The sequence below is a fragment of the Haliaeetus leucocephalus genome, unplaced genomic scaffold (genome assembly GCF_000737465.1).
Source record: "Haliaeetus leucocephalus isolate CR32 unplaced genomic scaffold, Haliaeetus_leucocephalus-4.0 Scaffold373, whole genome shotgun sequence".
In the NCBI taxonomy this organism is placed as follows: Eukaryota; Metazoa; Chordata; class Aves; order Accipitriformes; family Accipitridae; genus Haliaeetus; species Haliaeetus leucocephalus.
In genome coordinates, this window is record NW_010972809.1 from 1331215 (window position 1) to 1403303 (window position 72089).

Here is a 72089-nt window from a genome sequence, read left to right on the forward strand (position 1 = left end):
TCAGTGTATCAGCTTTGCCATCACCAGACTTGGACCACATGGATCCGGTGATTGCTGCGTGAGAACCACACCATCACCATTGCCTTGCCCAGGCCGATGCTGGTAAATCTTGCAAGGTCTTGGAATGAGTTTGTTCGGCAGGTGGAGGTGCAAACGATGGCTACCTCCATTGTAGGGCTCCTTCTGTACTCTCAGATGCTGGCTTCTCCTTTCCCTCCGACTTATCTTACACCATGCCATGGAGGTGCTGCAGCAATTTCTCGATCTTTAAAACCCTGCAGCACAGATGGCTTCACGTTGGGAGCTCCCTGAACCTGCAAACGCTTGAAACGCCTCCCTCTCTTTCCAGTGTGTGTTGGGAAGATAGTTTTACTGCCACAGCCAGGGACAGCAGTAAGCACTGCAGCTCAAGAATTACATTGCATTTCAGTTTTGCTGTCTGTTAGAAAAAGGTGGCGATGGCTTCATCTTATTTTTAGGAGCAGAAGAGACGCGGTTTCTGTAGCTAGCTGTAGGATCCTCTACCCTGTCATGTGCCTGGGCATAAGAAGGAGCTGTGGTACAATATAGTTTGTACATACATTTATTATGATTAAAACTGCATTAAATAAAGAGAGATGAAGTCCATCGCTTTTAAAGAAGTGGCACACAGAACTACACTCAACAAGGCTTTACCAGTCATTCAGACCCTCAGAACAGCAATAACGTGTTGTGATGGAAAGGTGTGACTTTCTAGATGCATCTGATTTCCATTATATTGAAAAGCTCCATTTTGACACTTTAAAATCATTAAGTCTTCCTGGTTGAGACATGGAATGTGTCTATATTACCCCTGCAAATCTCTCTCACCCAAAGTCTCGATGTGACCCGGTCGATTCCCAAGGACTGTGCCACCACCCCGAGGGACGAATGCCCTGCAGAAAGGGGGCTTTGAGAAGGACCAGCCTCGCACAAAATGTATTCAGCAACTCCAGTTTGTCATTTTGCCCTTCTTTTGCAGGGAAAAAATACCCACCACCAACAAAAAAAACCCACGCTAGTGATTTCTTTTGACTTAAACTGGGCATTCAAAAAGCTGTTTTTATTAATGAATCATATTAAGCCATCAGTGAAAGGCTCCCTGACTCTGTTTAAATAACAGGCTATGATTCCTCCCTCCCGCACCCCCCTTCCCTTTGGCTCCACTGCTATTAATTGAGGAGTTTCTTTGTTTCTTTTCTAATGAAGCTAACAGAACACATCTGTCAGGTGCTTGTATTCTTCACCCGTCTATAGTATGTAATAGCCCAGCTGGAGGCTATAATGCTACACAATACCCCTGGCCGTTACAGCAACTATTTATTCCTGGGCTTTTCCTCAGATAGGGATTTGAAAAAAGTCTGAAATTTGGGCCTAATTGCTATTTACACAGCGATAGACACCTGTTCTAGCTGAGACACTGGCTCATGAATCCCACACCTGAGACCTTAGGGAAAGCGAAGGGGAAAATTTCAAGCAGCTGCCAGTCCAGTTCAGAAACAGAGAGCTTTTCTATGCGATATGTACGTACAGTACATAAATTCATGCCTGCGTATTGCCATAGCTACTGTTTCATGGCCAAATGTTCATTTAAAGGCTTAACATATGCTGGTTGTGTGGACACACGTACACAACTGGGAGGAGAGAGTTTTTTGCCCTCACTTCTACATTTTTATTGGACTCTCCCAAATTCGTTGTGCCAGGATTTCTTTCTCCAAAGATCGGTGGCCATGGGTTGCTGCCAGCCACCGAACTTCCACTCTCGCCTCACGTTGTGCAGCACAATTGCTCCATTTTTCCCCTTGTTTATGCAAAGGATCCTGCTCTTCCTCTTTGTTTTTGTTCAGGGGAGTTTTTCTCGCCCGCGCGCTCCTCAGGAGCAATAGTCCATGGTGACAGTGGCAGCGAAGGCTTTGTTATCGTAAAGCTGTTAACGGTGGGGACGCAGTGTAAAACCATACATGAATCTAATATAAGTTAGCAGCCTCTCCAATGCAGTTAAGAGCTCAAATTGATTAAAATGCAATTAGCTCATAAAACTCCCTGTTTATTACCTCAGATGTTTGTCAAAGACACAGAGCTGAAGAAAAGATTTCTTTCCTTTTCTCTCTTCTCTCGGTCATCGTCATTCTTCCCTCCCTATTTGTTTCTGTTCAGCGCCAAACAGCCCCATTAGTTAGGTGCGGGACAGAAATAAAACGTTATTGCCCTGCCGCCTTATCAGATGACAACGTCCTCTGCCGCTGCCAGGGGAGGGATCTGGGGTGTCTGCTTTTTACAAAACTTTTCCCTGCGGTTAGGGGGGGGCGTCTGAGCTTTTTGGTCTAGACCTCTCTTTTGTGGGAAGACCTTTAATTCAGTCTGTTTCTTTAATCCGGTGATGCTCTGTCATCCTGAGCCCACCTTTATAACACTCTTGTTCGGGGGGAGGGGAGAGGCAGGAGAAGAGGTTGAATAATTAACTGGAAAAATTGGTTCTTATGTCATGCAAAAGACATCTGAGAGCTGCTGAACATCAAATGCAAGAAGGGAAGGTTAATAGATGGATTTTAAAAAAAAAGGTGAGAAAAGCTCACACAAGGGATGAAACAAGACTACCAAGCCAAGCCGAATATTCTAGAGGCTTTTAAAAACATATATCGGAAACAGAAAGATGAGTCAAGGAGCCAGCAGAGCTTTTAAGACAGGGTGGGGCACCCAGATTGGTGAGAGACGAAGGGGATACTGCTAATATTAATTATTTGCCGCAGGGCTCACAAAAGCATTTCAGTAGCTGAGGACAGGAACAGAAATTCATTTCCCAGAGGGGGAAGAAAGAAGTAGTGAGTGATCTCAGGGTCACTCCAGGACAGGTGATAATGAAATTAGAGTTAATGAAGATTAGGAAGACACCAGGCCCAGATGAGCCTCCATCCCAAGATTATGAAGATGATGCTGGTAATAAATGCTCCTTGCACATGAAGAGGAACCTTAAAGGTAGAGGGAAACCATGGCTGCATCTGATTTAACAGGATCTCTGCAATAATAATAGACCTTACCCTTTTTCTTCTAAAGACTGAAGTTTTAATAGCTGCTGAGTACCCAGGATCACAGACTTACCCTGGTAATGCTGGTAATTCACCTTCTCCATCTCTGGAAAAGCCTCCAGATTAAGGAAAACAGGTAATACAGGATGGGTTAGATCTAATTTCCTTGCTATTTGGCCCTGTATGGCACTGGGACAACTTTCTTTCTGGCGAAACCAAATCCTCCATCTCTAATAAAGTCACGAGGTGACAGCTCTGACCCACTGCTGGCGCATTCCGGAGTGATTTAGGAGGACACTGCTTCCAGCCGTAGCCTAGCCAGGGCATAGGGACCCAACGACCGAGTCTCCACTGTAGTGGCACTGATTTTGATCGCCTGATATAATTTCATATTCCACAAGGGTGCTGCCTGGGGCAGCTTTGGGGATGAGCTGCCTGTTCTGCCACCTGTGTAGTCCCCTGGGGACGAGTGTCTGGTTACTTAATGTCCACGAAGAGGAGACTTCGGGTCTGTGATCCTTGCCGAACAAAACTGCTGATTCGCATCCTGTGCCTAGCAGAATACACAGTTTTTCATTGTTTTTAAGTGCCACGACAGGATGTTAGTGCCCTGCCTGCCTCACCTGTGTTTCACCAGCATGATGCTTTTACAGGTCTGTTCTGGACTCATGGTTTTGTCCTCAGTATCGGACTCATCCACTGCTCCTCTCTATTAATGCCTATATATTCCTTATTTGACCTGTTTTCTTATATGAACTGTTTCTTAAATTTTGGTTCTTAACACCCCTTGCATGTGTTGCAGATCCTATCACCTTCCTTCCCATTTCTGTTATCACAGATGTCTTCACCTGAGCTACAATAAGCTGGTCCTCCGGGCAATCCCTTGAAATGCCTTTCTACTGTGAAAGTTTTGCAGGAGAGGGCCTTGATTTTTTTTTTTTTTTTTTTGTAATCAAGTAAATTACTTCCCAATTGAGAATGAAAACATTATGCTTTTGAGTAAATTGTAGTAATCCTCTCATATAAATCAGCTTTTTGTATAATGCTGCCTCAAAAGCTTTCTTGTTGTCTAGATAAATAATGCTCAGTTTCCTTCCATTGATTCTGGGTGTTACTTCTGTGATGATTTCTCTCAGCTTTGTTGGCCGTAATGTTTCTTAATAAAGATATGCCTATACCTTTGATTGGACTAAGCCCCACTGAATATTTCCTGTTATTGAAATCAAATTTACATCTGTGAAAGGTTTTTTTTAATCATTAGTTCTGCATCCGAGTTTAGCAGTTTCTGATGTTCAACTTGCTTTCCTTTGTTACCTCTCTAACCAAAATGACTATATCAGGAAAACATAGTTGTCAGGATGTCATTCCCGGCTCTGTTTTCTTTGTCATACGTTAAGCCTTTCTGTGTTACATATGCAAAGTTCAGGGTGAGTAGCACTGGCCTCAGCAAAAGTAAAGAATATTTTAGCCAAGCAATGCAAGTTTAGGGTGACCAGACAGTCTATGTGATAGCATCATTATTTTGGTTTGACTCGTTATTAGCGGATGAAGTTCTAGATATAAGGGAAAGAAGCAGTTAATAGATTTTAAAAGTTAGCTTCATATGAAGGCTCCTAGTTTCTCTTTGTTGGCAGTCAGAATAATCGGCAACAGTGGTTTATTTCCAGCTCTGTCTGGTTCTCAGGTTTCTGTCTAAACTGGGTTAAATCTGAATCACAGGTTACTTACAACCTTTCCACAATATTCTTTTTAATGAAAAGTGTAAAAAAAGTCATTTGGTCATTCAGAAGTTTTTAAGTTAAGTGAAATGGTTTGCAAGGCTTAATCGTGGTTTAAAACCAGCCAGTTTTGATCATTATTGCAGTATTATCTTGATACCTTTGTTCATGTTGACAAACACTTAGCCTTTGAGAAGTCCTGCTTACTTTCAGCAGCCCTACACCCAAGATAAAGCACAGTTACTTTTGGAGAGAGAGAATTTAATACTGTATGCTCTGATCTTCCTCTGGGAAATATTCTCTAGTCCAACTTATTTATGCCTGTGTATAATCTGAAATACAGAATATACATACATACCCAAACGTATGTATATGTGTGCCTAAAAAAAAGCATATAAATCTGTAAAATAGGTCTCCTGAAATCAATGAGACTGTTCATGGATGAAGATGTTGCACAACGTATGCAAAGGTACGAGATTTCAGAACTTTTAAACCTGGCTCTAGAAGTCAAATGAATGAGTTAAAAATAGATGAAAAGAGGGCAATGAGGGCTTCTTGGGCTGTGAACTCTTTGGAGCCCAGGCCTCACAACACTGTGTATTTGTACAGTGCCGCACAACAGGGATTCCTTTTTCTGGCTGACTTTTAGGCACAGTGGTAGTGAAAATGATTAACAGTGACAACACGTTTTAGTGAGACTCGTGGGGTCGGTCCTTCCCATGTGCAAACGTCTGGCCGCACAGACCATCTCCTTCTTACCAGGAACTGCAAAACATCCTTGTGGCCAAGACAGTAATTGCTTACAGAGGAAATTAATGCTGGGAGCATATTTAATGTATTTTAAGCTGCCTTTTAATGCTATTTAGCAGGTGGAAACAAGGCAGAGATTTAGCAGCATGTGAACAGCCAGTTCTCAGTAGACCACCAAAAGGCTGGAGCAGCTGAGTTGGGCTATCAGAGACACTTCCAGATGTTGTCCAACAGCATCCATTTGACTGATTATGAGGAATAATAGTGGAGTCCAGATGTGATAGAGCTAAATCTGAGTTCTCAGGAAAAGAAACACGCCTATACATGATATAGATATTATACGGTTTCTTGGCATAGTCCAGGAGTTTATTGTACATCCAGCGTTTAACCTCTTTTCCCCCCAAGGTACAAATGTCAATATTGGATTTTCTCTGGTTGAATGAATGTGTTACAGCGCAGATTAACCACTGGCAGTGATAAAGGACTTTCACTTGCCAAACTAAATTTCTCACAAATGGATCAAAACAGTCTGAGGTACAGAAAAGAAGCAAGATGGGAAATCTTGCCAAATTTAGTCATGATGGTTCATTAAACTGATCTTAAGACCTTGGCGTATGTACTTTACCTGGGAGCTCCTGATTTCAGCTGGCGGGAAGTATAGGCTTGTGTGTGCTGGCAGGTCTGTGTGTGCAAGTGCGGGTACACTTGGGGACGAGGTGGCAGGGCAATAGCTAACGAGACAGATGAAGCTGACGCTTATCGCAGCGGAGTTCCTCAAAAGCCCACTACTCTCCGGTTATTCCCATTTTCACAGTGTAGGCTGAATTTCCCCTCTCGCTCTCGGGGTAATATTGCTCTTCCACCATTTATTGTTGCGCTTCGTTAACCGCAGAGCGGTGTGTGAGGCACGTGGGCTGCGGGAGGTCCTGGGAGCCCTGGCTGCCCCATCGCACTGGGTGCAGCTGGCCATGCTCCTGGATGTCTGAGTGCCTTAAAAAATACAGCTCTTTCCCCCATCCCATAAACCTGAACGACATCTGTTATTCCTGTGTAAGGAATCTCTCCCTTCGTTTACATCGTAACATAGGTTGTTTAAGTTAGCTCAGCTCACCTCTCTTGTCGGAAAACTGACCTGCCCTAGTTATTTATTTTTCTTTCAATTTTTGTGCTCTCTGCAAAGCTCAATAGCAATAACTTTATATGTTCTTCTGGTTCACTGATTCTTTTTTTTTTTTCCTTGATATCATTTCAGAAGCCTTTATCAGTTTTCCACTTCTGTGATTTTTAAGTTTTACGTGTTTATTGCCTTGTTAATTATCATGAAAAGGGGAGGGGAGGAGAGAAAGGGAATGAAAAATAGGATATACATGCATCTGTTATTAATATATAATGGATACGGTAATGTTGTCCCAATTGTTCACCACCAAATGTTAGCATGCACAACAGTGACTTGCAAGGCAACGTGTTATTGAAGTGTGGTGAGTGCAAGATTCAAAGCACAGATCTGTTTCCTTTGACTTTACATGACTCTGTTCGCTGGAAGATAATTGCAAACACAGGCATCTAGTAGGCAATGGAAAAGGATATACCAAAGAGCAGTGGGTCTGATTTTTCTGGGCTCCTGGAGTACACATGTAAGGTCAGAAGTGGTGTTGCTGGATGATAAAAAGCATCAAAAATGATTAACTATTTTAAAAATTAGCAGTTCTATATAACTTGAAGAGCTTTTAAAGGGTTGGCTGAGCTGTTCTTGTCTTTGAAAAGCGGAGAAGCTCCAGTAAAGTGGGAGAAGGTCGGCATTAAAGGAGACTCCTCATTCAATCCAGGTGATTGAAATTACCTTTAGCTTGAAGAAGACTCTGGGCCAATAACCTCAGGGTTGTTACTGGCGTCATTACATGGTAAAAAGACTATCAGTGAAAACTCTGTAATGGCTGATTTTTTAATTTTTTTTTTTTTAAACAAACTTGATACCTTCTGGTGTTAAAATTTTGAGTGTGATGGCTAAAAGTACCTGTAGTTTCATGGTAGGCATCTATAAAGTGCTTGACTTAATGCTGATCCATTTTGATCGGCTCAGAGGACTGCCATGCCACAGAGGCCCGTCGCAGTCCAGCTGGACGGGCAGTGGAGCAGGAGCTGTGGAAGTTGCACCAATTCTTGTTTCAACTAGAGCATGTGTTGGATTAAATTTTCCTGTCTTAACTGAAAAACATGCACTGATCTAAAATCAGTATGGCACAAGATGGATTAAATTATTCTATTTTAAATAACCTAAAAGCAACTGTATTATTACTCTAAGTTAGGTAGTGGTTAGTATGAATTATTGGTATACATAATAGATGGTAATGATGCTTTTATTACAGTAATAGTAACGGAATGGAGTCAAACAGCCTGACAGATCCAAAAATTTCATGGGGAATCAGTAACTAGTTGATCCTAAATGGATCTAGTGAGGACATCCCTGCCACTGAAGGGACAGAAGGTAATTAACAGCGGCAGTTTCTGATCCTGGTGGTCTGGAGCTGGGTCAAAAGCTGCAAGCAGCCCAGTGCCCTTCCTCTGGGTACCGGGGAGCACAGGGGGAAATGTTGGAGCAATGCCCTTTCCATTTAGGTTGTTTTTTTTCTAATGTGTTTACATATTACTTCCCCTCTCTACATCAGGCTGACAGCAAGCAGACAACTGTGGTATTAACAGATTGTTTGGGTAGTATCTGTTCCTCAGGAGCGGTGATTTACAAAGTTTTACCAAAGTCCTGAAAATAGCATAAGCAGGACATACCACCCTGAAAAGTAGAGACAGTGTATTTATTAGGGAATGCAAATGAAAACGTAAATATAAAGGAGAGGGGGAGATGGCCAATAATTAGGAGCTGCTCCAGGAGAGAGGGTGGGTGAGGACAGGGCAGCCATCTCATGCACGGTGAGAGGAAACTTAAAGCAAGAAACTCCGGCATAAACCAAGAAGCCCGGCCCTGGAAGAGCAACCAAGCTGACCACCTCTGTCAGACATGCCTAGTCCGAATGGCTGGTGCACGCTGCAGGATTTGGCAGGTCCAAGGTCCCCACGCCTTGTGCGAGGACTTGTGCTGCAGCCCTGTGCAGACCCATGCAGCTGGATTCCTCCTCACAGGGGTGCAGATGGTGTTGGGGAGAGGATTGGTCCCGGGGAGGTCTTGCTCCAGCGTGAGAGGATATCCAGCTCTCTCTGATGTTGCCTGAATTAGCTGAAGTTTGATCTTGAAACGGTATTATGACATTTTGTTCTTGTGTTGCTGCTTGCAGGTTTGCAATTGAATGTTTGACCCTGACTGAACAGTACATGAGGGAGCTTTTCTCCCTCCAGCTTTTATTCATCACGTTGCTTTGCAATAAACGTGTCTGGTGTGGTCTATTGCTGAAAACTGAGGTATCCTTTGAGGGGAGGAATTGGTATGAAAGGCAGCTGTAGTGCCTATCGCCCTGCACAAGCTGTACAGGTCTCGAAAGCAAGGATGTGCTCTCTGCCAGCCTGCCCACCTTGCCAAGATAGCTCGTTGCAGACGTGAGGTAACGCCTCTTCTGCAACGCCTTGGGTTTAGGGTTGGATTATGTCTTTGAGAATACCTTGGGCTTGTTGGCTCAGGCCAGGCTTACGGGAGCAGCAGGGAGGGTTTGGCAACGGCTACCGCCGAGGCAGGTGGGGTGGTCGGAAAGCAACAGGGAAAGAAGTTTTGGTCCGGCCATGCGGTGAATGATCCCATGCTCTGCATGAGCACGGGGAAGCCATCACCTCTCCTGGTGGCACCCACAGACCCCGCCTGGGAGCACGTCCCTCTGCCGAACGGGTGGCTCTGAGAGCACCAGGCAGGTTTCCCTCAGGAGCAGCTCACCGCGCTGCCGTAACCGCGGGCAATCCATCGAGTGGCGTCTCACCAGGCCACCTCTCCTTGCAGGGAGTGCTGGGGCCCGGCGTTTTTGCTCAGAATGTCCCCGAGGTGGGCGGTGCAGGTGTCCCCCCCGAGGGGCGGTGAAGCACAGACAGTGCGTGACTTTGGAGGTGGGTCACAAGCCGAACGTGGAGTCTTTCCCCTCTCATTTCCACAGGCCTGTCTGCCTCTTGCGAGTCATATCTGACATCCTGCACGGCTCCACAACGCGTGTGCAAAGGGTTTGGTCCAGGTCCTGCAAGCCCTGAGCGCTGTTGCGGTCTGAAAGCATGGGGAGGTTTGCTGAGTGTGGTCTGCAAGGAGACCCCTTCCCTCTCCTGGTGCCATCAGCTCTGCTTTTCCATCGCACTCAACTTGCATGCAAAAATTTTATATTGATAACTTAAAAAGGCAACATCAACGATTGGAGTCAGAGCAATAAAAGTGAAGTGCATGGCTGCTGCCAGGCTTCTTTCTCGCTCCTTGGTGTTCTGGCTCCAGCATTCAAGCAATAGATTTAAATATAAAACAGATCATTAACGGCTGGCTCAACATCTGCTAATATTATTTTCCTTGCATTGTCTGTGCGTCTTTGTTTATCTCAGTGTGCTACTTTGTTTTTCCCCTTTTATAATAAGGATCATTCCTTTATTTTAAAGCGCTGCATCAATTTTCAATTGCTTGGGCTCTTGGAGCCTCCCACGCTTTGCCCACATGCTTGCACCGCACGAAGAGGTGGAGAAACAAAGAGAATGCGAAGCGTGGGATGATTGTTGCTTCAAAAAACAGTAATTAAGAATCTGTTAGAAAAATAACAACTGAGTTTAATAAGAGCTTAACTTAGCTGCGTGAGCTGGACAGAGAGAGACTCCTGGGCTGTTTCATAGAAATCAAGCAGCTCGACTCTTCAGGAGTCTTTCAAGTGACATTGAAGTGGATTCATGAAACTCCAGTAAGAGGCATTGTTCTTGTTTCTATTGAAGAGATGGCTTGCTTTTTTCTTTAAAAAGAAATTATAATAACCAGCATTGTAATGAAAATTCAAATATGAAAAGTGAAAACTTTGGTATAAAATCTACCCTTATACTAAGATAGCTGATTTACATCAACAAAATCCTGGGCAATTCTCAGTTAAGCCCCAAAGCCTGTTGTTATTATACATATCCCTCTACCTCCATACCACGGTGCAGACGATACAATATGCAAAATCACCAGCTGTTCAGATATTCATAGAGTACTTAAGCTAAGTGATTTGAGGATGGAGTGTACTTTTTTACCTTGAAATTAGTCTATATTTCTTTTGTCCCCACTCTCCCAACTTCATACCTCTTAAAGTTCATCCCATTTATCCTGATGAAAAAGAACTAAAGAGAGAAATTAGATCTGTAAATACCTACTGAACATAACTTTCTGTGAAGCAGATGGACTTATAATATGGTATCGTATGACTAGAGCTGTCTTCTGCTTAGAGCTGTTCAAGAGGATCTCACTCCTTACTTGCCAGAGAAAAGTAAAGAATGACTTTCAAGTAGTCATTCCTTTTCTCACAAGCAGAAGAAAAAAAGCCCCTTTTCTTTTCCTAGACTTCAGGAGGTATTCCATTACCTCAAGAGGTCTTGCACTGCATGAGAGGGTTTCTGGTTCTCCAGAGGAGTCCTCATCCCTGAAAGAACAGGGATTCTCCACCACTTTTAAGACACTTTTAGTTCAGGAGCTCCAGGTTCAGTAGTTTATTGGTGGTCCTGGGCCGTCTTGAGGTGCTAGCATGCTTGGTGCCCCTATCTTGGAGACAAATGCCAGAAGATGACTGTAAAGCACAGCCAAATTCTCTTGCTCTACCCTCTGTTTCTTCAAAGGTCTCCCTTGTCTGTTTTCATCGTTGGTGCCTGCTGTGATTTTGCTGGGGCTCATAGCAATTACTGCACATCTGCCCTAGAAGAAGCCTCCCACCAGTGTAATACAGGCATGGACTGTTTAGTGTCACCCAGCTCTGAACAGTCCTCCTCTATGGTAACGTGTTGCTAGTTGCCATTGTTTTTTGGGGGCCTTAAATTTGCAATATAGGTGAGAGGCAAGAGTAGTACATTAATGGTGACTCCATAAGCAAAAAATGAAACTCTCTGCCTCAGCATGACTCTTTCCTTTCTGCTACCTCTGTCGTGCTGAGGTTTTACTTGGGAATGTCACATTTCCAAAAGTTTTGATCAATAAAATGTTGCCCCAAGTTTTATGACAGCTGGTAGCCAGTTTATGCCAGAGAGAAGTGCAAGTTATATTATCCAGTGTCTCAGGATGGTTGGGCTGGAGAAGTGGACCACTTGCAAAATCCATCCCTGGAGTGACAAAATTTGGAACCGTCTCTGGTGCTTACTCACCCTTTGGCTTAAGGAGGTATTGCAAGACCCTCCTTGGTGGTAACTGAAATGTTACCTCATTACAGTGAAATGTTAAGACAGATAGTAGTTGCAGTAGCTCAGCAATGATAACTCAGTAGTCTGAAAATTTCCTTTCGGTATCTCACATGAAACTCTTCAAAAGCTGAGGCACGTCATTCTCAGTATGAAGCAATAATTTGAAATACTGCAGATCCAGATGCTGACTTCCCACTGAATTAATTGTAAATCACATGCATTTGTACTGTCTAAGTCCGGGCAAACAGCTCTCACCCGAGGAAACGAGTTATGCTCAAGTCTGCATAAACAAACCCACACACCAAGCTTAGTTCACCAGACAAAAGTCCACTTCTAAACACAGGTGGGGAGATCAGACTTTCGACTTCCCTACAGAGACCAGAAAAGGCTACGTTTCATTGCTGTGGAAAGCCAGGATATCTTCACTACAGTCCTTCAACCGTCACTCATCTGTTTGGAGTTTCATGGTTTGCATTCACACAGAAAGTGGGTTTGGGTCAGGGTCACTGTTTTTCCGCAAGCAACTTACAAAGCACCTGGCATGCATTTGGACAACACATGGAGGTGGAGGAAAAGGTTCATCCCTCCGCGAAGGGAGTGTTGGAGAAGGATCATCAGAGATCAGGTGGATCTCGAGCTGTTGGAGACCATCACCAGCATGAGCAGACTCTATGAAATACCATCAGAAGCTGCGGTTTTCCATCTGCTCCAGGGCTGGCAGCTGCTTCAATGCATGACAAAACCGAGGACGTGACACCATTTTGCTTCTGTGCTTCTTCAGTGCTTCTCTCATGTTTTAAATAAACTTTTGAATTCTGTCCGAATGCAGTTAACTGGGAGGAAAAGGAAAACTCGAACTACTTTGCAAACACGTGGAAATAGGTGATAAATGCAGTCTGCCTGATGTTACATGGTAACTGAGCTAGTATAAATCATAACTTTTCAATCTTTTATTAAACTAATGGGACTGAGCTTTGGAATACACTTCTTTTTTTAAAGAAGGCTAGTAGTAATTTAACTATGATGAAGATCAGATCATCCACAGCAAATTTGTTCTGGGTCATCACACTCCAACTTCTCATGTGTCAGCTGTTGATAATTTTTCAGCAACCAACCTGGACTACTACCTGAAATTCTGAAAAAATAATTGGCTTCCAAAACATGTGAACGGCTTCAGCATGCAAATAATTGAGAGCTCCTGGACGAAGAGTTTCAAAGGCCCTAATTCTTTCCACTGCTTGGAACCGAGGTTTTATGTCCCAGACTCCTATGATCTGTGGGTCTTCCTCAGTGAGCTCTCCTGAAGCAGGTGCCTGTCTGTCAAGCTCTCCTGGTTTTTCATGAAAGCATCTTTTGTCATTATAGCAAAGGATTTTAGAGAAAATTATTGATGTATGAAAAGAAACCTCATGACTTTTGCTACCAGCCAGGTAGATGGAGAAGGCTGAGTCTAAAACCCCATGGAGGTTCCCTGAAAATTTGAGCCTGGTATATCTACAGCCATTTTTACAGGGAGGCAGACACTTGCTCTGAGCTCTGACTGTTCTCATACACACTTTTTCTCATCTGGGCAGATTCTCTGGGGTTTGGCACCCCACTTGTGTGGCCACATGTTTCCTGACTGGCTTGGAGTGCGGTCAGATCAAGCTTGAGTCTGCCTGCAAAATGCTGGGTAGACATAGCCTTTGATGTGTTCCTGAGCCAGATGTAGCACTTTCCAGCATAAGGAACGCGGAATAACAAGTTTTATGACATCTGGCGGTACAAATGTTACCCCAGATTGAACATTGGTTCCTATCCAAAATGATAATCTCTCTTTGTGGGCTGCACTTATTTAGGGTCTGTATCTCCAATGCTCAAGTGTTTTCCTCACAGCTTACATTTGCCTGTGCGAAATAGATGGTGCCTTGCATGTATATGCATGCAAACAGTTGATTTGCAGGTGGAAATGAACTGCTCCTAATAGCAGGAAATAATGAGAAAAATGAAGAATCACAGAGAAGCTGATATTCTTGTGTTAAAGGTCTTGTAAATAAAACAGAGGAAAGAAGTGGCAGCATATGTAATAGGGCTGTTTATTGTCCCCAAGTTAAGGAATGTTTTCTCGACTGAGCAGTGTCTCTGCCAAATGACTCATGAAGAGCTTTGTTGTGGCATAAGTTGAAGTCAAGGAAAATCGGTATTGTTATAGGCATTTTGATCTGTCATGGACTGTTTCTGCAGAGTGACTGGACTTTGTGCTCTACCCTGAAGTACATATGTCAACGCCTGCAAGTTAATGCAGGCTAGGGAAGAAGGAAGATAATAACAAAGCTGTGAAAACTTTTGGGAAAGAAGCTGAGCAGGGAGGATCTGTACGTGATGTCTATGGGACTTGTGGGCGCTCAGCTGCTCCAAAAAACCAGACCACTGATGGTGGTGCTTAACACATTGACTTAGCTGCTGAGCTGCAGGCACAAAAACATAGAAGTTTTGGGGGGATCTGGCAGTCTGTGCTTGTTTGTCCTCCTTGAATGTGTGGCAGGAGACATCTTAGCACATGTTCATCATGCTGTAAGACTGCTTGGAGGGAGAAGCTGAAGCATACAAAGGTGGCTAATACCTCCAATGTAACTTTTCTGTTCTCAGACAATTGTGCATCAGCTCGTTTACTTTCAGCAGGATGTGGTGTAGGGCAGCATGGAGCTGACATGAAAAACACATGAAGCCAGCCAGGAATAGTCTTGCCATCTTGGATATTCCTGGGAAGCCGTGATCATCCCGATACAGAAATGTCACTGCAGACACTCTTGGCATAGGTACGCAGGAAAATCCTGGAAATAGTTTAGATATAGTATCTTGTCCTAAAAGTGCTGTGTCATGTGAGCGCCAGTACCTCTCATCTTGCTGATTAAGTGTGCAAGCACAAAGGGTACCCCACTGCCCCTCCCAAACTCAACAGCTGCTACTTGGAAGAGGCTTTTTTTCCCCCATAATTGGTATTAGATGATGATGATGCCACAGGCTTTGAAATAGTGGAAGCCAGCACTGATCACGCTTACAGATAGCTGAACAATGCAGTGCAATGTAAACTAGGCAAACAAACCCATCTGGGTTGCCAGAGAAGGCAGAGAAAAGCTCTAATCTTCTAGAAGCAGCTGTTGGCCAAGCTGACATTGAAAGGCATTATTTTTAAAATGAAAGCTTCTGTGCGGGATGAAAGCTGCTGGATTTCTTGCTTTGGACTGGAAGCACTTGTCAGTAGCCCAGACAGAGATCAAAATCATTGAACGCTGCAGAGCAAGAGTGGTAAGCAGGACCCTCTTCAGTGGGTAACGGATTCCTGTCCACGCTGGAACACGGTTGGTTTTGCCAGGAATAGCTTCTTACTGGGGCAGGGTGGGAGCAGCGCTAAGCCAGGACAGGGCACTCGAGCCGGCTGAGAGCTGGGCTGTGGTATGCACCCTGCCTCAGGTCCTCACCAAACTGCATAAGGCAAGAGGCAGGTATCCCGATCCGATTCCTCCTGGAGAAGTCCCAAAGCATGGGGAAGCCTATAGCCAGACATTAGCCCATGCCAAGTCCTAGGGTGGACCTTGTCAGGATGGTTAGGTGAGCAAAACCTTCTTCAAGTAGCCACAGCCTGTGGCAGCGAATATCAGGAGTCTGGATGTGCTGCTCATGTAAACCAAGCTACATCAGTCAAAGCAGCTTTATTCCAGGACAAGTGAGTAAAACCTAGGGCTTTTGCCAATATAATATGATAAAGTTAGAGGAAAAGGCCCCCAAACCCTAAAATTACACAGTCATACTGGCAAGTGTCTTTAGAGGCCTAATCTTAGTGGTGAAAAGTTCAGTTTAAAAACAAAAAAAAAAAGAGAGAGAATAATTTCATTTATGAGGATAGCATTGTTAGCATTGATAAGCGTGTGGGTTTTCATCCAGGGAGAGATGATACAGTACAAATGTGGCAGAGCAAAGGAGAAGAGATCTCCCGTGTGTACGGTGCTCTCAGGACCTTGGTGGTAGGTTACCAATGGCAGTAGCAGCAGGTAAAATAGTAATTTGTATTGGTTTTAACAGTCTGTGATGCCTGAGGGATGCTACAAAGATCTGTATTTTTCTTTTGTGCACTGTGACTGCCAGAAAAATAAAAGCCACCCCTACCGGGATAAATAGCATTATTATCCATGCTGCAGACAGGGACACTGGACCGCAGAGGTGTTTGCTCAGAGCTGTGGAGTCCGGACAGGGCTGTCAGACGGTACCAGAGGCAGGGCCAGGACCCACGCCTCCTCCGCAGAGAAGAGACGTGGTGCTGGAGGATGCTGCGTCGGGTCTGTTGTGAGCACTTAGCAGTTCCTCTGGTATGTGGCAACCGATGGAGTGGTAAACTTGACTTAAGGCTTCCAGGCTTGGAGGCTGGAAGGAGAATAATAATATCCAGGGTTAGTGCTAAGGCCCCTCTCTGAAAGCAAGTTTTCCTTCGGGCATTGGTGCTGGTGGTTTGCCTGGCAGAGCAAACACCGGAGCGGAGGAGCAAGCAAAACGTTTCTTTATCCTCATTGCCAGAGAGTTGAAAGAATCTGACAGGGAGACTTGTTTAGCTGCAAAGCCATATAGACCATATTGTCTAAATACATTTTGTTTTCCTGTTAAACTCCATTTATAAGAGTGACAAGAAAACTAATAAAATCTACTAAGAACAAGGATGGTAATTTAGCACTCGGAGAGTGAGGGAGAGGAGCTGTATCTGAGGATTGCCTACGCTGCTCTAACGTCTTCAAGCCGTGCCTGAAGTACAGGTATTTCTTCTGATGAGCTATGAGCCTGAACAGGAGGGGTTTTTTCTATCACTTTTTTCTTCTGGACAGCATCTACTGCCTGTCTTCTGAGGCTTTTCATGCAAAGTTGTTGCCAGCCAGCTTTACAGAGAGAAGTTAAGAGCCTCAGTACATAACGCAATGTTCTGTGAGATGAAAAACCAACCACCCCAGACTCAGTCATAAGTTACTTTATGTAAGAGGCCTCTCCTCAATTTGCCCTGGTTTGTGGTGACTTCCATCACAACCTTGTCAATCAAATATGAGATGTCATGTTTTTCAAACTGCGTCCATCAACAGACACGCGTGGGTCTAATGTGTCAATCATCTGCTTGACAATGGCCAGTCAATGCACTGCACTTTCAGATGCACCTAAACATAGTGTCAAAGCTTTAACGCAACAAAACTTTCAAAAGCTTTGTTCCTTCCTATTTGCTTTGGCCTCTTAATTTTTCCACACAGTTTTTGAAAAAGAGAAATGGTACATTCTTAATGAACAGTTAAAAAACTAATTCAATATTCTTATTTAAACATGTCAATGTAAATGATGAGAAACGGTGGAAATACACCAAAGAAATGAAAACCAAACACCAAAATATAGTTTTGTGGAATGACTCTGTGTCCAGACTTGAGATTTATATAGTTATATTTTGGTGTCCTGAATTTTCTTTGTGATCAGCCTTTATCTTAATAGTTCCTGCCCAGTGCTGCTATGAGGTCAGGTTGTATGTGGTTAAACAGCTGCTGTACTCCAACCAGCGGTGGAAGCATTTCCATGATGGTCTGAAAAGAACTAGTGTACGGCATTTGTACAGCTCTTTGGGGATCTTCCTGGATGAAAGGCACTATTATACGGGTAAGATCATTATCATTATCATGAAAAACCTTCTCAAGGAAGCAATTCCACCTTCTGCTTCTGACACCTCATTTCTCTGTTGTCTCAGGAGCCTCTTTTGTATCTCCTAGGAGTGTCAGTTCACATCTTAATCTCTTTGTATGTAATCTCATTACAGATAATCCCATTTGCTGGAGATGTCAGTACTTCTCCACCATGTGAGGAAGGATTTCCACTCGGCTCATTTTGTAACCGATTCCAGCTACATTCACTGTACAAAACAGACTGGCTGTAGCTGGAATCTCCCTCAAGTTAGGTTTGCTGTGGGCAGGGAAATTCAAGGGAGAGAGAAAGGAAGAAAGGAAGGAAGAAAGGAAGGAAGGAAGAAAAGAAGGAAGGAGGGAAGGAAGGAAGGGACTCTTTCTGCTAATAATACCTAAAGATTTTTTTTCTCCATCTCATTGTTCACGAGAGGCATTTTCCCATAAAAAAATCAAGGTTTATAAGAAGATAATAATAAAAGAAGTTTTGAAATTACTTTCACAGCCATCCATCTTCAGTCGGATCTGCATGGTAGAGGCAGATGCGCTGTGAGCTTTCCTAGCTTTGATTTCTTGCCTTTTAGTAACTCTTGTCAATTAGGAAGGATATAGTCTACTCTCAATTCATTAAGTGCGCCACAATTGTCAGTTCGTGACAGGCTCAGGGGAGGCCAGGACTAAGTAAACATGGAGGATGAATTATACAAGAGGAGCACAGTTTGGAGGAAAATGGGGCCCTCTTTATATAACACGCTTATCCTTAAAATCTTGAGTAAGCTCCTATCATTGATAAAAGTCCAAAACCTCATATTCTTAAAGGGAAGAGTGGGGGAAAAAAGCAGTCACTCTCCTTTGACGGTTTGAAAAAAGAAAAGATGTTTGTACCACTCACTGACTGGCTAATGAATAATCAGATTTCACAGCTTGAGTGCTGGGGTGGTAATTTGGTTGCACGCCATGCTCCAAATCCATGGAATAGTGCTTCATTAATGTGAAGACCTGTATAATCAAACAATTAGCAGTCTCTCTGCTGCTAAAGCAGCTTTTCATCAGCATATATACTTCGTTGTAAGATGAGTCTCAAATTACTGGATCTGACAGCAACTAGTCTTTTACTAAATCACAGCAGTAGTAAAGTAGGGTGGACAGAACATTCATTTTTAAATCCATTTCTACATCTGCAAGAGATTCATTCTATCCATGCCACATGCCATATATAACTACCATTGGGAAGGTGAAGACATTATAGGTGAACTGAAATTTCATTTAAATGACTAAATCACAGATTAGATTTTCTTTACAGAATGTTCAAGTGCCATAAATTAGCAGTGATATGTTGCTACTTCTCACTTCACCTACTTCTCTACTTCACTTACCTTCCAGGAAGGAGGAAGAGACTTCTACCCATAACCCAGTACCTGAATGTCACCCTTTTCCCTTCCTTGTACAGGATTTAACCATACAGGCAGAAGGAAATGCCGCAAATTTAAACTCTTTTTCTACACTTTGACATTGGATTCTGCTGAGATCCAAGGGCAACTGCCCTCTGGTCTCCAGTTCATTTGAAAACATCACAGCTAGGGGAGAAGAGGCTGAAAAAGTTAAGATGAGTCCAGACTGCAACATTAATCTTCACATATGGGTATGAGTCTCCCACTTGGTTCAAGCTCAGAAAACCCTGGTGCATAGACTCTCTCATGCCTCTCATTGCCATGACAGCTTGGGTTGTGGTTGGCACCTTCCAGAGGACAAAATCATCCATACGGGCCTGAGCAACCTCTGCCACCAGGCTGGTCTTCATTGGAAGGATGGGACAATGTATAGGATCAGAGTAAGCCAGCAAAGTATGTGGAAGGATAAAGTGGTTTGTTTCTGCATGGTTTTGTAGAGCATTCCCATGCTCTAATTACAGACACTTTTCCTCATATTAGCAAATAAGGCTTAATATTATTTATGTACATGCTACATGGCTTTTTTGTTTGCTTTAGTTTTGCCATCATTTTTCTGGAAATCAGCTGAACATCAACGGGTTTGTTTTGTTCTGTGGCCCAGCAGGTGCTAGCTGCTGAGTGTACTGGAAACATCTAGCAAGTATGTGTGATGTTGGCATAGATACCGCACCAGAACCTTAGCTCGTGTGAGACAGTGCAATGAAATTCCTTTGTGTCATCTGAGACATTAGCCCATTACCATTATGATCCAATTTAGCAATAGCTGATCTAAGGTGGAACAGTGCTGGACTGTCATGGCTGCAGTGTTTTATCCATTTTTCTTTTCTTTCCTGTTTGTCAAAAAATAGGTATTTTACATGTTATGAGTGCTGTACTTGTTCTGGGACCCAAACGTCTCAAGTGCAACTCATGGTAGCTGAAAGGCTCAAAGTACTTCTTAGTCTGCCCTGCCTGAATAGGTGTTTTCTAAATATCAGATGTAGAAATGAAGATGAGTTCAGGTTCACCCTAGCAAAGATTTTCTCCAAGAGCAATCCTAAAACCTGACCATTTCAGAGAAGATGAAAGGAGACGTCTCCCGCTTTCAATATCTGTGTCAGTGTAATACCAACTTGAGAAGACTGTGCTGCAGAGGTCATCCTGTTATATCAGAAAAAAGAGATGTGGAAACTGGAAAAGGCCAAAATATCCCTCAAGCCGACTACCCAGTTTTCAGCAAGAGCTATGAGGTACTAACACATAATCACCTTTAATACAGCTGGCCTCCACCAACATTTCACCCAAGCTGTGATCTCCTTTTGACTTCCAAGACTACAATCACTGAATGCAGAAAATCTGTCACACTCCAGTTGTTATTTGTTGATCCGGGAATTGCCCTCACTGTCAGGTGCACAAGCAACCAGAGGACAGGACCCAGCACAGGATCCAGCCCTGCTCCTTGCCTGTATGTGCTGTCATTGACTCATGAGGGGCATCCTTGGGTCAAAATGGGCAGATTTTCTACAGAAACATAATCTTAAACTGAACAAGCAGGTAGGGTGGGGTTTTATTTTAATAGTATGCTGTATCTTAATGGCTCTCTTCTTTCCAGTGCACACCAAATATCTGTCTAGCACAGGCTGTGACTCTGTCATTGAATAAGTAAGTAAGGCATCTGTAAAGAACTGCACAAATAAAGATATGCGTTTCAGGTCACAGCGTTGGCTGGTTTGAGAGTTCTAAGATTTGGATTTAAAAAAGAAAAAATATTCTAACATGGAGCTTTGAAACGCTGATGATTTTTAATCTTTCTAATGGTATAACTTGTGAGATCACGTGTGGTGTTCTCTTCATTGTTACAGGCAGAGGAAACAGAGTCCATTACTAGACATTAAATATGCTCATTAATTTTCTTAGGCATTCATCTTGCTTATAACGATTTGGATGTGTACGCTGAAACTTATGAACCCATTCATAAAGCTACTGTTGTTTTGCGAAAAGATGTTGTGACACATTTCCTCCAGAAACAGTTCTTTGTCCAGTCCTTGCCCAAAAAACAATGAGAAACATTTTTCCCTTGGATTCCTTTACAAATGTCCTTGATGATTATTTCCTTGCTGGAAATAATCCAGAAAGGGCTCTCATCCACCTGGGAAGAGAGTCCTAGCGCTGGAGCGGGCTCTCTCCAGCCTCCCAAGCAGAGGGGAGGCAGCGGGTTGTCTTCTCCAGCTACCCCGCAGTGCGGAGCCCACCCTCTCCCCCTCGTTCAGAGGCACTGTTCCGCAGGGGATGGCAGCCCATCGCTGGTGCTATCTGACAGCATTCCCAAAAGCCCCAATTGGGGCGACCGATGCTGCCTCAACTTTCTGGGGTCTTCCACAGCAGGCCATGGGAAGAGGGTCGAGCCGTGACTGCCTGCTGATGGGCTATAGGGCAGTGAGCTCTGGTGGGGGGAGCATTTATCCTCAGGAGGACAAAGTGTGAAAAATGCCAGGGAAATTCATAAGGAGGAGTAAGCTTTAACAAACGCCCTAGGGGAACTAGGCATAAAGTCTCAGCACAGGAGTTATGTGCCTAGAGCTCACCAGTGCTTTTATAATCTTAAGCCACTTACTTGATCTCAGGTTCACCCTCCTTCCCTGCAAACCCTTGGAAAAATAAAATAAATTTAAAAAAAGGAAAAAAAAAGAAAAAAACACAGGCAGAAATGCCATAAAACCAGGGAGGCAATGACTATGCTTTCTCCTTGCTTATGGAAATAGCGGGTGTCCCAATGTAGCAGGGGACGCAAACCCCTGCCGGAGTATCCCAAGACTGCAGGAGGAAAGCAAAACCAGTGCCTTGCACCTGCTGTAATGGTTTCTGTTTCAGGATGCTGTTCCTTGAGACAGCTACACACACTGCGAGTGTGACACTGTGTATACACAGGTAACACATGTAAATTTGAGCAACCTGGTCTAGTGGAAGGTGTCCCTGACCATGGCAGGGGGGGTGGAACTAGATGATCTTTAAGGTCCCTTCCAACCCAAACCATTCTATGATTCATTCTATGATTCTGTGAATTTATAGTATAATATTACATATTACACACCCCCTTACCATTTTTAACCACACATTTTTACCATAAGTTGTATTTTTTGGCTATGAATTCCTCAGCTGTAAAAACTCTTTTCCTTGCATGAGACCCCTGCCCCATCATACCTCAGGACCCAGTCCTGCAGCCGCTGCTGTGTGCATTCAAGTACAAGTGTTTCTGCCAGTGTAGCTGTTGGAATATGAAAAACAAACTCCAATGGCAGTAAGAGGCAAATAACATGAAATAAAAAGCACTGCAGGAATAGGGCTGAAAGGGATGGAAATATTTTTTTGGTGCTACAAAAGATACAGTTACGCGAAATTTGGATTGTTAATGAATATTTATGTAAAAAAATCAATCACAATCTATTGTAGATTGATCACAACAAATAAGACGGCTCTAAACAAACGTGGTCCAATACTTATATTAAATTAGTTTCATTTGTTGTTGATTTATAAATAATAATAATGTTATTTTCAGGGCTAATTATTTAAACTCTGTCAATTCAAAATAATTTTTAAACCCCACCTTTGTATAAAGATATTAATTCTACCCTATTTTTTGAAAAAGAGTTTAGTTTTCCTTTTCTTTTTCCTCTCTTGCATAAAACTTGTGTTTTAACAAATCACTGCCATGAGCTAACCCAGATATGAATCCAGAAAATGCTCTCAACATTATCCTTCTCTGTTCACATATATTTGAAGTAAATTACATCAAATTGTATTTGAAATACCAAACTGGCATTAATGGAAGCTTTTTTTGCTCCAGGCACCATTTTAAAATAGATGAGCATAAAAATGCAGTCTGCATCATTAAGTTTATATGAAACTAGTGAGAATAAAAATCACCATGTAAGTTCTAATAAGATGTGTTTTTCATTCCAGTTTAATAACCCAAGACTATATTCATCTTCCAGTATAATAAATACACTGAAAGGAATTCATTCTTTTGTGGTTTTTAACATGTTGAGGGTTTCAGAAGATGGAGTTTTCTGGGAAGCTGGGTGAAGAAAATTCTTTAATATGGCAGTGCGGAGTATTATTATCATAAATAATTAATGTGCACAGCAGAAGAAAGCCTAGCTTCATTAATAATTCTTATTTTTAGTTGGCATAAGCTAGAGGTGCTGTATCTTCTTTCATCCGATCTATGTCAATTTCTCTGATTTTAATTTACTAGATGTTAAAATTTTAAAGGTATGCTACATTTTGCAATGCATTTTTGTTTGTGACTTTGCATTAATAGCCTACTGCTAATTCTTACCCGTCGAGATATTTTTAGTAACAAATGGAAAAGGAAGAAAAAAAAAAATAGTAGCAGCCAGGCAAGGTAGAGTGGGCATCAGTGTCAGCTCCTTTCATCTTTCATTTCCCTTTGGGACCAGTTAAGATGCTTCTTTGATTAGGACCTCAGGAAATATTAAAAAGCTCTTCTGTGAATTTAAACTCATCAAACTTGTCTCTGTTTATTTTTTTGAATACCAAGATAATTCACCTCCCGCATTTCAAGAACACAGGTTCCCTCCAACCCAACCGCACTTCTCTGATCAGCTAAGTCACTTGTCAACATCGCTGAATCTCTCTCCTAACAAATGTTAGTGCTTCATTAATGCAGCGCCTGAGTCGGAGCAGCTCCTAAATGTTCCTTATTAGCACAAACGAGGAAATAAAGATGACACTATAGATGGCACGGAGGCAGCATGCCACGAGGCGAGTGCAGGTAGTGCTGGATTAAAACAAAGGAGAATGATGTGACACCTGAAGAAAAAAACACAGAGCGGGGAGAAACCATTTTGTCTCATTGCAAAATGTACATGCGAAAGAGACTGCGACTCTCGTCGCAACTTTGGAAACACCAATACTGTCAAGATGCAATGCTAACCTGCATTGCCTTTTAAACACATTTGCAAATGTTCTTATTAATCTGTGCAAATGTTAGAGATGATTGAAAAGCAATGGGGTTTTTTCCTCTTAAGTATTTTAAAAGAAAATGTGTTTGGGTTTTTTTTTTTTTCCAAACTGTATTGAGCTGGCTGAGAAAAAAATAAGCAACACCTTCCTCCTGATTTTTATACTTGTCTCTCCCTTTTAATGGTTTACCTCCTTTTATTTTTCTTGAGACCAAAAGAATCAAAAAACAGAGGTGCGGGAGAAGAAGAAAAAAGATATCGCAGAGACCATGGGAGAAGGGAGCACCCTGTGAAAATAATAACTTTAAGGTGGGGGGAGAAGAAAGCCAACAAAAAGCAAAATGCATGAAATTTCTCACTTGGGAAAAAGGCCATTTTAACCTCATTTATTCCGGGACGAAAATTTTTCACTACTAGCAATACTTCCAGCATCTAAAGTCGCCCAGGTAGTCATTTTACCCACGTCTCATAGCATCTTCAGTCAGACATCGGTGTTCCTTATACATTCAATTTCTCTTTAAGTGTTTTCACAGCTTTTTCCTACATTGGCACGTGGTTCATGTTATCTAACTTAAAGATGTGTTGCGGCTTGTGTCCTGTTGTGGCTTGGAAAGCCAGGCTGGCCAAACCTGAGAAATTAGACTGCCATCAGTGGAATGCTGATGCCTCTGTGTATATGTATGCACATACACCCCTTCGTAGAGGCGAGCCCACTCCCCTCTCCGCTCCTGCCCCAAGGTCCCAGATCTCGCGGGAACCGCAGGCACGGATCTGCCAAAGCCAACAGGACAGTGTCTGGCGTGAGGCACCACGATGCTGGGCAGAGGCAAATGTCTATCGAGAAATAATTATGGTCCCTGTACCCCATGAAGGGATAGAGCTGGTTTTGCATCGTTCATTTTGTTAAAAACAAAGAACAAGTACCACACCTTAACTGTGCACTTAACATCTTACCTTCATGAACATCTGCGTAGAATAATACAGAGACCATATATCCATAGGGGTGCTGCTTTTGCTAGACTTCAAGTCTGTCTTCAAGGCACTTAGTTACAAATATTTTCAGCTTTTTTCTTCCTATTTCGTTCACTTCTCCCTCCTTTCTCTCAGGCAAATGGTCAGGTTGTACCACTTCAGAATAGCATTGCATATCTGGCATCTTTCTTTCTGAGGTTTCAGGATACTTTAGAAAGCTGATGGGCTGTGATTGTGCTGCGCTATAGGTTTCATGGACTGTAAGAGTTGACATTCCTATGTTTTATTTGGATGTTTGCAACCATCAAAAGGGAAAAAAGTGACAAAACTTTGTGTTCCAACAACAGCATGCTCGCTAATCAGCAAACGCAGACCAATTATACAATAGGTGAAAGGCATGGGCTTGCATGCTAAAATCTGCATTTTCCTGCCTTCTTTATTTCCTATTAATCCTCTGTGACAATGGGTTTATTTTGCAGGAAAATATGCAAATACCTTAATCTGGTAGAACAGTATGACAGTCTGAATGTGGGTCTCTTCACTATACATTGACAAACACTTGTTTAAGAGGACCAGCACTAGGAAGATGATAAATTTCTGAGTGCAAAATCAGAATGTCTGCAGAAAAACTGTGTAGCCCTTTGAAAGAAAAAAAAACAAACAAATGGATGGGCATTGAGAAACAGTCTCTCCGAATAATAAATTTTCATCTTCTCTGAAATACAATTCATTAGTAAATGAGTAGGTGAAGGAATTTGGGATCTTTTGCTGCTTGCTTTCGCACCCACATAATGAAAAAAAATACTTTTTAGAAGGTCTGTTGTCTCTTTGGTTTATTTTACACATTAATTATATAATGTCAGCTGTTGGAACAATACTTCTAAAACATTCCTGTAAATGTTGAAACTGTATCTGCAGAGACTTTTTTGATTTTTTTTGAAACATCTTAATTTGAAGAGTGATTTAAGAACTGATTGGCAGTTGGCAAAAAATGAATGATAATGAACTCATTTCGATAGAGATGGACCAGATACCATGCCGGCTGTCGAAACTTTTCAAAGCTGGTTTCCCTCCAGTAAATGTGATCCTGCAGGCTCTGTCCATCTGCCTACAAGAAAAGAGACTTTCGCATTCTGCGGGAAATGCTGCTGAGAAAATACCGCCGAGAATTATCGATTTTGTGATTGCTCATCACTCTCAGCGAGGAAACTGCACAACAATAAACACCACGGCAAAACAACAATGCTTTTTTTTTTTTTGCTTTTTTTCCCCTTTTTTTTTTCCTTTTTGGAAAAAAAACTAGCAGGTAAGCAGCATGCTTCAGCTTGATGAGGAGTAGGTATGTTTGCCAGGCGAAGGAGTAAAAGCTCGAGCAGGGCCGAGCCCTCCCAGTGGCAGGGATGCTCAGGGGTGACCTGAAGCTGTTGCTTACAAGGTTGGTTTACTTTTGGCCTCACCCTAATTTTCGCTGGTGCAAACCGAGTCACAGCCACCACATTAAACAGCTGAAGTGAAAAACCTCGCCAGCTGTTAAGCCTCTCCAGTTGCTCTCCTGTTGCATGAAATTCAAATAGCTCTGAGATTTATGGAAAACAGCATGAATTCACCCCAGACACAACATCTGGGGGGCAGGCTCGGTTAAGACCAGCACAGTCGTCCCAGCCCCTGCGGCGATGACCACTCTGGCCCCCAGCCCCTGGGGCAAGTTAGCTCACAATTCTCATTTCTCAGTTATTTAACTCCTCCTCCAGACCTGCTACCTTTCTCTCTCCTTTCCCCCCAAGAGGTGGTTTCTGTGTCTCCCCCGGGTGTTTTCCGCTGCTGCCAAGGTCCCCGTCCCTGTCCCGGTCCCCCCCTCCGCAGACCCTCCCCAGCCTCTCTCTGTGCCTCCAGTTTCGAAGGTGGCTCTCAAATAAAGTGCCTGTAGGCTTACTTTTGTAAAGCATCACTGCTAAATTTTTAATCAGCTGTAGTGAAACAAAGGAAATCAAGAAACTCTCACAGTATTTAACGAATAACATGTGGCTAAACCCCATGCCTTATCCTAGCTTACAGACATGAACAAGATGGTGAGCACCTACAGTAGAAGCCATTTAATATCCCAGGAGGTTTTGCTCTGGTGCATGGTACTGGGGTCATGCAACTGTCATTAGTATTACGTGGTGTTATGGTTGCACGTGGCCAAAACGAAACAGAGAGGAAGTACTTCTGCATATAATGCCGAATTCTCTGCTACATCAGTTGTTAATTAAAAAACTTGGTTTGTTTCTGTCCCTTTACATGATCAGACTGATGTAAATAAGAACCTTATCCAAAAGCTTTTAAAATTCATTTTAAAAAAGGCTGGCTACAATATTTGTACAATATTTGCAGCCGAGCAGAATGAAGCAGGGAATAACTAAATCTTCCACTTCCCAGTTTCCACGCGCAGCCACTGCAGTTAGCTTAGATTTGCCCATTGCAACGAAGGGCCGAGCAGGTTTTTGTGTTTGCGAGGCAGGATGCTAGCAGAAGGCTCACGCCTGCTTTTCTGTGGAGTATTTGGTACCAGCCACTGCAAGAGGCAGCAATCTGTGTGAGCAGGGTTGTGGGCTGATTCATCCGAACAGTCAATGAACCCAATTCTCTTAATTATGCACGTGTAGGAAGTAGAGGAAGGATGTTTCTGTAAGTAGACTAATACTCCAGACCTCAGCACGCCTGGCTTATGGTCCTGCTCCAGCCGGTGTGGCCCTGGGGCATGTCTTGGATGGGTGATGCTAAGGGGGGGGTTGAATTTGTAGCACAGAGGCCAGAGCCCCGCTCTTTGCTCCTAGCTAATTCCCAAGATTATGAAAGTGAGACCCTACCTCTTCAATCTCTATATTTTACTCCAAATGCTTTATTACCTATGAAACTCTCTGATTTGTGTGAAAGATAGAGATAAAGGAGTTTAAGTCAACCAGCAGCTTTTGAAATGAAAGTCGCGATGGTAAAACCACCCCATTACAACCAAAAAGCCAGGGTATAATATTATGATTTATTACGCATATTATGGTAGCTCTGCAAGAGCTGAGCAAAGATTTAGGCCTTTTTGTGTTATATTCACGAGTGGACATGTTAAAAGCCATCAGAAGACACATTGCTTGTCCCAAAGGATTAACTCAGCTCTTACTAATGCTTTCATTGCTGCGTTCCTACAGCTGTGACATACATGGAAAAAGCACTCACTGGCTTTATTTCACCGTGGCTTTGAGGGGCAATACCTGCTCAGGAGTTATTCAGAGTGTTTGTTTAACACAAGAAAAAAGTATAGCACCATCCCACAAAAAAAATATAAGCTTCTTATCACAGAGGGCACAAGGCTCTGCAGGAGGTGAACGTGCATGACACGGTCCCCATCCCATCTTGAGACCTCAAGGGAAAAAAAATGTACTTTGTGGAGTAAACAAGCAGCATCAAGAAGGACAATAGCACTGAAGATGTTTCTGGGATGTTGACTCCCGGGCTGTGTTGCCCTCGCCCATTCAGAGGTGCTTTCACCACCCAATCACCTCCCATTTCAGCATGGAAAATGGACTAGTCATTAACGGGGGTGCAGATGGGAAGCCTGCTAAGAAACATTTTGGCAATTATGACAGGAGGGAATATAGTATCCCCCTTTTCCAGGGAAAACCTATTTCCTTGCTTCTTTTCCATCCAAGCATAAACTGGTATTTTTTGCTATCGTGAGAGTGAGCCAGAGCCAGCACTGGAGACAGAGAGGGGAATCGCTATAGTGTGGATTCGTTAAACCCATCTCAGCCCATCTCTTTTTTCCTTTCTTCCTTTTTTTTTTTTTTGGTATTAAAGGAATATGGAGTAAAGCAGGGCAGAACGAAGTGTTCTGGGAAACTGATAATCAAATGGCCTAAAGCTAATGTTTACTTTTTTGAATGTTTTACAGCAGCATTACTTGGGGATGTATTAAAAACAGGGAGCGAGAGGGAGGGAGAGAGGGAGGGAGCCTAATAATAGCCTTCCAGTTACAGAAATAGAGAAGCAGCATAGATATGATAATTGAATTTGGTTTGGATGGGTGATAATCCGCCTTTATGCTACAGCTGTAGTTCTCAGATTTGAGCCTGGCTGGTGGCAGGTGTTGGGCAGCCTCCCCTGCCACGGGAAGGCTCCAGCACCACGCGCCCCTGCCTGCACCCCGTTCCTCGCAGGGTCGTTGGTTTTACGTGCGCTGTTCTGGTTTTTCTCTGCCTTTACGGGGGTTGTCCTGAAGGTGACCTGGAGCCTCCCTTGCCTGCCTGGCCAGGAAAAGTCACCAGCGAAGCTGGAGGGGAGCTTTTCTCCTCCCCATCAAACTCCATTCTCACTCTCTGTTTCTACTCCATCCTAAATTATTCGGCTCCACGCTTGGGGAGCTGACACTGCTAGTAAACCGAGGAGTTATATATTTTTGGTTGCACTTGGAGATTAAGTGCCACTTGAGTTATAGTGTCTAGATTCCCAAATATTTGTGTAATTTTAGATCACGAGTTCTCATTCTTGACTATGTTTAGTATAAATATTTATTCACGCAGCTCTGTCTGTTAGGTCCCATGGAAGAAACTGGGGCAGAGTGGAGAGGTGTCTCCAAGCTGGGTCTGTCACAGGCATGGGTCCTCTGGCTGTCTCGTTTCCTGAAGTAAACTCCAGCATTGCTTTGCTTGGGCTCGATGCCTCTGTCATGGGAGGTTTTCTGGAAAACGCGGGGTGGGCAGCAGTGGGTGGGATAACTGGGCTGTGGTCGGTGGATAGCAGGGCCACCCACTTTCACAAAGTAACCTTAAAGATTTTGTGCCAGAGACGTGGGGCTGGCTGCATGCTGCTGTGCCGCTGGCAAGAGGAGTGGGAGAAGGGTGAAGAGACTGAAGCAGAAGAAAAAGTCAAAACATCCTTCCCTGGTGGTGGGAAGCCTCCCTGTCACCCCTGCTGCCTTCCGTCCTCCTAATGAAATCCTCCAAGAAACTTTATCAGTCTCTTTTGTTCTCTCAGTTTATTTTAGCAAAAGTGCTTCTGAAGGAAAAACTTTAATTAATTTCCTCTTCATAATAAGATGTGAGAAGATTTTGGTTTCTCCAGGCACTGAATTAAATTCTGGCTGCAGACGAGTTTGCATTTTTAATGGAGCTGTTTTGCAGGTCACCAAAATTGTTCCCCATTCAGCTGCTCTCATCATCTGGGTCATTACGACGGATAGCCACAGCTGATGCCTGGATCCGACTCCCGCAGTACTCAGCTGGCACTCAAATGCCACCTCTAATGATAACGAAGAGCATGATGGCTGCTATAGCACCTTTTCTCCAACTATCTCAGAAGAGCTATATAGCTGTGATTAAATTAGTCTCGTAATGTCATTGTCAGATGGATAGGTAATGTGCAAGTTTCACAGGTGAAAAAACAGGCACAAAGCAGTGTGTTGCTTAAACTTCGCAGCCAGAGAGCCCAGGTGACGAATGAGGACCTGGGCTATGGGACTCGGCAACCCAGCTCAACTGAAAACCATTTCTGCAATTGGCAGGGAACTTAGTCATGCTTATCCCAGTTTCCAAAGTATTTTAGATGAGGACTTGCTTGCCACACAAGACTTTTTTTGATTGCGCTGTTCATGCTGTGTCCTCAGTGAGTGTTCTCACCATTCTTAGTGCATCCGTGTTGGCTCAGCCCTCCAGTTTTCTTTTTTTTTTTCCACACAAAACCCCCCACTTATCACCTGAAGTGCGCAGTTTGGATTTGGGAGGGCAAAGTTTCGGAGACATAAATAGCAGCACACCATGTTGGTTCAACACTATTTGCTTGTACTGCTCATTAATTGCTAGCCAGACAAGAAATACCTACTATATCCTAGGAGCAGATATCTATGACTATACCACAGTTAAAGATGGGATCAAAAATACAAAGCACATCTACAAGCACTTCTTCCAGTACTTTGAAAATGTCAGACTCTCTGTTGTCCAAATTCCAGCTTTGCATCCCTGGAAAAGAATAAGAAAAGCAAGGTGTTTTCTCCCAAACAGTGCCTAGAAATATAAACTCCAAGCCATCCCTTTCAGTCTCTGGCTTTGATGGATGTCTTTGGATTCTGAAAAGGATCATGGTAGATGCCTTATTAGAATAATATTCCAGTGTCTTGACAAGCAGCTTCAGATTTATATGGCAGCTTTCCTTTTTATGCCAACAGCTATGTAATACCAAAGGACTGCAAAAGGCATCATGTGCTGCTCTGATTTTTTTTTTTTTTTTTTTTTTAATGGAAGTGTTGTTTTAATCCAAGAATCTTTGTTTTGTCTTTCCTGTTGTTTTCTGGCACCCTTGTCAGTTTAAGTTCTTCCCTCTGCGGTTGTTCCCCACAGTGCACATATCTATCTTTTCCAAAAGTAGAGGAAAAATGGTGCAAAAATAGTCTCCGTATGGGCCTATGATTTGGGTACTCCGCCTTTGCCTCTGACTTGACCAAGTCCCCTACGATCTCTGGGCTCAGACCGCTAACTGCTTAACCAGGGAAAAACCCTGCCTTCACTTTACGGTAGAGGTAGGGGGGAAGAAATACTTTAAGAATTGTTAATATCCAGCTTTTATGGCAATGTTAAACACATAAATACTTCGGCTAAGGTAAATCTGGATTTACTGCCAAACCTTCCATTTCTGTGGGTGTAGCCCAGTATGTCTGAAATGATGTATCGTTCTTGACCGCTGGTGGGAAACGCCACATACCACCCCAATTAGCATTTTCGCTGTTCACTCAGAAGAAGGAGTGAATCTCCTAAGCAAACACCAACTTTGAAAGAGGTAAGGTAGAAATCCTGTTAGTTCAGCTAACCTGTCCCTTCTCCCTCTGCTACCCCTGCTCCTCTGGGCAAATTACAAACCTCTTTTGAGACACCATGAGCTACCAAAAGCGCCTGTGGGTCTATGGTTCTGGCAGGCAGAAGACAGAAACCCAAGCTGTGGCCCTGCCTGGATGAATGTGCCATTTCATCAGAAGTGAGAGAGACCACACCAAAATCTCTGCCGTCTGGGCAGAAGATGCCAAACATCTCCCCACTCCTCATCCTGGAAGACCACCCCAGATGTCCTGTCCTTCCTCCTCATGAGGGAGCTTTTCCATGGGATTTGATGAGCTTTTGATCAGGCTCTTTTCAGTTTTTGGGCCCATCTAGTCTCGGGCATGCTAAATCCCAGGCTTACTTAGAAAAGTCAGCTGTACGAAGGATGAGTTTTCCCTGGGAACTGGACTAAAGTCTTCAGCTATTTCACATAGGGAAATGAACTGGCCATCAAGAAGAAATGCCGGAATTACTGTCACCAGAGACTTAAATTAAGACTGCCATACCACAGAAAAAACAGAGGTGTTGTCTGGTGAACAAGTAAACTAATAGCAGAAGTTGTAAGAAAACATGTATTACAGACAAGGAAGAAAACACCATGAAACGCGAGGGAACAAACAGGCCCCATCCTCCATCTCCCTTCTCTCAGGACACCCACGTCCTGACCCAGGAGGAGACCTCTTAGCCTCTAGTTTATTGGAATAGCCACCGAGAAAGTATTCCTAGCATTCACCCTCAAACCCCTGCATTTGTTTGTCACCCAGAAGGAGACTGCGTTATTGGTTTTTAATCTTTATGGGAATAATTATTTTTTGAAAAGGAATCCAGCGTTCAAGTACAGAAACAAATTAAGGTCAGAGAGAAGCACCTAGCTTTGTGTAAGTGTTTAGTCTCTTCTTGTGAAGTGGCTGGTTCTGCATGAATTACCATTAATAATAAAATGTATGTAAGATAGTGACATTCGGTGCACATGTTCTTAGTTCTCCATTAAGCTGTGTTCCCTAAAAAGGTTTCCAGGTTTATTTAAACATGCAGGAAAGAATTTAATATTAAACAGAAATAAGATGTAATAGAATTATGTCAAAACACCTGAGGGAATTTTGGGTACCTTTAAGGAATGAGCTCCGAAGTGATTCATAGCTAGGGCAAGTGATAATTTAGCTGCTATATTGAGAAGAAGGAAAAAAAAAAAAAAGGGAAAAATGAGTTAATTCTTCCACAGCTATGAAATCCACAGCTATGAAATGTTGTAGTCCACAGACTCATCAGGAGTCTTGCCTCAGTATAGGCATTATTTTACTTTCTGATGCTGAAAATTAGTGTAGTGATCCTGCTAGCACTTTTGCATGTGCTTAGCATAAGCACATGACTAGCTCCCTGGGGTCTGGTGGGACTGCCGGTGTGAGGGGAGTTAACACATAATGTAAGTATTCAGAAGCTTGGATGCTATTCTACAACTTGTGGAGACAAATGTGTGATTTAGTCATAGCCTAAATTACAGATCTCATTACATCATCCTTGAGCATTTTAGATTGCAGAATTGCATCAGATCCTGGGGATAAAAACTTTATCATTTTTGGAAGTTTTGACACACAACAAACATTCTGGTTAGTACCAAAAAGCCAAAGCATAGGGCACAGAAGCTTGACTTATTTGCATAGTAATGCAGCTATAGACTTAACGTAAGATATTCCTATTTAAATTAATATTTTCTGTGTCAGTTCAGCAGTATCAGCACACTGCTAATGATCTTCATATCCATTAAGGTCTGTTCAAATGCACCTCAGTGTAGCTTTCTTGCTCTATACTCCTGATGGTATTTTTTTAATCTGATCTGTAGCTTATTATTTTTATTATTCACAAATGTCACAGGCCTTTTCTCTCCCTTTTGGGATTGTTCTTCTCCTGTTTTAGGTCTTTTCCTTTCTTCTAATGTTGCTTTGGCAAAGCTCTGGGGATATATAAAGCAAAATAGACAGATGCCTTCACCTACCAGATTGTTGTGAATAATAATAATCACCTCTTATATATCCCTTTTCATTTTCAAAGCACTTTGCAGCAATTAACTAATTTGTCTTTACAACAATCTCTGATAGATAGGTAGAGGCATTTGCATAGTGGCTATTTATTTATTTATTTATCCTGCATAAAATTGTAGTAGTTTTTTCTCCTTTTCCTCTCTTTCTTTTTCTTCTTTTACTGGATATTTTTGCTGCCCTTCTTTCTCTGAAAGGTAAATTTCCGTGGGATTGTTATGCCCCTTAGCACTCCTAATCACTGAACCTAATTAGATTCGCATAGAAATGAAAGTGCACACCAGCAACAGATGAACAACAAATTCCTTCAAGAATACGAGCTGTATCTCTGTGGCAGTCAGGTATGGCTGGAGAACCGGGAGCCATACCCGAGCCACGCTTAAGACAGCTGGTTCAGATACCAGCAAGGGAGGCGACGGTGGTACATCTATTCCTACGTAAACCACTTGCATGGTCCAACTTGCCAAAGGTATTGACCTACAGAATATGTGAAGTAAGAAATGTAAACAACTGCTCTTTTGGAATAAAACCCCAGAAATGTCAGAAAATCTGATGCTGAAACCCAAATCTATCATGGACTTGCACACCTATTTGGGTTAATAGAAAAGTGTATCCCAGCTGGGTCTCGGTGATTTCTAGAGCCCAGTCCACCAAAGAGAAAACTCTTAAATGAATAAGCCAGAGAATTTCATCCCTCTTTTCCCACATTTTCAGCCTAGTGCACACTGCATTAAGTCCATAGCTAAAACCACTCCCTTGGCCCTTTGGTGGGGTGAACCCAATGCACTGTATTTCAGTCTGAAATACGGATTACCACAACCTAATCTAGCAGGTTGTACTGGCATGTTTGAGGGTGACGGCAATCTTCTACAGCCCACGCAACAGGGAGAAGGGCCCTTGCCAGCACAGCTTGTCCAAGTCGCGTGTCGCTCACGTCAGGATGATCTGGACACCCATGTCCTAACGTCTCCCCAGCATCAGTCCAGGACACGCAGCGGCAACCGGCTGCTGCTACAGCATTTGTGCCAACCCTTGTGCCACCGCTTCGTCCCCTTTTCTCTGCCTCTTCCCACCCCTGAACGACTCTTTTCCACCTGATCTTTTGCCCATCAGAATAGGCACTTTAAAACTTTCTCCAGAATGGAGCAGGGAATTGGTACAAATGCTAACACCAGACACAGTCATTGAGGAAAACATCTTTAATGTGTCTTTTACAACTAGCAGTGCTAATGGCTTTTGTAGTTACAAAGCTGCAGTGAAGGTTTTACTGGCAAATCCTAACTTACTCACACGAAAAAGAGCAAGGAAGCCCCCGCTGTACTATCTTCGTGAAGTGTTAATGTAACAGGGATTCCCTGTACTTTGGGATAATTGAACCATAAAATAGTTCAGCTTTATCTATAAACTCTCCAGCGCAATGCTTCGAGTGTGTAACCGTTTACATTATTCCCAGAAAATTAGGTCAGCTTTTCACAGAGAAAATGTCAAATTAAAAAAAAAAAAAAAGAAATAAGGAGGGAAAAAAAAAAATAAAGAAGCTTCCTCTAAAAGAACTTTTCCACCCCAGATAGGAAAATGTCACCGTATCCTCCCAACAGCATCAGCCCCAATTGTGAGCCAGGGAGGGAGCAGGGGCCGAGGAACAGTGGGCAGCATCCGCACTCGGCTCCTTTGAGCTGGAACACAGCTGTGTTATGGCTGTGTCATCATTGCAAGCGAATTAAAAGAAATGGAAACATTAACTCTGTGGAATCTTTTCAGAAGCTGGTGGTGACTAAACCGGGAGGCGCTAACAAAGGAAAGCTTTCAGCAAGTGTTTGGCATTTGGAGTGCAGCACGCTTTTTCCATTAGGCTGTTGTGAGGGTTAAAATTAATCCGCATTGTAAGGGGACAAGGCCGTACAATGGATGTTTATTGTGGAGTAAGGCACCTGGAGATGTGTTGTGTTGTCAGAAGGCTTAAATAGTTTGATTCCAAAATTTCACAGCCTATTAAAAGAACCGCAAGAGGCTGGCAGGGAATATCCCTGAGATGCTGAGCATCTCTGCAAACCTACCGAAAACACTTGGAAGGCAGCGGTGGCCCTGCCAGCAGAATCGCAAACTCAATCACAGGTTCAGTCCGGTATGTGGAAATGCAACTCCTCAACCCACAGTTTATTTTGCGAGCAGATTGTACCCACAAGCCAGGAGGTGGGAATTTGGCAGGCAATCTGGTCCTTGCCACACAGAAGCATCACCCAGTTTGGCCTCGAACCTCTGAGTACCTTCCCATCAGAGGGAGAAAGCATAGTCCCAGAGGAAAAGAGGTCAGGAGGGAAGGATGCTGCAACATTTGACGACTCACCACGTCACTTCCAATTTCCAAGAGCAGCCACAGCGCATTTATGATTTCCAAAATGTGCAGGCTGCGTGTGCTCTGGTACGGAAGACCCGAGGGATGCTGAAAAGGGAAGGGACAAATTCGGAGCGATGCACAGTATGCATTACCTGTATTGGACACACACACTGTTCCTGTGCACTGCCAGGCTCTCGGCTCTGGAAATAGGCCTCGTGGGGTGGATAGGAAAAAGACCCCAAATATAGACAATCTGGGCTGTTAGAAAATAGCTGCAAAGTTTTTGTGGACACAAAGTCCAAGGAAGCTGGTGCTTGTGCAGAGGCTGCCCACACATGCCAGGTTGCAGAGCAAGTGTCTGATCTGCTCTTGCATTCCCTGGCTTCTCAAACAGTTTTTTCCTCGGCTATTGGATTGCATTTATGGTCCATTTTTGCATGACATTCAGACTAGGCTGACTGGCTCTCCTTCTCCCTGCCAGCACCGCAAAGCAGCGGTTGCTCTACAGGCATAACCATCGCTCCGGCTCTCGGAGGGAGCGCGCGGCTCCTGCCCGCAGTTTGCTGTGGCTGGGCTGAGGCTTTCCGCCTGGCAGCCCGCACGCTCCCGTCTTCTTCCCAGGAGGTCCCTCTGGCTATTTAGTAGCTCTGACAGAACTGGATATGGTAGCCATGGGATCGCCAATGGCTTTGCTGCGCTGGATAGGAGCTGGTGGTGGCAGAGGCATCGTATTCAGGCGGCTACCACTGCGTGTTGCTATGGGCACTGATGCAGAGGCGAAATACAGGCTAAGCCATCGCTTGATTTTCTATTCAAGCAACTCTTGAGTACTAAAGGAATGGCCATCTGCCAGTGTTTGTAATAGAAGGTCAGTATACACTGACATTCAGCAAATTGGTATTATATGCATTAGATCTCTGCTTTATGAGGTTTTGCTCCATTTTGGAAATGTGCAAATTGACTGAAATCACGACTAAAATTTTAGAGGTGCCAATCTGCAGCTGCAAGCGCACTGACAGTGCCCCAAATACCCAGGCAAGCAGCAGGTCCGGCTATATAAGATACAGAAAAAATTGCCAATAAGCGTGTGTGTCTGCTGCTTAGTTGCCACCAGCACCAAACCCACTGTTCCAGCTCGCTGCTGTCGCCGGGTGGGATCCTTCCCTTGGGGGGGAGGTCACACAGTGGGGTGGGCAGTGCCCCCCCCTCGGCTGATTGCAACCGCTATGTGATGGCAGCAGGAAAAGAGCACTCTGCGTGGGGCTGGTGCAAACCGCTCTCTGCAGGGTCCTGTGTGAGCTTGCCAGGCTTCACATGGAGAGCGTGAGGTGTCCACGGCCCCCCCCACGGCCCCCCAGCCTGGCCAGCATGGCAGAGGTTGGCCCTGCGGAGCTGGAGGTGGGACCTTGGTCTCCGAAGTCACCCCATGCCCAAAGCATGGTCCCCCAATGAGACGCCTGAGCCAGACCAGAAAGAGGTGTGAAGTCTCAGGTTTTGGGGTAGATCCACTCTCTGGGAGTTTTTGGACAGCAAATATACTGAATGAGCTCTTAAAGCTAAATTCACACATTGTTTTTCTTTAAGCAAGTTATTTCCTTCTGCTGTTTCCCCATGACTTTGAGTATTTGGGGGCTGACTGGAGTGCAGCCCCCCTCCAAACCAGCACTGGAATTAGTTTAAGGGAAAGTAAGTGTCCCAAGGCTGGAATAGCAAAGGCTGCTCCTCCAGGACATGATGCACGATGCAGAGGCAGTGCCAGCCCCAGACTGAGTCTCAGTCCCTCCTGCATCTGATACTTTCCCAGTGCCGCGCAGAACGCGGGAAGACAGGAGAAGGAGCTTTCACTGGCTAGCAGAGACGGAAAGTCCACAGCAGCCACCAAAGAGCGAGTTTCTTTCCCAGAGGCAAGCTTTTCGCTGGGAAAGCCAGGCAAGCCGGGCTGAGGGGACATGTTCCCAGCACAGGCAGGGTCCATCCCTGCGTCCCGTCATCCCTTGGCAGGCACAGCAGCCGCCTGCGCCGGACGCACAGCTCGCGGCACGCACTGCGCCCACTACGTGGAACCGCAACTTAGCTATTTGCCTCCAATATTATGCCCCATTAACTTAAAGTCAGGCATGATTACTGATTATCTTTCCTTATTTTGTATGCATGTGCAAGGCGAGCAGTAAGGAACCGAGAGGATTTCCTGTTCGCAGCCTGAGTGGGGTTTCAGGACGTGGCTCTTTCACGGGATGAAAGTGAGATGGTAAGTGGCGTAGAGAATACGGTCCTTTCCCAAAAGCTGCCACAAAGGGAAGTTTGAAAGGCACTGATGTGACACAAGTCAACAGTTATGTTTGTCTGTCTGTCTCTCTCTCTACACCATGATGAATTGCATATTATTTCCTTCATTAGCTTTAGGCTTCAACCACTTTGCAACACAGACATGAATAAAAATACCAAGCAGTTTCAGTCTGGTGACGATTTTATTCATTGGTGCTACATGTCAGATAATAGTTGTATTCCACTTCTTCACTCCGCGAGTTTTTCAAATATTTCACAGGCTGAGTCTTTCATTAGGTATCCCCATACAAAGTCCTCTGCCTCTTCCTCTGAAAGGTAATTGTTTAAGTGGATTAGTAGCTTTTCCTGGGAATGCATAGGGAGTGGCATAAAAGAGCAACATGGCTGTGACACTCTCATTCTGACCTTAGGAGTATATCCAGAGGGTTGCTAAGATCATAGGCTGCTCCAATTATTGTCAAGGGAAATTAATATACCATTTTATTCGAGCTAATACTCATTGGTCAGGCCAGGGAAAACACTGTGGTACAGAATATTCCTCCAAAACCAGAAGAACAAACCCTGCTGAAAATCTTATATCTTAGTGTGTTTACTCTGCCAAGTATTCCATTCTTTGTAGAAATATTTTTCATGTGCTGTTTTATATCATCGTGACTTCATATTAGCAAGTGCCCCACCTCACCTTGGGTCTCTGAAAGAAAAGTATAATAGAAGAAGATGCAGCCTCTGTCTCAAATTGCTTGCAGCTGTAATGGGGCAAACATATTTAGTAGACAAACTGAAAAACAAGATAGCATTCAGCGGCGAGAGAAGATAAAGTTTGGGGGTTTGACACTCTTCAGCTTCTCTGTGTGCTGCTTGTAGTGATGCTGGTAAAGTTTTTGTATCCTCTTTAATACATCCTTCTGTTTCAAGACAAAAGAGGGACTAAAGACTGAGGCTGCCGGTCAGTAATGAAAAGGTAAAGACCAGCTATTATTCCTAAATCTGATGTTTTGCTCTGCAGTCATTCAGAAGGTTGTATGAGATGATTGTTAAAAATATGTCAGGGTTTTTAACCCCCCCTTTTCCCTCATCACTAGTGAGATGTTATCCAGGGAAGAGCTGCACAGACCCGAGCACCCCTGTGGTATTTGGTGTTTGGTGCTTTAGGCTGGGTGGAAATAACAGTGCCGCAGGAGGAGCAGCTGCAGGGAAGAGGTGGCCAGGGCTGAGCTGTGAAAATGCCAGTGGGGAGTCAAGCAAGTAAGCAATGTTTGTAAAAGTTGATATCATAGGTATTGCAATGAGCGGCCATAATACATATTTGTAAAGATTTCATGTGTCTCACAAATGTTTGATATTGATGATCTTTTTCAATTTAGAAATGTAATTTAAGAGGTCATTAGTAATTATTAAAAATTAATAAGGTGGCTATTTCTCATTGCTAATGTTGGACATTCAACATCTAGTATTAAAATAGTGACATGAAAATGTTTTTCCATTTGGATTTTGAACGCAAGGCATGTGTTCACTCTCGTCTCCTTTGCTGCATTTATTCCTGGTCTCACCCAGCCCTCACCATGCACAGATGTTCCTTAACCCAGGCCCCATTCGTGTTTCACCAAGATCTCCAGAGATCAGCAGATTGCATTTCATTTTCTCATTCCCACCCCCGCTTCTGCTCTTCTTCCTTCTTCTGCGTGTCCGTGTTTGTTTTCCTGCTGCACTCCCTGCTCAGTCCTGCCCCTCAGATCTGAGTACAGCAGTGCTGCCTGTCCCAGGGCTCAGGGTAACATTTGCAAGGACCCTAGTTCATACGGAGCATCTTGCTGCTTGTCCTCTCTTTGTGTAGCCAAAATTTGAAAAAAACCCCATGTATTTGTAGGTGAAAATGTCATATCTCTCTCTTCCCAGGGCTGGGGGCAAGGAATAACTGGTTCATGGTCAGCCTCAGCAGATGCTCGTGTCCTATAGATAAAACCACAACATTTTGCAGCCAGCAGTAAAGGACAACCTGAGCATGCTGAGTGTATGTACCTGCTCACTGTTGGGGTGCAGGAAGGGAAGGGGGTGCTTTGAGTTAAACAGCTCAATTTCCCAGACTCTTGATCAAGGTTTGCACCTGGGATGAAGCAGTAGCCCTCCCTTATCCGTGCTCTTTTTTGGGTTAAGTGCACAGAATTGCTGGTGGGGCTCACGTCACGCTGGTCTCTCATTTCAGATTATTCTCTGCTAGCATTACAGCTGGCGCTGCACGGTGCTCGGCCAAGCCCGGGGCCCCAGAACCTCCAAAACCCCCATGGGGCTGCTGCCTAATATGCTGCATTTAAGAGAGGTTGCAAAGGTGAAGCAGAACTGTGAAAACAAGAGACCATTGCTCTGCTTGCTGGAAACTGTGCTGTCCCCTTTGTTTCCCTGGTAGTTTTGTCCAGGAGGTGCTTGTACACGACGTGTCCCCCGCTCTCGGGGGTCCACATGCCGGTTTACTCAGGTGGTCACCTTGCTGCTGTGCTGAGACCCTCCCTGCTATCTGCTGCACTCTTTTCCTCCTGAATGGTTTTGAATATGTCCCTTAGACTTCTGTGGTGCTTTTTCGAGTAGGACAGGCTGCGCTGGGGTTTCAGTCACGCGAGAAGAGAGACATAGTTTCCCCATACATCTCAAGATGGATTGTGTGTTAAGTATATATTCAGACACATGGAGCTGGTGCTCGCTCTCTCTTATCGCAATTAATTGCATTAGTAATGCCAAACTCTGAATCCAGGGGGATTAAAATGGCATTAATACTGCTGGGGTTTCATTGTGTCCTCGGTTTTTAAGCAGAACTTCCCAGTTATTGCAACAGGGACTTTTATGGGTAGTACCACGTGGCCCATGGAAATTAATCTTGTATTCTTTTAAGTTTCCTGGGCTACAAGGGGAGGACGGAGTGTCACCTCTCCTGGTTGCTTGTGACACACGATTGTGTCCCTCACACAGGCATTTGCAGGTTGCGTGGTACCGAAGGCAGGGAAACCTAGCAGCATCTGCATAGCTCACTGCTTATCAGGAATATACACTGGCAGCCATACTGTAGGGCAGCAGCAGAAAAACAAAGCAACAATCAAGGGAGCCCTTTGTGATGGATTAAAAGGGTTTAGAAATGTCTGAGCCATGCAGTTTTCAAGCACTGACACTGCCAATGACTTCTTGACTGAAAACTAGAAAATGTGCTTACTGAGTGCACAGCCTGAGTTTTGCTTGTTTTCCCAAAGCCTGCCTTTTGTTAACAGCCTTTTATCTGAACAAAGTTTAGACACAGTCGCTTCATAAAGTGACCCTTTCCTTGAAATAAATCAGGTTAATAATATTAGAGCACTGCAGCCTGTGAACCGAATGAAAGGCCTGCATGTTTCTCTATTATTGGGGCATAATTTTCTTTTACAATCCACACTGCGGCTCTCTTATCCTCTGTGTGGATCTCCTTTGCGTGCCCCGCACCGACTCTGCAGGCTTTGCTCCCCGGCACAGAAGCATGATGGGGGAGACGGGGGACCCAGAGCAGGGACAGTGACCCAGGGAGACCCCCCTCCCCACCAGTTCTTCTCTTGATTGCTTGAAAAATTCATGCACTCGGCCAGTGTTGAAGGCTTAAAACCATCCTCATCCTCAAATTTTATTCAGCCTGAGCTGACATCACCAAGGTATCTTTAGCATTTTAGGAGGGGAAGATAATCTGGGCAGGATGACTCACCGCTGATACAATACGGTTCTCCCCTCTCTTTCCCTGAGGGGGACGTCAATCAAGATGCTCTTCCCGCTGTCTCTCATAAATGCTGGCTGACGCAGCAGGGGAAAGCGGGGCCGAGGGTGTGCGTTTAGGGCTTGGACCTCAACAAAACAGCTCTGGGTGGCTGTCACTTGAGGGAATGCAGCCAGCAAGGGGGTCCCTGCAAAGAGAGAGGTCCCCGAGCCCCAGGCCACCGAAGACCCTTAACAGGGTGCAGGACCATATTCAGAAGCTCTCTACGGTGTCTCTAAGCATTCAGATTTTGCAACCCCTGTGGTGTTTCATTTCAAGACAGCTATGGGTGACCCAGGGTATCTGTTGCCCAGGCTTTCCTGCAAAATCAAGGGACAGAAATGGTTGCGGCACTCGTGATGAATGGTCTGAATATGGTCTGTGCCCTTAAACTTGACTCAGCATTTAGTCAGGAGCTAGAGGAATGAATAGAGAAGCAGGCGGTTTGTGCTTGCAGTGACCCGTGCTGCTGAGCTGGTCAGCTGCTGTGCTACAGACGTATTTTTGGCTTTTCCAGGGAAGCTCTTTTGTTATCACATCAAACTCTTCACTCAGCTGGCAGAAGGCATTCGAGCAGCTGTGAGTCTGGAAGAATCCAGCATCCGAGAGATGACTGCAAAGTTTGTTGTTTTTCTGTATTTTCTTGCCATTCCTGAAAGATTGGTACATAGTTTTGGTTTTGGTTTTGTTTTTTTTTTTTTAAAGCATATGTTTAATATGTGTTTCTAAAATAAGTCAATTAGATAGCATTAATAAGAATACTGGCTATAAACTGACAAAATCATTCATTCTTCCAGCAGAGATTCTAATTCATTTAGCAGAAATTCTTCAAAGACAGAGACATTTCATTGAGGCAGGAAAAAAAAAAAAAAGAAAAATAATATCTGGAGCTCCAGGTGACATACTCAAAAGCAAAAATAGGTAAAGCAGATTTTCTCCTTTTACTGCAAGTCTTGCAAAATGGAGCTTGCATTCAGAACAAGCTGGTTAGGCAGGTTATATTCTAGTTGGTTAGGCAGGCAAAGTGCAGTCCTTATAAACAGATTGCCTAGATTATTTTCAATTTCAATTTCTGTCACAATTGCTATGGTCTTCTTGGATAATGTGGACAAAATAATGGTCCAGTTTCTTGGGGCTCTAAAGCACCAAGAGTGAAGAAGACATGACTTCAATTACCTCTGAGATGGGCAGAGCTGGCTTTTTTAAGTTACTACCTTGGGAGCAATAGCAAGCTGGAATAGAAAGAAATGGGTCTGTCACTGGAAATTAATGGAGGGGTGATAAGTTCATATTAATCCCTATATGTTTTCTTCCAGGGTTTGACCCAGAACAGTTTCAAAATAAAAGAATCCTTCAATTATACTTCCGTAAATCTTCCGTAACACCACCTAAATCAGTGGGGATTGGTCTGCAGCGATGCTTGTGCACCTCAAATCAGATCCCAGACATCAGTGAAAGCCATCTTGCATATCTTGAGGGCACACAGGAATAAGTTAGACTTACATAAACCTTTATCCCTACTTTCCAAAATCCTTAAGCCTTCTGACCTGGAGTTTGAAATGCTGGCAGAGAAAACAAGTGGTTGTGCCCCTGCTTTAAATGACTCAGTTCTTCCAAGGACAAGCTACAAACTGAGACTTAATGATTCTCAATACCTCGCATCCCAGTCCCACCGAATGGCTAGGGGACATCAGTGTCCAAACAGAGGCATGGTCTGGAAGCTGCAGAGATACATGCAATGAGGCCTTTAGCCTGCACACTTGCCCCAGACACCTTTGTTCTCCATGTGGGCACAGATTCCTAGGCAGTATTACACGCATGGTTGCCTCAGTGTGCATTGTCCAAAATTATCTGATGGGAGGATAGACGCAGCAGAGTACTAAGAGATAGGAATGTAAGGTAACACTGTGTATGTTAATTCAAACGTTTCTTGCCATATTTTGGATTGAAAGAGGACCATCTGTTGGCAATTTCACATTATTATTCCAACATCCACACCTGTGGGTTTAGAACAAGGTTGCTTCCCTTTGTCTAGAAAAGGAGCGTTATTCCACAAACCTGTACCTTTCCCCAGCTCATGTTGCCTTGCTTAACTCTAAAACACTGAGGTGCAACATTGGTTACTGGACTTACAAGCTTTTCCAGATTCCTAATGGGAATAAAAAGAATTTTCTGTTCTCCAACTTACAATCAATAAACAAGGAGGTAGAGTGTATCCTGGACACGGAGATATTGTCTGTGAAGGTGACAGGTTTCAGGGTATCCCTGCAGTCTGGACTTGAGGTCTGGCCCTCTGGTGTGTTGCAACCGAGGAGCTGCCCGTCCAGGTCCCCTGCAAGCCAGCTGGGTTAGCAGCAGATGCATTTGACTTGTCCTGCTGCTAGCGGGACTGAAAGATGATGCTTCAGCAACGTAAAGCTGCTGGAGACCTTAGGAGCAACCACAGATGATTACCTGAGGGACACGGCTTGAGGTCTCTTACGTAGGGGTGGCACCAGGGCAGTGGAGGTGGTCCGTGCTGGAGGGGCAGGCGGGCAGAACGTCGGGTGCCAGGGCTGTGAGCCAGGCTGGGGACCTGCCGGCCGTGCTGGGAACCTGTGCTCCTGCTGCCCTGAGGTTTCCTTTCCACTGGGAGCAGGCATTGCCAGCAGGAGACAGTATCTTGTTCCCAGACTGGAGGTCTGAGAAATGCTCCTGGATCCCAGAGCATTACAGGAATCAGCTTGCTCGTGGCTGTGAGTGACTGAATTCGATGACCCAGGTGATGCCTTCTGCTCCTGTGTCCCTGCATGTACCTCAGCTGCTTTGATCTTTTTTCAAAGGTCAAAGGGATTCCTGCTGTTTTATCTGGATTGAGGTTTACCCAGGTTTCTTACAGCCAAATCTTTCTCTCAGTTGGGTACATCTGAGTGAAAAAGTGTTTTGTAAGAATTAAAATGTAGACCTTTGTGGCAAAAGGTATGGTGAACTGCAAGTCACCCACACAGCAATGAAAATGTGGGTCTCACTACTGTCCTGTTGCCCCTGCTGTCACACTCAGTTAACACAACTTCTTGTGATCTTTTTAGTTTAAAAAAGGGTCCTCCCTCACCCATGGAAAAAAAAAAAGACCAATATGGAAAAAGAAGAGGATTTTGATTCCACATCTAAATAAAGGAGTGGTGCATTCATGAACATATATTTATGGAAACGTATTATCTTCTTACTCCCATGCGTGTGAATTTGCGGCAGCTACATGGGAGCTATGCACTTATCTTTGCCCAGAGGTGGTTTTGAAACCAAACTAGGCTCACAGTTTAAGACAGCAATCAGCACCAAGTCAAAGTGTGTAATTTGAGATTCAAACAAGTCAAATCCCCTCATGTAGGTCCCTTGGCTTTACCATTAAGTACCTGTTTCTGATTCCACTGAACCCAACATCTTCTAGGTACCCAAGGTTTTACCGTATGTGTGCCTACATGAATGAGCAAATCATTGCATGTTCAAATAAAAGCTTTATATATACCTATCTCTTCCATGTGTTGTTCAATAATGAGGGGGAAGGTGTCCATTGCTCTTGGGCAGAGGATGACCTTCAAACCCTCCACAGCCTCATTAATCCTTCCAGTTGCATGCTAGAAATGTTAACCTATTTTATGTCCTGCTGGGCTTAGGCCATGATCAAAACTGAGGCTTTAAAAATTGGTTTTAGATGTTTAAACAAGATGAGCATCTGCAAGTTTGTTTTAATGGTTAGATAATTCCAATGTTTCCAATCACTGTTCCAACCCGCACCCCAGCCCCAAACTCTTAAGACCCTTGCCCTTGTCCAAGGACATCTGGGGAATATCAGCCCAAAATATGAACGCAGGAGCAATGCAGAAGCAGCTGAAAGTACACCGCTTATTGCAGTAAGTGCACGTACAAAAACCCTGGAAGAAAAACCACTGTGTATGATTGCTTCTTTAAGCCAGATCAGATCTTAAGCGTGCAAGCGTAATGTCTGTAATTGCTATCAACTTCTGGGAAATCTTCCTAGGAATCAGTTGTTGGGGAAAAATTCTGGAAAGTATTTCCTGGGATGCATATTCCTGTTCATTTCCACAGTTTCAAAAATCTCAATATACTTATTTGGATGACATTAGGTGAGATACTTAAGGAAGTTTCCCTTCTTATTGGCTGTGGGACTCCCCAAAAAGTGTATAGACTCAGGGACCCACAACAATTCCAAGGGGTGGGGATGTATTTCAGATGCTGAGACCACCTGTGTGCATATGTCTTTTTTTTAATAGCCCCACAAAGTGCAATTCCTTTTCCAATATTCCCCACAGGGCCTTCAAAACAAAGTTCCCACCTGCTCTTCATGCTGTCACTGGTTTGTACGTGTTTCTAGATAATGCAGTTTCTGCATTTTTGTTATGCAATCCAGAAAAAAATCTGTATTTCTGAATGCCAAGATAAGGGTAAATATATATATATACATACATTCCGTAGGCTCCTTTTTCTGTCGCATATCTGAGCACGCACCCTGGAGCACTTGAGTAACCCCTACACAGCCTAAGGGGAGAGAACAGTGGGGTCCAAGGAATTCAGCTCCTATACGATGGGTGAAGTGGCTTTACAGAGACTGTAAAAATGAATTCACCTTCTTTTTATTTCTATCTTCTTTTTTATCACCCATCCACACAAACTGGCACATAGATGGACACAAATATCCAAGCACACCATTAGCAGAGAGATCACTTTGACGAATGTCTCTCACAACACATACATTTGCAGACCAGTCCTGCTTCCGCTGACATCTCCTGTAATGTCCTAATCAGCTTAAAGGTATGGAAATGCATGAAATCACCTGCAATAACTAACTAAAATGCAGTAGAAAAATTTAAAAACTCCAAATTCCTTCAGGTGCTCTTGGATGTAAAACTTGGCAAGGGAATAGAATAGAAGCCCACGTCCATTTTTCTTCCCTGACTCGCACTTACTGGCTTCAGCATAAGTGAAAGCTGTTTAAATGTATTGATTGAGGGAGCAAGTCACCCCTGGGCCGTTTAGGTGTATGCTCTGCTCGCATCCTACAGAAGCTTCGCCGAGGACTATGCTTTTTGCTGGACATCACCACATGAGTGAATGTTACTTTTTCAGGGGAAGAAAGCAAACCAGCCTTTTCTGAAGAGCAGAGCTGCGTTGCAGCAGCAGCAGGACCGCTTCTGCTAACACAAGCTAGTCTGAATGCAGCGGTCCCCATTTCACACCCCCATATTAACCCTCACACAGGCACGCAGATACAGTCGCTGCCTGCAAAGGCACCTGTGCTGCTGTCCTTTACTTCACACAGGGGTTAGGGATAATCTAAGCACAGGTGACATATGTGATGAGCTAATTTTGCTGCCTCTCTCTGGTTTATTTCACGACAGGGCAGCTGCAGAAGTCAGGACGGGTATCTGAAGTGTGGTGGTGCTCAGCGTAAGTTCTCACTCCAATCCGGATTCGCAATCAGTGCAGAGAGCCCTGCTCAGTAATCTGCTTGTAAAGGCTGGCTCTCCACCTTCCCATCCCCAATCCAGGAGCCTATTAAATTAATGAGACAGAAGTCGGGCGCAACAGCAGTCAACATGTTATTGGTGTACAGCACTGGTGCTGTTACAATGTGCCTGTTTTTTCTCCTGGGATGTTTAATTTCCGCTTCTCAAATGAGCTGCAAAGCTGTGAAGCCTGGCAGTGTTCTTTCTAGACACTCTGTGATGCAGATAATGAGGGTACTGATAGGTGCCTAGGAGACTGTGATGGCTCTAAGCACAGCTATGGTCTGATAATGCTTTATGCCAGTAGTGTCACAGCGGAACCACTATCATCCCTCAAGGAATGGTTCATCTTTATGTGTAATACAGCAGCTGTCACCTAAATGGCTAATGGGGAAGCAAAGTAGAACCTTAGTGCTAGTAATCTTTGTCACTTAATAATTTTAAAGGTATCAGACTTCAGTAGCTCCTGCAAGTTCCAATAAAAAGTGCGCTTGCCTTTTTTTTTTTATTTTGTTTGCCATGGATTAAATGTAAATTGAGAAATCTGTGATGCAGCTCCGTGCAGATCTAATTTAGTATAATTTGAATAGCCAAGTAATTAAAATGTATTATAGGTATAAGATGCTGGGATGGTGGAGTGTCTGCATTTAAGAGGAAGATTTATTGGGCTCACTGCATCCACAGTGAACCTTCTACAACCGCATTAGCCAACATCTGTCGGAAAATGTCGAGATGCAGGGCATAAGACGTATCCTCGCGGAGTCTATGTCTGCACATATTTCAACAACAGGCTAAGAATATAGAGCAACATTTGCAAAATAAGCTGCTCGGGAAGAAGGCACATACCTCTGTGTGCCGTATTCAACTAAATTGGTAGGTTGCACGGAGTGTATACACGTGTGTACAAAATATATGTGCATCTACATACACGCATGCAAGGTAGCATAGGTGAACAGGTACATTTTGTGTTGTATGTGCGTGCAGGGAGAGAGGAAAAACACGCAAATACGCAAAGGTGCTTCTGTAGGCTTTTTCCCAATTAATGCTGGTTTCCCACAGTGCAGTTGCATTCAATTTATGAAGGCAGGTAATGATAATAATTAATAGGGCAGTTGACACACATGATGTGAGTATTGACATTGCGCTATTAGTGTTTCCTGGAAGATTATTTTGTTTGTTTTTGCTTAAGTGCTCAAGATTAGAGCCAGTGATTTAGTAGGTTAGAGCACTGGCTTCTCGAGAGGAGCCAAGCTCATTTCAATCACACCTTCAGACAGCCTGATAATCTTTGGGGAGTTAACACACTTAGGCTGGTGAAGGTTAAGAGGAGAGCGGTGCTGGGACGTGTATGTCCAGTAATTGTCCAGGGGATGAGTTACAGATCCAGACAGCCCACAATTCAATCTGCCCCTGGCGCTACAAACGCTGAGAGGATAAATCAAAGGGCATTTCTCTGGATTCGAGGGAGGAAAGAGGGGCTACAGAACCATTTTCTCATTGCCGGTGAAGTAGCCGGACTGCTACAGCAACGTCAGGAAAAGCGAGCGATAGGAGAGGGATCATTACAACACAGATTACCATGACCTTCACCGAATATTTAAGGGAATGTACCGAGTGGAAAACATCAGCAATTTGGAGCACTATGGTGAGTGGTGAGCTGAATTTCCTGCCTGCTAGGCTGCTCGTCTGCATTTGTTATTATCCTTTTGTCTGCTGTGGAGGGCCCGCAGGTCAGGTGCCTGCTTCCAGCTTGGCCCCCGTGAGCCAGCGCTGCCGGCAAAGGGGGTGCCCAGCCCTTCCCCATGGCTGCCGCCTCGCCTGTGGCCTGGGCTCGGGGGGACCCTGGCCACGTAGATATGGCCAAGGAATACAAGCATGCAGGGCAAGGGTTGTCTTCTTGCTGCAAATCAAATCATAAGTTTGGAAAAGACCTCTAAGATCATCAAGTCCAACAGTCAACCCAACACCACCATGCCCACTAAACCATGTCCTGAAGTACCACATCTACGCGTTTTTTGAATACCTCCAGGGATGGTGACTCCACCACTTCCCCGGGCAGCCTGTTCCAACACCTAACAACCCCTTCAGTAAAGAAATTTTTCCTAATATCCAATCTAAATCTCCCCTGGTGCAACTTGAGGCCATTTCCTTTCATCCTATCTCCAGCCACCTGACAGAAGAGACCAGCACCCACCTCACCACAACCACCTTTCAGGTAGTTGTAGAGAGCAATAAGGTCTCCCCTTAGCCTCCTTTTCTCCAGACTAAACAACCCCAGTTCCCTCACCAGCTCCTCATAAGACTTGTGCTCCAGGCCCTTCACCAGCTTCGTTGCCCTTCATACTGCATTGGCAGCAAAGAGGACCTTGGACCATGGCTGGTCTCTTAGGCACAACCTAGGATATGCAGACAGCCAGAGTGGCAGTGATGGAGAAAGCAGCAAGTGAGAAGTTAGTGGCTACCATCTAGACTAGGGAGACAGTGGGCAGTTTCGGAGGGGACAGGGCAAACAGACAGGTCAGTGGCACACAAAATCCAATTTTAACAAATGCAAAACAATATAATTTAAAAGAAGTATTTGAACTACTCGTGTGCATTGCTGGGTTCTAAATTAGCCTCGATAAGCAACAAAAGAGATCTGACTGCTCTTTTGGGGACAGTCTGAGGAATGGGGGCAGTGCAAATCTGTGCTCAAGGTGTGAAGTGCAAAGGACAAAAGGAAACAACAATGCAGACCTCACAATATAACTGTGGGTTTTTGGACTCCCTTGGATACCGCCACCCTTCCTCTGGACTGGAAGATGCATAAAAATACAATTTTCTATTTTAAAATTATTGAAAATATGTACTTAAAATATTTAATTTAAAAAAAAAGTGCACCTGGAGTTTTCCAGAGGAAGATGATTACCATGGTTATGATGGCTATCTTATAGAGAAAATGAGCACAGGAGGAGGGCACGTTCACAGAACAACAAAGAAGATGAAAAGAAGTGCTGTTGTTAACACTTGTCCATAAATTAGTATGCTTGGTTTTGTAAAAAGACCCTATGATTACAAAGGATAGAGATAGGCCTTTTTTTTTCCCTACTGCGTAACAAATTCTTGGAGTTCCCTTCCCCAGGATGTCTCTGAAGGAAGGACGTCCAAGACCTGACCAAGGCCTTGTCCTGTGGGTGGAAATCGAGAACATCCACAGGGCTCTCGCCTGAGGTGGAAGGATAATCCTGAAGGACATCTACACTTCTGCTTCGAGTGACACTGCTACATTAGTGCTCAGAAGGATATTTCAGCGGTAGATCCTGCAGCCATCCGCTACGGTGCTTCACACAGCTTCCAGTAAATCTGCAGGTGCTGTTGGAAAGGAAACCTGGCCTGGAGATGCCAGAGGTCTTATTCAATATAATGACGATTTTTCTTCACTTCTGTCACAGTCAGGACACGTGTCTTGTGGTGTGTCCTTGACATTGGTGTTGGGATGCCTCTTCACACCTCGCTTGACAGAGGTAGACACGTTGGCAAACAAAGAAACGTGGAGGACATCAGCGTGCCCGGGAGAGGTGACCTCTAGGCAGAGCTTGCTAAAATGGGGGGGACACCTTGACACCAGTATCATTAAAGGGTCACGTCCTGCTCAGATGAGAAAATCCCCCACCTAGTTTCTCAATCTGGCTGAAGACCACCTTATGGCATCCCCCGCAGCTGGACCACCTGATCCATATGCTGCAAAGGGCCACTGGCCACACGCCACTTCACCATATGCCGGGACTGGGCGGTGCGGGGATTTTTGTGCCATATCCTTTCTCCCAGGCCTGCTATTCCCCTCCTTTATTCCTTCTTTCTTGAAAAGAGCGAGTTTGCAGCCTCTGGGGAGTCGCCAGCTCTATTTCCCACACTTGGCAGATAGGAGGACACTTAAATAGGATACCGCAGTGTGTGCTTGTATTTCCTATTAAATTGGAGGTATGAATTTATATTTCCAAAACCACAGGGTAACTATGTGCCTGGGGCACATCTTCAGAAATGTGAATCATTGCGGTCCCCTCTCTTAGATGTTTTTGTCTTCACGTAGCAGGCAGCAGAGCAGGCAGAGGAAGGAAACTGGCCTCCTCTCACCCGGGCAGCCAGCACGTCTCGGTTTCAGACCAGTCCATCCCAGCTTCTCTTTTCAGCGTCTTTGAAGAAGAGATGATAATACTTTCTGCCTTTCTAAAATACGTGTATAAAGAGAGATTCAAAAGGAAAGGGAGTGGTTTTTATTAGATTGACTGATTTAACTGGAAAAAGATTCAGGCACAGAGCCTTTCTTCAGGCCTGACGTGGAAAGCCATTTTGCAGCCTTTGCTTCAAACCTGAGGAAAAGAATGTGTGCCCAAAAGCTTGTCCGCTTTTTCCAGCTGCATCTGCTGCTCTAATAAGAGATACCACCTCTCCCGACGAACCTTGCCTCACTTATGTCCTTCATCGCTCATAGCTACACCAGCACTTCTGCAACTGGAATTAGTTTTTCCACATGTAAATCCTGGCTATTCACTGGAACATCATTAATCATGCTGAATTGTTGTGGTATGCATACATATGTAAAGCATAAACTCCTGACGAGTTCTTCTGCAGTTTAGCATTAATTAATGTCCACTTAGTATAAAATGTGACCTCGTATTTTAGGTCAGCACTTCATTGTTAATGTAAACTGTAAACACAGTGCACAGAAAAAAATGGAAGATATGATTTTCCTGCAGTATCTCTCTGACATATTTACATAAAATATAAAGTTAATATATCATTGGGCATCAGATTTTTTTTTTCAGCTGTGTGTGCTGTGCAATACATACAGCTCTGTGATACTTGTAGGGCTTTTATTTCCACAGCAGAGTAAACTGTGAGAAATTGCTACCTGCAATTCAATAAAGTATATTTTAAATGTTTTCATTCCACCAAGTATCAGCTGACGCACCTCTTATTAGTATAAATAGCATAGATTAGTGTCAGGCATTTTCAACAGTGAAGAAATTACAGAAGCCTGCATGGCTCATTAGGCTCTTGTTGCATGTTAAAGAGGGCCAGACCTTATTATTAAGAGGAAAAGAGGGAAAAAAAGAGAGTATAATGGGAAAAGTATAAAATAGCTTTTTTAAAAAAGAAAGCTTTCTGGTTTGGAGAAAAATAAAAGCATCAATTAACCTCTTCCAGCCTCTGAACACTTTCTAAAGTCATCTTAGCTTTGTTTCTACAGGATATATAAGTTACATATAAAGATTTCAAGCAGAGAAAAATGGCTCACAATCACACCGCACCATCAAGAAGGACTTTTGATGATGAAATGTGTTACACTGTTCATGTGGGTCACAGTTTGCATCCTGCTTCAGGAAAGCATCACTGTTTAAGTTAGGACGTACACCCACATTTGAGTTGAAGCTCTGGCTTATGTCCCACTGAATATAATTTAAGCATCCATTCCCAGTTAAGCACCTGGTGTAAGCACATCCTGAGGAGAGGGACAGATTTAAAATACATTTGAGAACTTCTTGTAATTGGGGCCTCAATCACACGGGTCCTGAACCTGCAGAGACAGGCACATCAGCACTTCGCACAGTCGGTCCTGCCGGCTCCTTGCAGGCTGCACGAGAGGAAAATACAGGTGTGTGCAGAAACGCATCTTTGTGAGATGGAGGCTGTAGTACTCACTGTTTCCCCAGCTGGCAGTGGGCAAGGGGCAGCTCTTGCTCACGTTTTCCTTTTCTTTGCCTGTGATTTGCTTGGGTGCCAAAGATGGTCTTGCTGCCGGTGGTGTTGCTTAGGAAGGGGAGAGGGGGATGTGGAAGAGCTCCTCCCAGAATCGGTAGTCAAAAGCCTGCTCTCCTTGGGGCAGCCTCCCCTTTGATGCAACAAAACTCAGTCTTGCTCTCGGTGCTGAGAGACCTTGAGCCCGTCATGCTCCTTCCTACACACTCGGCGGTTGGCTTTGCAGAAGCAACAGGGCAGAGTCCAGTCACCTGCTGGTGTTGCATGAGCAGAGAGTGATTTGCTGTTTCTTTAGGCTTGTACTTCTGGGTTTGATTTGTTTTTCCAAGCCAGCTTGCTATTTATTGTCACGGCTGCCAGAACACACACACTTATGTCAGGCTTGTCCTAAGGAAGGAGTATGTGGCAGCCACCATTTTGGCAGAAAATAGATAAATATAAATGAGTCTGAAAATCATAGTCCCAGGCAAATTAAGTTAAATATGCAATTTGTCTAGTCTTTCTTCTCTAGGACCCACGTGCCCCATGACGCGAGCACAACTGGGAACACATTGTGCACCTTGGCCAAAGAGGTCCAGGTTTTCAGCCACTGCATTAGTGGGGTGGAGCTGCTGCCAATCTGAAGCTTAAATCAGAGCTAAGTTAGTGAGCTACTTCCAATGCCAAGCACCACAGATCAGCGTATTGAGTTTTTTACAATTTTTTCCCTGTGTGATTAGCATTTTACTTGAGTCTGAGACATTAATCAATAAAAGCAATACCCTGTAAACAGAGTAAAATGAAAAAGCAAGTGCTGCATTTTAATAATACAAATAGAAGACTGTGTGGCATGAGGGGCCAAGGCAGAGCCTGCAATCTGAATACCATCAAAGTTAAAAGAAATGAAGGCAAAGGAAATTTTCAAGGCTGATTGCACACAGATGAAAAAAAAAAAAAGTAAAGAAAGATAAAATATTGAACACTGGTTAGTGTGGGGGTTGTGTCTGAAACATTTTATTTCGCAGTTTTTAAAAAATTTTGTCCTTGCTGCCGTTGATTTTAAGGGCAGAGAAGAAAAGAGAGGAGAGGGGGAACCCCACCCCTGGACTCAATAAAATAAGTAGAGCAACATAGAAAAATATTTCACACATTGCTGTTAAAGCAGGGCCAAGTTCTTAATAACAACTCCACAGTTTTTGTTCTTTAAAGAACACTGTCGCAGTGGTTACTGAAAAAAAAAAAAAAATCAAAATTTATCTCATTGTATGTGGTACAAAATATCATGCTGGAAGTCTGAAAATAATAGCCAGCTGCTGCTCAGTGCTCTTCATCGACAGAGCTCAAGTGCTCTGGGAAGCTGGTGAATATTGGCTTTTGGGCAGAAAGCACCGAGGCCGTACCCTGGTGCCGGCGAGGCCGGGGAGGAAGCCAGAATGAAAGTCAACATCACCCACCGGCTCCTTTCATGCTGTATGCAACAGGTCATGCTGCCAAGCAAAGCCATTTGATGTATTTCCTGACAAAGACCCCCAAAACCAGTGGCAGACCGTCAGAGTAGCGTGGTCAGGCCACTGGGACCAGAGCTGGGGGACCATTGGAGAGATTGGGCTGTCCCTCCAGCCAACTCATGGCTCCACAGCTGACCAAGCTTCTAGTGAGCCGGGATCTGCCCCATGGTGGCTTATCCCATTGGGGTGGCACCCTAAATGTTTAAAACCATGATACCATGTGGTAGCATGATTGCATCACCCATAGCTAAGTCATTCGGCTTCACCAAGAATTTTTTTTTAATTTTTTCTCAGTGATGACTTACTTTATGCACTGCATTTCTTACTGAGCAGCAGTTAACATTAACTTCATTGTTTACTCCCTTATTTTTGCCCTCTTGGCTTCCCTTCCTCCCTTTCCCCATCCGTATTCTCAGTGGTGTTGCCACAACTTGGGGAACAGCTTTTATTCATGAGCTGCTTTATTCATTAGCTTCTTCTAGAGCTGCAGCAATTAGCAGGGTGAGCTCTCAACATTTGTCTTCTGTAGCCCGCACACAAACGCTCGCCAGTTGGTTATGCTTTTCATTGCAGCAAAAGACTAGGTTTTGATTTAAGAAGAGATTTAGAATAACAAAGGCAAGGAGAGAAAATCCTGAGCTGCATAAAGCCCCTAGGAGTCCCCTCTTAAAAGGAAAGGGTCCAGATGCCTGAATTTCCTTGTGCTGTAGCCTCCAGAAGATCCTGCCCTAACTCTGCTGAAGGTGGTTACTACCTACCTTGCTCCTTCTCCTCACAAGGAGCCTGGGATCATAATCCTTTCCATCACAGGGTTAGAAGGTGGTTTTTCCATATGAGATAACCTGGGTGGTTTTTGACTGTTTCTAACCTGTAGACTCATAAAAACTTTCTAGTCGAGAAAGAGTGTCTTCTCCAGCAAACTGAAGTTCCCAAACAGCAAGCTTTGTCTCCTTTAGTGAAGCCTTTAGGAGCAACAAGTGGACCCCAAGAAGTCTGCAGAAGATGATGTTAAAAGCCACCAAGCTAGAGAGGCAGCAATGAAAAAGCCTGATTTCTGAAAAGCCCCTGGGTAACTCTGTGGTTTACTAAATGGAAAAGTGTGGCTGCCTATTGATTTCTCTCTTGGAAACGCAAGGAAGCAACCATGGGTCTTGGGGTGACTTGCTGACGGACTTCCTTCCTCCTCCTCCTCTGCTTGCCCCAAGTTTTGCCTGTTCTTTAGAAGATGTTTGTCCTGCTCATTACTTAAGCATGATAAAAATGTTTGCTACTACACAAAAAAACTAATAAAAGGACATTGTAGGCAATGCCTTGCCTACAAAAAGTGACATGCTATTAGTTTGATCCTACAACACGGGTGTAAGGATGCAGCTGCAATGTTCAGACTATAGGACTGAGGTAAAAAATTATAGCAGAGCAGATGTGTTTCCCTGCACAGCATGGAATAAAAAGAAACATCTGGCCCTTGGCCCCTAAAGGATATTTCTCGCAGAGAAGAGTAAATTAAGGGTGCATTGAAGATGTAGGGACTCAGCTAAAGGGAACTGCTGCCTTAGTAACCACCTCTAACCCAGCTTCCAGTGCATAATGCCATTTAAAATATAGGGCAAAAATAACTGTTGTAAGATACGTGCAACCAAGTACAGACATCAAAGTATCCACAAAATATATGCTGCTATTTTGTCCAAACAAATAAGTAAACAAACAAAGGAAATATTTTTAAACACTAAACACACACCAGTTATATTGCTGCAGGATAAAACATGGGCTTTTTTTGAAATCTATTGAGTCATAAATCTCTGTATTTCCCTTTGTGTTTGATCTCATATATTACTTGGAGTTTCTAAAATGATAACAAGGCATGCATTAAAAATATTTCTCTTATTGTTACATTTCAAGCACGTTTACTGTTAGCTGCTTAGCTTCATTATGTATCATAGTCTGAATCTACAAATCAAGTATAATTAGACTTAGAGAACTGATTGGATTTCTAATTAAGCTACATTGGAAACAACAATGCACAATCAGTAAATATTCTGACTAGGTACATTTTAAAGAGCAACTCTTGGGCTTTTTGCTGATGACTAGACACCAGTGTCATTAAATTTGTTGGTGGCAAGCAAATTTTAAAGCTAAAATAGAGGCAATTAGTAAAGATCTTGAAATATTTAATCACGTTTGTCCAATTAGTGTGCAATTAGGCAATGGTGTGGCGTGGGACAAACATTCTGCTTCAGTGTTTGGTAGAGAAGGATCCCTTTGAAATTTTGCTATTTAGTTTATTGATATATAAAAAGGAAGTTATGGTTGTAATTTCCAATTTAAAAAAATACTGTGCAGATGGTCTGACTATATATTTAACAATGTTAAACAAAACTAAACAAGGGAAGCATGTTACCTGAAATTACACAGCTGTGATCAGTGAATAAGCTCCAGATCACATTAGATTACAGCTGTGGGCATCTTGATCACAGAAAGTGCCAGGTAGTTATGCTGGTAAAATCAAAGCTATGTAAGTTGGCCTGTCACATCTCGAGATGGCGTGATTATTTTGTCCTTGACCAAAAATACACTTTTTTCTTTGAGCTTCGCCTGGTTGTTTTGCATTCCTTCCATGAAGCCTTATGTTGGCAAGTTCACTGTGGAAAGTCAAGTGGTAGCTTTTCATGAATAAGCCACTTAAGTGTTATCTTGACTTCCCTTCAACTTGGGGATCTGACTGCCTTTCTGGCAAATTTTAGGCTCTCTTTTAAAAACGATCACGACACTTATTAGTTGACGTGCAAAACTTCAACGTAATGTTTTGGCTGGCATGTTGAAAGTGTCTGCTCTTGCGCATTTCAGCGTGCAACCCTGCACTGAAAGTGTCATCGTATAGGTATTTTATCGAAACGGTTTGCTCTGCGTGGCCACGTGCAGATAGTCAAGGAAACGGCACCAGGGAACGTCCCCAGGTGCTGGAGCTCAATTTTCCAGATTGTTAAATTGTTAGAGCAGTCCCTGGCATGGTTCTGGCTTGGGTCAAGTACGACTCTCCCCAGCCATCCCTGGACACAGCTCAGGTGGTAACACCGGCCAGGGACCATTCCCAACAGGCATTTGGGGAGGGAAGGAGGATTAGGAGAATGGATGTGGGCCATCTTGTGCCAGCTGGCCTCCACATCAAAGCACATTTAACCTTCTACTGTCAATAGTCCCCGTGGGTTCACAAGGAGTGAATCCGAGGGAAGACATCTAACAGGACTAACTAGGGATGATGTGGACACCAGCCTGGACCCCTGAGTTCTCCACTGCAAAGGCCGTCTCGTTTCCACCTCATATTCAATAGGGACTAAGAAACAAGAAGAGACTCTTTCATCCCCCAGCAATCACAAAAGAAAGAGATTTGGTTTAGCTGTTGTTTGGATTTGATTGCCAGATAATTAATTTTTTTGTCAGAGAAAAAAATAATAGGTGATCAAATTTTAAAATGTCTTTCTATGTATTTTTGGTAAATGCTATCTTTTCTCCAATGCTGTTAAGCCATTGTGGGTTTAAATATTGTCAACTTTACTGTCACATCTGAGAAATTTTTGTTTGATTTCACTGTTGGAAAAAAATGCTGCAACAAAGCAAATAATACTTCCTAGCAATGCTATGCTTTTTTTTTTTTTTTTTCCTTTGATAGATACAGACCTGGAAATTCAAAGTAGAGAGTTTTGCCTCACAATCAGGTTGGTGCCTGCGAGAATTTTACGAACACAGTTGTATTCATTTCTTGAGCAACATTAAATCAAAACAAAATATTTTTGAACTGAAAAGAGAAATGAAGCTAAGAGGACTATTGTATGGGAGAGAAATGAGACAGGTAGAAAAGCAGATACTAGATAATTACACAGACTTTCATTTATTCCTTGACTGTCGGCAAAATTCACCTGGGTTGAAGGCTAGATTTTGACCCTTTGATATTCAAAGGTTAAAAGCAAAGTTTTTCAGGTTCACTGCTTCCCACATCTTAGGGAGAGTTTGCATCAGGTTTTCTTGGGTGCTTTCTCTTGAGCAGAAGAGAGGCCAGCGCTCTCCTGGGGGGTCGGGAGTCCATCAGCCCTCCCATGCAGCACAGGCATTGCTTTAAAGCCCCTGTAAACCTGCCTGCGGGGGAAAGATTTTGAGCCCTGTTGTGAAGCGAACCTTGCAGTACATGAACCACTCAAGCTTTTAATTATGATTATGTTGCAAATAAGAATAATTGATAATAACAACAGTTGTTGCTGTTGTTTTTACAAATACATACATGATGTCCTTAATCATAATTTTTGGTTATGCTTATGTTTATAGATATGCCCTGATTCACAGAAGAGTCAGGTTTCTATGGATGTAAAACAGAAGAGCTGCAGGTCTTCAATATGTTGGCAAATTGGCTGCCAAATCCTATATGGAAACAAGATGTGAAAGCAGTATTTCACGGCCTCTGCCTCACCGCATCTTTGTTCAAGTAAGAGATCAGGAAACCCAATCAATAGGCTGAATGCCAGAAGATTGAATAGCCAGCTGCAGAGGCAGTGCAAGAGAAGATGTACCTCTTACATTTAATGCCTTGTGAAAATCACACAGGCCCCCGTAGGGGTTAATCAAACATTTACTGCTCTGACTTACAATGTTCTTTAGTCCCCAGAAGAAAATGGTACCTTTCACAGCTTTTAAACATCTAGGAAAAAAGAAAGAAACTGCATCTCTAGTTGTAGAAAGTTAGCAAGCCTAGCTTTAAGCTGCAGTTCAGTGTCAGTATTTGTGTTCTTATATCCAGGATTGTGTGCTGAACATTCACAAACTGGGACCTCAACCCTCAGGCTTATATGGTCATATACATGTATCTATGTATATATTTGTACACATATACGTGAGTATCCATATAAGTGTATACATACATTGTACGTGTATAGGAATTGAGAACTTCAAAAAGGAAAAGAACATTTGGGAAATTCAGAAAAGGAAACCCCTGTTTATTTGATAATGGAAACAAAACCAGCACTTGAATAGCAATTCATACGCTGCTGTCAAAGCAAGCTCTGGGTGGATGCACAGACCTGCAGGTTCTCTGTAGTCTCTGAATTCCTCCCGGTGTTGTCTTTATCAAAGAGGTAAACTTAGGTTTGAAAAAATTGCTTTGATGTGCAAGACATCACAGAACTGCAGCTCCAGCTCCATTCATTGCAAATAGACTTCATTATTTAAGTCTCTCAGGCAACTGTACAGATTCCCCATAAAGGGAAAAATAACGGGACTGTGGAAATAAAACACCCAACAACATGTATTATGCTGGCTTCTGGAGTCTTTCCCTCCAGTTTTCATGCCTTGATTCTGTGAAATGATATTAGGCTTGGGCTCATGCGCCGACAGCCTCAGACGGGCAGTCGCTCCTAACCGAAGCAATACCTGTATTCTTGCCAGACTCCTCCGTCCCCGGCTGCGAGAGCGAAAGGAGGCATCAGTGAGAGGCACTGAAGGCTCATCACCTGCCTTTTGGCCTTGAGACATCCCTTTTGGCTCACCTTAGCTTTTGCTCCAGCACTTGCAGCATATCTCAAGGCTGGCAGGGTGGACCACACACCCACGGCATCCCGGAGGGATGGGGCAGCTCCGGCACGATGCTACCGGGGTGCTGCGGGCTGAGCCGGGCTCATCCCCAGGACAACATCCCCCGTGGAAATGTTCCTGTAGCGGAATGGGAAAGGCAGGCGGGAGCTGGGGGCAGAAAGAAAGGGGGAATCGAGCCCCGTCACCCCTACAGCGGCCAGGGGACACGCCAGCCAGGCACTTTCCTATGACAGTGGCGGGGACACTGTTTCCCCACCTTCCCTCTGTACCGTCGTAAACCATGCGAATGCGTAGAAAGGGTCTGTGAAATTAATTATATACTGTGAGTGCTTGGTAACCAAATGAATTGTAAATTGTACATTATTAAAACAGCATCAGAGCACCGACTGATCTATTATTCTTTAGGGAAATGTATGAAGATAAGAGCTTTATATGCTTTAGGGGTCTTTCCAGCCACCACACAGCCAGCTTTGTAAGAAAAAATGTGGCAATATTTTGTTACTGTCTGAGTTGCAACTGACACAATACTGTATTGTTTATTTTTATTACTTTGTCTCGTATTTAATATATATGAGATAGTATACAGTACCAGTGACATATACATGCCCAGTCCCCTTCTGTTTATCCTGTTTCAGCTGGTATTCGGGATTAATCACCCTCACTTTTGTGTCAAAAAAAAAATCTGTAGGTGCAGAAAAATGAGATAAATATGAAGCAGCATGCCCTTTCGCACAAATCATGTAACTAACAAGATGCACAGCTATTGTTAGCCCGATCATTTTGCCTGCATATTGCTCCTTGCTGCCTACCTGTCCTTTAGCTTCTAAGAACTGTAAGAGGGCTTGGTGGGGAGCTGTATGTTCAGAAAAAAAACTGTTAAATAATAACAGGGAAGAAAAAGACTATGGGTTTAGCTCGCATGCATGTTTTTCTTCCTCTCTTCCCCAATGCATGTCCCCCTTCACATTCCTCTCATGCAGTACCTGATATTCAGGAGACCCAGTTCTCACATGCGCTGGCATCTTCTGGACTACTACAGAACAAAACCCACGTGCCCTCCCTCCTAGGGATGCTTGTTTTCTGTATGACTCCTTATAGGCAGCCCCCCCGACATATGATGTGTCCTTGTCACCTCTTGCCTCCATCAGAAAGAGGTGCTAAGCAGGGGTGTGTATGGGAGAAAGAGAGAGCATTTTTTTTTAATGCCCCTATTGAAGAAACAGAGGTGGTAGCTACTCCAGCACAGCTTTTCCCACAAGTTCTCCTTTATATTCCCTCTTTGAAGGAAGATGCATGAGAGTATGCCCTATCCATGCAGCTGCTTGTAAGTGAAGAGGAAAAACAGCTGGAGAAACATTGTCCCCCCCTCCGGCTGGAGACACATTGCCCGACTAAGCTGCTCAAGGCAGAGACACGTTGGTTTCTACAGCCACCACATGAGTGGTCCCATACCAATGGGCAAACTCTGGGGATTGCTATACACTAGAGTAACCCTAAATGTTTCTTTTCTGGTGCAGAGGACCAGCAGCAGCCAGTGGCATCCTCTTTCCTTCAGAGGAGGCCTATCAGGAAAAAAAGTTTTCCTCCGACCAGAAGACCCAGATGGGCATTCAGCAAAACACAACTCAAATAGTCAAAGAAATTATTGCAATTTGAGCGAAGACTTATTTAAAGTAGTCCAAAGAATTTCAGGACTTGGTCTCCCCTCTGTTCAGGCACTGGAGACAACGAAATTTCCATGGCTAAGATATTTCCGTAACAAAGTAAGGCACCTTTGCTCGTTTTCCAATTTTTCGAAAGAAAGAGGAGCTAATTTATATTTTAGAGAATTTGCATTCTCCGGAACAACTCTCCTAACTCTATTTAATAATAGAAAATACGGTGCTGCCTTTCTCGTCATTCACCAGCCCCGCAGGAGTCTCCAGCATCTCAGGATGCTCCCTCGGCCAGGAGGTGTACTGCGCCCTGAAATTCAAGAGAGGGCAGCATTTTACTTAGGCTGCTTGAAAGGAAAAGGAAGACTCCCAAGCGTGTAGAAGAATGTCAGCAAGTGAAAATCACCAGTCACAAAATACACACATCGGTGTTCTGAAAAATTACGTCTAATGGAAGAAACGCTATGTTCCTAGGGCTTTATATTTACTAAAAAAAACCCCTCAAGCTCTTAATTAATCGATGATATTAATGAATACATCCCATCTATGTTCAAAGAATTCTTTGCGTGGTCTGTCGTGCAGCTGACTCTGCAGCACACCGCAACGACTTTGTCACCAACTTTTGCACTGCGATAGCCAAATAATAATAGACTGATGCATCACGGGTAATTACCATATATGAATGAAGTGTTAAACTGTGTCTGAGGTAATTAAAGAATCCACTGGTCTCTCGTTAAAGTCCTGATTCAACGAAATTCTTCAAACTATGCCTAGGCTGTTATTTTTGATTACTTAAGTATCTGCTTAAAAACTGGCAAAGCCAATCCAAACCGAGGAGTAAGAGTTTTATGATGTAACCCCCAAAGATGTGTCTTCTAGCGTGAAATAATCGAGCACGCAGAGAAAGATCAAAATGCTTATTTTAATCCAGAAGCCTGGACCTCTGTGATCAGAAGCATGCTCCTTTCAGCTGACCATGACTTACAGTCTGCTTGTGACGCATCCATCCAATGTTTGCTCTGCTTGTACAGCAGCACAGCATATACATTTACAAGGAAATTCTAAGGAGCAAGATATATTTAAAGTACGCACTGGATCATAAAAAAATTAGGGGGCACCCAAGCATAATACACCACTTTCTAGTTTACCACCTACCCAACATTTGGTGCAATGTTACCCTCTTGAAATAACCGTACTGTCAGCACTGTCTCTGCCACGTTCAGCCAGGCTGCCTGAATCACTGAAGAGCCCAGGACAGGGCAAATACCCATTTTCCTTCTCTGTTTGCATCTAACAAATAACAGATGTCGCAGTATTGAAGACGCACACCTGATATGACTAACAAGGGATTTCTAAAGTATTTGTCCTAAGATGACAGCCACCCTGCTATTAAGCATTTACTTAATGAAACCTGCACAGGGGAAATGTTGAAGTTGCAGCAATTCTGCTTGAGAAGGAGCAAGCTGCTTGAAATAAAGGTTTCTTCCGTGATCTCGGGCTAAATCTGCATTACCAGAAGGATGCAGACCCATGCTTGAGGATACTTGCTTCCTACCCACCCTAAACCCCCCCTGAAGAATCCCTGAAGGAGCCTGTTGAACAGCCGCTCGCTGCTTTCCCTGGGGTGGCAGCCCCTGCCATGTGGCTGTCCCCGCGATGTGCCAGCCGAACCCTTTCGCATCGGCTGGAGGGAATCTGGCACGGCATCTCTAAGCAAACCTGCCAGGAAGCAGGGTCAGCCCTTTGCAAATAAACCCTGCCTGATCTGAGTAACACAAATGGACGCCTGGAAGATTAATTCATCCCCTGTAATAATACAACTACTGTTTGCACAAAGCAGTGGCATGCAATAGTTTCTTATTAAAATACTCAGGATACGCATTAAGATCTCACTAAACAAAGTAGGGCTTAAGGACAGGAGAGAGTGCAAAATTTCCTTGCTTACAATTTGCCACTCTTTCATCAGATTTGATATAAAGCTACGAGCAGCGTTGTAAATGGACCGAGTTGTCTAATTGTCTAGAACACCCTCACATAATTTATATCGTCTCTTAATTTCTGTTTTGTAACCTCTGTAGCTGTCTTCAGTGAATCATAGCATATATCTCTACTCTGAGAGCATATCAGGGTATGATTTTTCCCTTTGTTTCCCCCTTTCCCACAACGGAAACATGCAAAATTCAGCAAGGTATGCACCTACTGCATTAATCCTTTCTAACATGATTCCATTCAGCCTTTTAAAAGGAGAATCCAAAAGATTATTTTTACTGTTTCCATTCTCTATTGTGGCATACAGTTTTCTTGCTGAAAGGATATCCATCCAACTCTATACACACATAGATGAATACGCATTCGAATCAGAGATACATATCAATATAACACACATCACAGACTGGAAATACATTATTAAAATTAACTGCATTACAGAGAATAGATGTACAGACAAAACTGCGGAGGTACTCGACTCTCCCTGTTCCAAGGTGCCTTAATGCTCGCCGCAAACCTGCCATCCCTTTGTAATGCAGTCCTGAGATACTTAATCTGCTTTCTCTCTTCCACCGATGTAAATCAGCAGCAAAGTTGTCTGTGGAGGAGCGGAGTCTGGGGGATAATTGTGGCCTGGTGGGTTATCTATCTGTAGCTGTGTGCACAGTGGGTCTGCTCACCAAATTTTTAGTGTGCGTATTTTCTCGGGCTCTTTTCCAGCAGGGAGTTAGAAAGCGAGAAACGACAAAACTGGTTTAATGCACCAGGTAAATCAGACCAGCTCATTGTGAAACCTATCACTGCACATGATTGTTATGATAATAAACGCGGGTGAGCTCTGGTTATTACATGCACAGCCCTGTACTAACTGCTCCCTACCGCTCGCCCGTTCTCTCACTTTAGCAACACCCCACACACCTGTTCAAATAATATTACTATTACCTTGTGTTGACACCACATCCACCCTTTCCTTTCATATAATAAGAGCTCCTGGTGAACTGTAAATGGAAAGCTTGCGGTAGCAGAAGCCGATTGTTTACCTGTCTCCAGTTTGTTGCCACAGATACTTGGTCGGGAGAAGGGAACAAAGATCAGTTTGACATCCTTGTTAAGCAGGATTTGCCCCCCACCTTACCCACAAAAGGTTACGAGTTGCTATTCAAGCCTGAGCTCCGCAGGTGTGCCATCACACCTGTCTGAAAGAAAACAAAATACGGTTTGTTTCAATATGGCTATTGCCCCAGCAAAATAAAGAAGACCTTGCCCTGCAACACAGACACAAGCATTTGTTTTAATATTTCAATGAATCCAAGCAAACACAGAATGGTATCTCTGTTTATATTTAGCGTTCAAGCCAAACACAATGTAAGTGCCCCCAGCAATCGATGGCAGTGAGCATCCGACCCTGCCGCACCCACTAAACTCACAGCCAAATTCATGGCCAAAGTCAACTCAAAACCCATCTTGCGACAGGAAAGAGGATTTTATAACTCTCCAGGTGTTTATGCCAGGCCCTAATCCCAAACCAACCGAGATGAACAGGAGACCAAGTCCAAAGCCAAGCCGGGGACAGGTTTGGCCTCACGATTTATTTCCTTTAGTTGAGTTTCCAGTTTAGCCCTGCCGGAGCTGCTGCTGCTATTGAGTTGCATGTAACTCTTCACACGGAGAGTTGTTGTGGTTTTAGAATAGGGGAAAGTTAAAGGCTGCAAGCTCTGATGCCGTTCTGCTTGGTCAAAGGCTGAGCCCAACTTCTTACACCAGTGACAACAGTGTAGGTCTGGAGTAAATTGGTAAAAAAAGGTAAAACCTAGCTCCCAACTGAGGCCTGGACGAGGCATAACGGGATTTTGTCCATGCAGAGCAGAGCACTGCAGAGCCCTAAATGTACCCATTCATTCATGTGAATTTGCCATTCGACATCTGCTGAAGGTGATGGAAAGACTTTGGTGGGCATTTGATCAAGAGCTGAGTCACTAGAGTTTCCAACGCTTTAGGTAGAAGCATTTTTCACCAAAAAGGGCTAACGAGAACAATTTGCCTGTTTTCCAGCTAAAGCAGTGCTCTATTTCTATTGCTTTGCATTCTTATTAGAAGCCTTATCAATAGCTGTTTCCATTACGGTTTAAACAGCGTTGTTTGTAGTCAGCTGTAAGAAGGCGTCTCTGCATTTAGAATAGAAAGTGTGGTAGACGCATAGCGCCAGCTGGTTTGGAAAGTTTGTATACCAGGTTGCAACTTATGTAGAGAAATGTCCTTGAGGCTGGGAGCATATTTTATTTATTGTTTTATTTATTGCATATGTCGAGTAAATGGAATCCCAAATTATGAAGATGCAAAACACAGTGTGGGTATTTATCAGCACTGAATGTTTTTATGTGCTCCAAAACAACTTGGGGTTTCCCAGATGACTCTGAGCAGCTTGCTGGTTTTGAAGATCTAGCACCTTTGGAACTGAAGGGACATGCTGAATTTTAAGCACTTGGAAGGAGAATTAATTGCATGGGCAGCAACATTTTCCCTTTTTTTTTTTTTTTTTTTTTTGTATGCTCATCAATAGCAAATGATGAAGCCTCTGGAGGATATTAACACAAGTAAACTAAACACACGAGTGGGACTGTTTAAACAAGGTGAGACAAAAGCCTTCATCCTACAAGCAAATGACTTTGATAGCAATTTTTTATGTTTCCACCTCTATTGTTGCAGACGTCTGCATTTAAATAGGAACTTTATCTTTCTCAGCCCAGGTTCTCCTCCTTCATTAGCCTGCACCGAGGTCGCAGGCCCTCTTATCTCGTGGGCTATTCCTGCGAGCGCCTGAGAGCTCGACGGGTTCCCCTTGCAGCTTTCTACTGAGGTGGGGATATAACTTCTGCATGCTCCCCCACCCTCTGGGAATAGAAAAGGATTTACCCTGGCTAATAGCTGCAGAGGCATGAAGTCATCTGTGTGCATGCCTTCACTTCCATGTGCCCTGCACCTTCACAGCTGCCCCTGGCCGTGCTCACTGCCTGGCATGGAGCCCCCAGAGCTGCACCCCAGAAAAATCCCCCAAACCCTGTTGGCACTTGAAGCCCCGGGGCAGCTCACAAACCAGTGCTGCTATATTAGTTCCTGCTTACCTGGTGAGCGTGTACATGGACTGCGAAACTCCTTCCTCATTAAATCTGGAGAAGGCAATGTCATTTTGCACCGTTGCTTCCCCAGCGTCGCGATGCTCCTGGAGGGATCCCCCAGTCTCCGGACAGACGCAGCCAAAATCAAAGGGAAATGCTTGGCCCGTGGCACCCTGCCCTCCTGCCCCTCTGAGGACAGGCTCTGCTCCCCTCCCAAACCCTCCCGAGGATTCCTCACGTGCGCTACAGCCCACACACATAACCCATTTTGGGCCCTGCACGTTCCCAGGGCTGGCGGAGAAGGGAGGGGAGAAGAGGAAGGAGTCTTAAAAACCTGACCCGAAATGGATGCATTTAACAATCTCATTCATTTGGACTACTCTTTCCTGTTTCCACGTTTTCACGGGGATCTTTTCAACCTGCTGAAAGGGCTGAGCAATATTAATTTTGAAATATTCTAAACGAGATATAGATGTTAGACTGCTACAAATATAGACACTGGCATCTCTGAATGAAGAGATGGCCTGTTGAATAAATAATACATATTAAAAAATGTCTGAATAGGAACTTACAGGGTAAACTGTAACAGCTTCAAAGGAGCCATTGATCTATGGAGTACATAATATGCATGCTAAAAATCGTTGGAATATTTATTTACATGACACATGGCTCAGAAGAAGCCATTATGGTCCTTAAGTAAATTATACATGTTGTGAAAATTGTCGAAGTGCTTCTTTTACCAGAAATGAGTGTATCCTGTCAGTTGATAAACACATTATCTTTGGAAAAAAAAAAAAAAGCAAGCAACCCAAGGCTAAAAGAAGGTAAAAAAAAAAAAAAAAAAAAAAAGGGGGGGGGGGGAGAAAATAAAAACCAACCCTCATATCATGTCAAAGTGTGTTCCATGCCCATCAAAGGAAGAAAAGCCCGAGCTGCCCTGCCCCGCATCCCGCTCAGCACTGCCGTCGCACTTGGCGCAGGGAGGGCTGCACGCCCAGGGCTCTCGCGGAGGGGCTGCTCCTGCCTCTCTGTGCCAAAGTCCTGGGCTCCAGCTCTTCTCCCGACAGGCCAAGAAATGACAAATGGGGACTAATTCGTTCCAGCCACCGCCGTGTCCTCTACTTTGAAATAAGCTGCCGGAAGAGCGCTCTGCTTTCCCTGCCCGTGTCCCTCCGAGCGTGGTGGGGGACAGCCGGGGTACCGCAGCCCACCGGCGCTGTTCTCACCTTGGCGTACGGGGACGTGCATTTTACGGCTATTCGTACAGGTCCTCAGCTGCGTCAGAGCAGCCGAGCGCTGGTTGCAAACGGTCTCGCCTCCCCTCGCGTACTTTCAAGAGGGGCAAAACGGGGGGAAACGTTGCCTTGAAATGCTTAGATCCCCCGGCAGCCGGGCCCATCGCTCACCGGCGTCTTTCCCGTGACTTCAGCTTTGTGCTTGTGCCCGAGCACAGCGCTCGGCAGGGTTTGCACCGCTCCTTCCCCAGTGCTCCGTGGGTGACCCGGCTCTCTTTCAGCAGATGTTTTGCTGAGCAGGAGGGATGCCAACTTAGAAAATCCCCCCTCCTCTCCACGCTGCTCCGATCGCACAGCAGTCTATGCCATAGCCTGACCCCTGCGAATATTTTTTTCCAGGCCATGAAGGGGAAAAGGGTTTTTTGTCAAGGAGGCATGGCCAGGACGCCGTGGCCGAGAGACCGGCTCTGGTCCACGCGATGCTGCGCAGCCCTGGGGTGCCAGGTCCCCAGCTCAGCTCGGATGTGCTGGAAGGGCTGGTGTGTGCGTGCCTGCTTTGGGCATTTGGGAAAGCAGGCTCTCCTGGTAGGCACAGCGTGCAAGTTTTGCCTTACACAGCAGTAAGAGTAAAGGATGGATTTTCTAATGCAAGAAAGCAAGCAGTTGTATGGGGGGAATATATTTAGCCTGTGTTTTCAGATCACATGTTCTGGGACTGGAGAGCAAAGCGTTTTCAATACTGTTTTGGAAGCACGCTATTTAGTATTGCAAGCCTCACTATTGGAGAAGCCAGTGAATTGCGTTGCATCTAAAACAATTACTTCTATTGCTTGTACAGTGGTTTCTTCTTTCCAACTGCTAAGGTTTTAGAAAAATGTGACTTCTGCAGCTACAAAAGCATTGAAAATACAAATAATAGTAAAGTGCTGCTCTGCATTTGCATAAACCTGTTTATCCTATACATGGTTTATTCATTAACTCTCAGAACAACCAGGAGGACAGCTATGGCATTCCTTCTGACCGCTTCGCTTGTGGCTGGAAACGCAACAACTGCCTAAAAGCAACACTACATGGTTTAGAAAGTGAAAATAAATACCATTCCCGTGTGAAACAGCGGGGAAAATGTAGCTATCGCCACAAGAACTGGCAGTTGGCTTTTACGTGGAAAGCACACTTCCTATCATTTGGAAATTTCGGAGGGGAATCTCAACGTCTGCAAGGACTGGGACCTCCGCACCGCAGCTCACCAAAAGGGACACGCAGCGTTAGCAGTATTCACCACTGCGCTCTGCAGACGGTGTAAGAGTTAGGGATGGAGGAGACCTAGGTCCCTCGTCTGTTCCGCCTCCAGACCATTTTCTAGTCCTTTACAATTTCGGTGTCCCAATCAAGAGGTTCCTTGCAGCTTCTGCTAGCAATGTATTTCCCAATCGGCTCCTCCTTAGGCTTTCCAGATAATCACCCCAGCTTTTCCTGCGCTTCCATTCTTACACAAAACTTAATCCCCATAAGACGAAGTAAAAACCATGAATGCATTTTGCCTGTTTCATCTCCCTGCTTCTATAAAGATGAGTACATGTTGGCACCGGCACATTACAAGCAGAAAACTTGAAGTTTGTTTGACAGCCGGTGACTTGCTCAAGGTCACAAAAGAGCCTCAGTAGCAGAGCTGGGAACAGAATTTGGTATCCTAATTCCTAATCTGGCAGCCTCACCACAACTCTCATCACGCAATCAAAAAGCTCCTTTTAAGGAATGCTTTTGTGACTAAGAGAAAATCCAAGGCATTAGAAGAAAGAGTCCTTTTAATTTGCCTTTGTTCAAACATTTATGCCCTTTGCTATATGGAGAACATGATTTAAACAAGATACGGGATTAAAATACGATGAAAGACACTAAAATCTTTGAAAAACAAAAATAAGTACGGCTGTATTTAAGACCGTACCGATTCCAGCCATTAGGAAGCCAGATATTCTTTGCTTACAGTTTCACACATAGCGTAAGGAATAAATCAAGACCAGCATCTACTATGCTCTGATAAGAGCTTTTTTGAGTGTTATATGCAGGCTTTCACATTTGTCAAAAATACTATATAAGAGGAAAGATTTTCACAGCTCTTTAATAAGACTTCATTTTCTAAAGGTCCTAACTTGTTGCACCGCAACAGTTTTTTAAAGGAAAACCAAATCCTCAAGCCGCTGAACTCAACAGGAGATTGCCCCAACCTGAAACAATCCAGGATTTGGTACGCTCTCCCTCGAAGAGTAGGTCAGTGATTTATCAGCTCCCCCAGGATTCACCAGCTTTGATATGCAGAAACTCTACAAGGTAGTTTCGTGTTTTAAGACTGCACCTTTGCTTGCTTCCTCTTCTGTGTAACAGAATACTGTAATTTGGCAACAGTGGAAAGAAACAAATGAGGGTATTGAGAACTAGTGTTACTGAAAACCTGTATACAAAATAAGCTGAGTTATACAAGCTGAAGTAAGCTAGGGACTACAAATATTAATAGGATAAACAAAGAAAACAAACGTAAATTTAAACCATTCCTTTGGAAAAATGTTGCTTTTCTTTTTTTAAATACAGTGTAAGAATTCCCAAACTGCAGTAAAAAATCCGATTGTGTCACTGAATTAGCTGGAGACACAGAATGAGAGGTTCATGACTTAATTTTACCAGAACACGTATTTTGCTCATTAAACAACTATTGTTGTAACAGCCAAGCTGGGGGGAAAACCACGCAGGGACCCACTCCCCCATCCCTCGGGTCAGGGCTCAGCCTCTGAAATGCCCCTGCCTTCAATGCATGTGCAGTGAGAGGAGGCCTCATGTTTGCAGATGTGTTAGCCACTTTTTATTTGCTCTTTACACAATTATTTTGATTAAGAAAATGTTCATCTTGTTGACATTATCACTGTAGTCAATAGCTAATGACCCCAGTAGTTAATTTCCTTATAAATATTTAACTTAATAGAAGCCATCCCTTGGGTTATAGTACTTTTGACACTTGTATAATCTGAAACAAATCCTCTTTTTTAGTCAAACAGACCATGTTACACACACAGTTGGCTAGCTATTTACAAAGCACCCAATTAAATCCTACTTAATTCTCCCACTCTGAAAACCCCATTTCACTAATGCGCAGGCTACTGATCACACAAGATGAGCATCTTTCACTCAGCCTGGACATGAGTTCACAGTCTGTAAGACTCAATTGTATAAAAGCCTGTAAAATTAATTCACCCATCAAATGGTTATGTACCAAAAAAAAAAGTGAAGAGAATGTGCAAATTCACAGGATTGAAGAAAAAAGCTGAAGAATCACAGTTAAAGACAGGTAAATCTAGTTTAATGTTCACATGTAGTAGTTACACATCACAGAGATTAAACAGGATTTTAACTGTAACATAGCTGCAGTGAAATGTAAGTCATTTTGTACTAGAAAAATAATCTTGACGCAGTTATCCGATTTTTGGTCTACTTAAGTTCATTTTCAGATGAATTTACATCACCGATCGTAATGACTTTGCCCATGTGCCTTTCTGCAGTTCGGTATTAATACTCTTTGGACGAAGGAAACAGCAACTGCTTTTGTTAATGGTTTGCCCTTTGGTTGCAAGCAGAGAACTC